The sequence below is a fragment of the Chanos chanos genome, chromosome 1, assembly GCF_902362185.1.
Source record: "Chanos chanos chromosome 1, fChaCha1.1, whole genome shotgun sequence".
NCBI classification, from domain to species: domain Eukaryota; kingdom Metazoa; phylum Chordata; class Actinopteri; order Gonorynchiformes; family Chanidae; genus Chanos; species Chanos chanos.
In genome coordinates, this window is record NC_044495.1 from 7,973,223 (window position 1) to 8,042,703 (window position 69,481).

The 69,481-nt window shown below is 42.6% G+C and overlaps 6 protein-coding genes across 6 annotated transcripts in view; 3 read left to right on the forward strand and 3 right to left on the reverse strand.

Moving 5' to 3' along the window:
- The first annotated feature begins 2,151 nt into the window (after positions 1–2,151).
- ahctf1 (AT hook containing transcription factor 1) lies at positions 2,152–19,854 on the forward strand. The gene is made up of 36 exons (XM_030774935.1): positions 2,152–2,282; positions 4,316–4,441; positions 4,610–4,863; positions 5,453–5,633; positions 5,975–6,182; positions 6,302–6,418; positions 7,838–7,922; positions 8,239–8,389; positions 8,474–8,606; positions 8,787–8,968; positions 9,143–9,204; positions 9,344–9,472; positions 9,607–9,697; positions 9,801–9,890; positions 10,089–10,229; positions 10,413–10,517; positions 10,620–10,716; positions 10,895–11,018; positions 11,113–11,169; positions 11,262–11,408; positions 11,641–11,831; positions 12,022–12,166; positions 12,319–12,450; positions 12,583–12,730; positions 12,834–12,984; positions 13,111–13,215; positions 13,354–13,510; positions 13,711–13,929; positions 14,043–15,165; positions 15,565–15,670; positions 15,764–15,873; positions 16,044–16,282; positions 16,492–18,529; positions 18,672–18,775; positions 19,025–19,095; positions 19,316–19,854. The coding sequence occupies exons 2-36, from the start codon at positions 4,321–4,323 to the stop codon at positions 19,512–19,514; spliced, it is 7,713 nt and encodes a 2,570-aa protein (XP_030630795.1). The 5' UTR covers positions 2,152–2,282; positions 4,316–4,320; the 3' UTR covers positions 19,515–19,854.
- Positions 19,855–21,117: 1,263 nt separating this feature from the next.
- kif28 (kinesin family member 28) lies at positions 21,118–31,310 on the forward strand. Its single transcript, XM_030779236.1, has 23 exons — positions 21,118–21,192; positions 21,605–21,796; positions 22,126–22,329; positions 22,495–22,530; positions 22,686–22,913; positions 23,232–23,386; positions 23,506–23,617; positions 23,942–24,009; positions 24,389–24,531; positions 25,099–25,220; positions 25,527–25,617; positions 25,716–25,776; positions 25,919–26,042; positions 26,169–26,302; positions 26,615–26,735; positions 26,936–27,043; positions 27,795–28,081; positions 28,446–28,580; positions 29,488–29,654; positions 29,813–29,907; positions 30,179–30,324; positions 30,629–30,755; positions 30,993–31,310. The coding sequence occupies exons 1-23, from the start codon at positions 21,118–21,120 to the stop codon at positions 31,158–31,160; spliced, it is 3,099 nt and encodes a 1,032-aa protein (XP_030635096.1). The 3' UTR covers positions 31,161–31,310.
- Positions 31,311–31,905: 595 nt separating this feature from the next.
- Positions 31,906–37,543, reverse strand: sccpdha.1 (saccharopine dehydrogenase a, tandem duplicate 1). The gene is made up of 12 exons (XM_030775911.1): positions 37,267–37,543; positions 35,789–35,901; positions 35,090–35,170; positions 34,843–34,972; positions 34,495–34,544; positions 34,266–34,396; positions 33,953–34,070; positions 33,375–33,494; positions 33,151–33,207; positions 32,935–33,046; positions 32,578–32,659; positions 31,906–32,308 (listed from the first exon to the last, which is right to left on the reverse strand). The coding sequence occupies exons 1-12, from the start codon at positions 37,463–37,465 to the stop codon at positions 32,218–32,220; spliced, it is 1,284 nt and encodes a 427-aa protein (XP_030631771.1). The 5' UTR covers positions 37,466–37,543; the 3' UTR covers positions 31,906–32,217.
- A 2,937-nt stretch (positions 37,544–40,480) lies between these two features.
- Positions 40,481–54,242, reverse strand: cnsta (consortin, connexin sorting protein a). The gene is made up of 10 exons (XM_030787992.1): positions 53,776–54,242; positions 51,850–51,992; positions 50,266–50,296; positions 49,195–49,281; positions 48,747–48,861; positions 47,660–47,681; positions 47,385–47,472; positions 44,487–45,163; positions 40,823–40,955; positions 40,481–40,699 (listed from the first exon to the last, which is right to left on the reverse strand). Exons 1-10 carry the CDS (start codon positions 54,158–54,160, stop codon positions 40,491–40,493), a joined length of 1,890 nt encoding a protein of 629 aa, XP_030643852.1. The 5' UTR covers positions 54,161–54,242; the 3' UTR covers positions 40,481–40,490.
- A 6,697-nt stretch (positions 54,243–60,939) lies between these two features.
- Positions 60,940–65,585, reverse strand: tfb2m (transcription factor B2, mitochondrial). The gene is made up of 9 exons (XM_030778189.1): positions 65,482–65,585; positions 64,275–64,744; positions 64,010–64,101; positions 63,750–63,903; positions 63,435–63,583; positions 62,801–62,890; positions 62,423–62,485; positions 62,141–62,289; positions 60,940–61,793 (listed from the first exon to the last, which is right to left on the reverse strand). The coding sequence occupies exons 2-9, from the start codon at positions 64,717–64,719 to the stop codon at positions 61,604–61,606; spliced, it is 1,332 nt and encodes a 443-aa protein (XP_030634049.1). The 5' UTR covers positions 64,720–64,744; positions 65,482–65,585; the 3' UTR covers positions 60,940–61,603.
- A 392-nt stretch (positions 65,586–65,977) lies between these two features.
- The window catches only part of smyd3 (SET and MYND domain containing 3), a 133,415-nt gene continuing 129,911 nt past the window's right edge, over positions 65,978–69,481 (forward strand). Inside the window, exon 1 of the mRNA XM_030787132.1 lies at positions 65,978–66,138. Within this exon, the coding sequence (XP_030642992.1) occupies positions 65,978–66,138 (161 nt within the window). The remainder of the gene's footprint in view (positions 66,139–69,481) is intronic.

Here is a 69,481-nt window from a genome sequence, read left to right on the forward strand (position 1 = left end):
AGCCTTCCCCAGTGTACCTCTTCACCCAAATTACTCTCACAATAATCCCCTCTCATTATTTGTGTCTGATACTAAAGCCCTACTCTTGGTTTTGTCACTAGCAGTCTGAAATGTAGTTGAAGGAGAGTGCAATTAGGCCCCTTGAATATGGGGCGACCCACATTGGCCTACTTTTACTGAATGTTTTGTGTACCTGATCAGCGTTTACATAATGCTTGCACACATTCAGTCATACAATGTGAGGCTGGTGATAGCAGTATTAGTGCAGCCCTCAAGGGATTAGATGTGCACATATTTATGCAATCTGACAGACCACCGTTTGCAGTGATGGGGAAAAGGGGGAGTAGGTGTGGGGGAGGGAAAAAAAAGCAACCAGTTACGTAACGTCACAGTACCATCTTAGCGTGAGGTGGGCACAAGCAGCAAAGGAGCAGGAACACAAAGGGAGTGTGTGTGTGTGTGTGTGTGTGTGTGTGTGTGTGTGTGTGTGTGTGTGTGTGTGTTCGTGTGTTCGTGTTCGTGTTCGTGTTCCTGTGCATGTGTGTATGAGGGAGAAGAGAAAGGGAGAGAGAGAGAGAGAGAGAGAGAGAGAGAGAGAGAGAGAGAGAGAGAGTCTGTACAGTACCCTCAAGCTATGAAGAGTCTCAATACTGATATCCACGGATATCTGCTTGACTTAATGTAATTCAATAATTTAGGTCACAGTGTAATCAGAAATTCAGCCAGGGGATGACTATTAATATAATCTGGCACAACAAGAACCAGTCAAAGTCTCAGATTACAAATTATTTGTTTGTTTTAATGAAATTAAGTTTATCACGAAGAAAATTTACTATGTCATTATGCCATAGGAAATTTAAAAAAAAAGAAAAAAAGACTTGGACTTTATCACTTGTAATAAATATGCATCATATATAGAGTAATTGTACCCTAAGGTTAAGGCCTGCTGTCTGTGATTACCTACCTGAATGAGGTGCTCCTGCTTAATTAACTCTGTGCTAAACTGAGAGTAGAGCGGCATCTAGTGGAGGAAATCTGTAAATATATCTATGTCTTTCACCCCTGCCCATGACCTTTTGGGGTGAGCAAACAAAAGTACAAATCATAATAGAAAGAGATCGCGCATCGCAACGGACGGTTTCACGTGCTGATTTAAAAACATGTGAGCTTGATCCCTGCTTCAGGCTTAGCCCAAAAACGGCACCTTTTTCATAATACTTTTCATGATATATCTGTACTGTACCTCATAATAGAGTGGACGCATTTAACAAATGCTTAAATTTAAAATTTACAACTGTTGTACTCAAATATGCAGTAGAAATAAACCATGTAACATGTAGCCTTGCGTTCAAACTGTTGACTGCTTATCTGCGCATTTATCAAGAGCACTCGCAAGAGTTAGATCTAATTTGTGTTTCACATTTTGTGATTGATTAAAATGGTGAAAAGAAGTGATACTTCTCACAGTGGCTCTCTGGAAGGCATTTAGAGATATGTACTAGATGCCTGTCCAGACTATCATCTTCTGCATGAAAGCAGACAACGGTTTAAATTGTTATTAGTTTGCAAATAAATCAGTCAATTCTGCAAAATCACAGTCTGAACAAAACAAACCAATGATCCTATGAAATCTGAAGCCTAATGGGTTGGTGAGTTACAAACTAATGAATTAGCAGTGTGTGCCATTTGTTAAATATTCTACTTTTTTTTAATTTACACCACCAATGAAAAATACAGAATATTAGCACAATATATCGGTGAAATGCACTGGATTGATATCAGCATGACTGCAAAACCACTGGATTTGTCAAATATCTTCAAATATTGTGCTGGAATGGTTAAAATATGCTGCTCATATTGTTACAAAGTAAAGCCAAGCCTTTCAAAATATTGCTTCAAGTTTATTTGTCACAGTCAGATCCATACACACGTTGGACAAATCACAAGAGTTACCTACTCGTGAATAAGAGTTCACAACAGGTCACGCGATATTTTGTTCTGGCGCTTTGACGTTTTGCGGGATTTTGTGAAATGCGCAGTAGTTTACAGCGGTGTGGAAATGGCGCCTGTGTTCAAGTCATAGTCAGCGGTTAGTTAAATTGCTAGCGAGCTAAGCACTAAAAGGAGTTGAGGAGGAGTCAAGGTCTTAGACAGATAGAAACCGTAACTTAGAAGTTATCTCGAAATCAGCATTAAGGTTGCGCATGCGAGGAGATTATGACAAAATTGCACAGGACTTATTTGATTTATCGCCAATATTCTTGAGACCGTCAACATTACAGGTAAGTCCAGACAGCTAAGTTGGATAAGCTAGCTATCCTGCAAGGAACTCAGTAGTTAACTTACCCAGACTACCCTAGTTTGCTTGTCATGAAAGTAATATTTAGTGTTAACCTATGAGTTTCACTGTGGATATTCGATGTAAATCCAGTGAGACCGACAAAACTGCATGTTTGTCACGGATTGACATGTTTCGAAAAATTAGATCCAACGTCAAACGTTGAAAGTAACTAAGCATAGCTAGCAGGCTAATGTTGAACTGCGTGCATTGGTCTCATGCAAGGTGGTTTCCTCTGTAGTTGAACAGAAGGTTTGTTAAACCAAGTGTGAGAAAGTACCACTTCTGGTTTACCTTACTGTTGAAGGTGTTATTATGAACATACTAAAATTCAACACAACTGTGTTTCCGTAACCTATAGTTGTTTTGACAGGGTTAATGCTAATTGAGACACTGAGCTAACCTAGGTAGCCACCGCGCTGTTGCAACAACTTGGTTGCAACGTTAGCAAAGAAACTATAAACAGATTATGCTGACAGATATACTGCAGCTGATTCTTAAAACCAACGGCTAAATCAGAAATTCTAATGAATTGATATCTGTGGTCGGTTTTGACGTCTCAAAATTAAATTGTCAGTAACGTCGCCTTGAATCTAACATGCTAACGCATTAGGTTAACGTTTTGGGGTACGTTAGCTATGCGTAATATGTGTTTCCTCGTTTACGAAGCCGTTTTCTCGTTTACAGAATTAAATGTTTTTGAAATCTTAGGTTAGTAATACTTTACATACACTAAAGCGAAATATATCATGCCACCACAAAGACAGTTGGGTATCTGGATTTAGGCCGCACATCAGGCCAAGCATGCAGTGTACCATGAGATCTTGAATCTTTCCATAGCTCATTATTTAGCAATTAACCACAATGTTTCTGGGATTCTTAACTACCAGACTGCCTGGTAACCACGTTTTATGTACGTTGACATTCAAATTACAGTTTGTTACCCGTAGCAGCTACCTTTCCATAGCTACATCATAAGCATGAAACGTTGAGCTATGGAATTCCGTTCTTGTAAGAGATGTAACTAAGTCAGTTATCTTCGTACCAGTTAAGTTAACAAACTAACATAAGTACAAATTTGTTTTTTTGCATCATGCCGTGCTGTTACATGTATCGCAGTGAATTGTATTGCTTGTTCGTTAATCTCAGTAGTCCCTGTTGTAAGCCTGTCTAGTCTTCGTTCCCATGAACCTAGCAAGTACATGTGGCAGACGGACTGCTATTAGGCGGGCACATGTTCGACTCTTCTGTATCTGGCGGCTATCCAAACATGGTGATGAAGGAGGGGTGAAGATTTCACACTTTTACTGTATATGATTGGGAAACTTTCGACTAAAAGATGTGATGTTGGATACCGTTGTTGTCTAAAGTGTTTTTACGTATTCAATACCGAAACCGTCCCTCTCGCATTTATCGCAGTAATGGGAAATAGGGCATGTGGCTAAGATAGTGTTATCTGACTGAAAACATACCTCCTGATGTTTGTAAACATCCCTGTAGTCTATGGAATATGATTGTGATAAACATTTGACACTCCAGACTGAAACAAGGTCTGAAATGAAGATATTTGGCTCTGAAATCCCTGTAGAAATGGTTTCAACTTTGTCTTCCTGGAAGAGATATTATTTTGAACTGGTCAATAAGGGACATCAGTAGCTCACTATTATATTACCGTTATGAAGTCGAGATTGACTCTGAGTGGAAGATGTACGTGCTGCAGCTGTTGTGTGTTGTGGGGCGCAGAACTGCTGACAGCTGGTGTACCTCATTCTGTAAAGGGTCTTTTGTCCTCAGTTTGTGCTTTCACCGGGTGGCAGTTCAGGCCAGGATTAATCTGAGCGAAAACAAAAACAGCTTGTTTTCTTCCTTTTTCTAAACACACTCTTAGGGGTTGAGACGGAACTGATTTTATTGCTGTATTCTTCTGTAGTTATGTATGGATGCACTGATTGATTTTAGCTTTGGTTTTCTGTCCAGTAAGCATGCGTGACCTGGTAGCCCAAGTCACCAGCAGCTTGCTGCGCTTCTCGGAAGTGACGGTCGATGCTCTAGGAGAGGATGAAGTTACTCTTGACTCCGTGCTGCATGGAAAGTTCACTATTGGTGAGTAGGTTTACTCTCACTCCAGACAGAAAGGACTAATAGTGACAGGGCTGTCCTGTGTCTCACGCTGCACATATAATTAAAATAACAGTTGAGAATTGTTTATCTCTTTAGTTCAGCGCGCCGTTTAAAATTTTTCTTTTTTTTTGTCATTTTTGATGTGTGCAGGGCGAAGTGGACTGGCTTGGCTGGCTTGTGGGCCCCAGCTGGAGGTTGTCCATGCAGTCACAGGTGAGAGATTCTCTGCCTACTGTTTCAGTGGAGTTACTGAACACCCACCCACGGTTCTGGCTGTACGGGATTTCTCCTGGCTGAAACGGACGGGCCTGCTAGTGGGCTTGGAAGAGGCGGAAGGCAGCATCCTATGTCTCTACGACCTTGGCATTTCTCGTGTTGTCAAAGCAGTGGTCGTACCAGGCAGGGTGAGTAAACAAATCCATCTCTATTTATGGGTTTTTTGGTTTTTTTTATGTTCGTCCACAGATTATCGGTTTATGTAGAGAAAGCTTTGCTCTTTTTTTTTTTTTTTTTTTTTTTTAAACAAATTCTTGCACATTTGTTTGACACAGAGTGAAAGTTAGCGTACGAGCGCATAAAGAATTACATAATCTAAACCCCCTGCATTTATAAAGCTTTCACTTTTGGTTTATGAGTGGTTGTTTTTTCAGCCTGTGTGGAAGCTATTTGCACACTGCATTTGCATTTGTTTCTGTTTAAACTTGAAACCGCTGCCTAGGCAGTAAGCATATTTATGCTGGTATTTTACTGTAGTGTACATTTTACTGTGGTATTTTCCCAGGTTATTACCTTAAACAGTTCTCAGGGTTGGCTTGTTCCACATGGTTGCTCTTTTTAACCTTCAAATACCATGAAGAAAGTCACACAGAAAATTCCAAGTAACTACTTTAATCTCTGGGTTTTTTCTGTTTGTCCAAAAAAAAAAAAAAAAAACCCCAGCCGGATCTATGATTTAAGACTGTCATCTTAACAAAGTTTTTTTTTCTGCCATAGATTACAGCCATTGAGCCCCTTGTGAGCTATGGAGGTGCCAGTACAAGTACACAGCACTTGCACCAGAGTCTACGCTGGTTCTTTGGCGTGGCTGCTGTGGTTACGGATGTTGGACACGTCCTATTGGTGGATCTCTGTCTGGATGACCTGTCATGTAGTCAGAGTGAACTGGAGGCTTCAGGTAACGTCCAGCCCCTAATCAGTAGCTTCTCAAGTGTGCAACAAGTGGTCTTGACAGACAAAATCCGCATAATCACAAAAACAAGAAATGGTTCTTCACTCTACAATCACTTATATAATCTGATACAGATCTGTGTAATTGTGTGAAGGGTTTAAGTTTATATTTGGTAGTTTTGCCATCCTTCTGTGTGAAATGGTACAGTGATGAAAGCTATCTAGTGTCTAGGTGATCCTCTGGGAGGATCATTGGTTTGTTTTGCCATTGCTGCCTGAAGCTGTTTTTCAGTGCTGTTGATACATGTTTGCTTTTTGTGTGTGTGTGTGTGTGTGTGTTTGTCTCAGATCTGGAGGTGGTAAATAAAGCACCATCAGAGATTCCTCGTCTGCGTGAGAGCGTGACCCGACAAGGTCGGCACCTGTGTCTCCAGCTTAGCAGCCCCACGGGCACCGGGGTCACTGCCCTGCAGTACATCCAGCGAACGAATCAGCTCGCTGTGGGCTTCTCTGACGGATACCTGCAGCTCTGGAACATGAAGACGCTGAAGAAGGAGTGAGTTCAGCTCTTGTTGTTTGTTATAGAGAACTCGACATCCTTTGCTCGTTGTAGGTGCTGACCTGACTTGACCTTGCTTTTTTTTTTGCCAATGCTATGTCCATGCTTCTCTTCAGGTATCATTCACAGCTAGAGGGCGGTAGGGTGCCTGTGTATGCTTTTACGTTCCAAGAGCCTGAGAATGACCCCCGGAACTGCTGTTACCTGTGGGCAGTGCAGTCTGCTCAGGACCTGTGAGTTGTTAACTATTTATTATGTTCGTACAGTAAAATAATGCCATGCAGTGTTTGTCTTGGAGCTTATTGAGATTGTTGGAGCCAGGAGCCACTCTGTAACATAGTTAATCATTGGTCTAGACCTTTAATGTAGACCAAGGCTTGACCTAAATACTGTTGAGCTTATCTGGGAAAAGTGAAGTGATCAACTGGACCATAAATTGTAGGTATTATTTGCTGCGATAAGTAATTGAAAGATCCGACAAGTAAAAAAAATCATGTATAAACAATTTTTATGTATAAGTCAATACAAGGGTGTAGCGCTGGTTGGTTCTCCAAATGTACCAGTAACAAAGTTATGGATCTTAACGACTGAATTTTGCACGTTGGTATTTTTGGTGGCACACTCATGTGCCCTTAAAGTGCAAAAGAAGCATTTAGGTAAAGCAGACTCTGCAGTGGTATTATACATACCACCGACACTTTGTGAAAAATTTTGAAGAATCAATCATTGAGGATCCAGTGTCCTAATCTAATGCGGGTCTGCATGAAAAACGTACAGGAACGTTAAGAGGGGGGAAAAAATGAAATAAGAGGAATTTACCATGGTAAAAATGAAAACGTGTCACGATATGAATTTTTGGTCATATCGACGTCCAAGGACCAAATGTTCTGTTGATCCTCTAGAGTTCGTTACTTCTCCTCTCGTCTGCACTTGCTCTCTGCTTTGATTTATCGTCATGTACTCTGTGTCTGTGAGCACAGAGACGGGGAGATGGGGTGGCCTTGTCAAATTACCCACATGTCAGTGCCGTTTCTTGAAGATGAAATTGGACAGCATTGTTTAGAGTTTTGAAGCTGTGTGCTAAAAGTAGGAGGGTGTTCTTATAAGCGCTGAGAGTTGGCCACTGTGCAGGAACAGGATGTAGACGAACAGCACGGAAGAGGCCGGTGGCCGCTACAGTGCTGTATGAAATTCAAGAAAGAGGCTGAGGAAATTCATTCCATCCTCACATGTCCTCACACACATCATTTTTAATGAACCCTTCAATTTCAAGATTTGAATATGAAATTAACATCCGTTTGCTCTCTGGCACGTTCTGAAGGTGGCTCTTGTGATAGATGTGTTGCTAATAGCTAGGCTACCATTCCTTGACAGTGATACACCAGTTCAAAGGATGATGTTAAAATAGCCAGTTATGAACATTTTGAGCTTTTTATCATCTATGGGACAACCACTTGCACAAAGGAGCTAAACTTAACTTCAAGCCATTAGTACCATAATGCATGCTATGTGTTTTGTAGGCTGAAGATTGCAGTGGATATGAAGCTAGAGGCACGTTTTAAATATCCTTGACTGCACATGGCACCCCATATAAACTGATTTGTCTTTCAGTCTGGTTGGACTTAAATGTTATCCTCTCTCTCTCTCTTCAGCGAAGGGGATGTTGTCAGCCTCCATTTGCTCCAGCTGGCCTTTGGAGAGAGAAAGTGTCAGGCGTCTGGAAAGATTCTCTATGAGGTAATAACTCTGAGGCTGTCTGACTCATTTATGTATTCTGGTAGCAATAAACTCCGAAAACTGGGTTAGAGGATCAAATACAGACTCATATAATGCACTGAAAATCCAATGCTTAGACACACTCATACACACACACACACACACACACACACAAACACTCACATGTACGTTGGTAACGTGAAGAAAAGAGGTCACGTTTGCTCTGTCCACTGCCTTTCTTATTTTGGATTCTAGGATCGAACATGTAGATTGACATTTTGTTTTAAATGGCCTCTCCAGCCTTTGACAGTGTGAGTTTACTGCCCTTTTGTTTCAGGGCTTAGAATACTGTGAGGAACGCTACAGTCAGGACCTGAATGGAGCAGCATTTCCTCTCAGAGCTCAAGCCACCAACACTCGTCTACTGAGCTGTCAGACCATCGAGAAGTTTCGCCACCATCCTGACCGTGACGACACCATGAACGAGGGTATGCCACTGTGTGTGTGTATGTGTGTGTTCTTTATAAAAATATTTGGAGCTGGTCCTAAGCTTCTTTTATCCTTTTCATTAGTGGCGTCCCCTGACACGAGCGTGTCAATATTCAGCTGGCAAGTTAAGTCTTACGGACAAGGCCAACCATCCACTTTCATCGGAGTCTTTGATATTAACAGATGGTACCATGCCCAAATGCCTGATTCGCTGAGGTAAAAATATCTAAAATCTCTATGCTGATTTAAGCCTGGCCTAGACAGAGCTATAATCTTTCCTTCTAGGCATGCTAATGGAGATATTTTCCCCTCACTGTGTTTCTCTCTGTCTCTTTGTCTCTGTCTGTCTCTCTCTCCCTCTCTCTCTCTCTCTCTCTCTCTCACTCTCTCTCTCAGAGCTGGAGAGTCTTTGCGTAACTGTCCGTACCTGGCCGTGTGGTCTCTGGACTCGATGGTGGAGATGACAGCACCGTGCACCCTGCTGGATGTTTTGGTACACGAACGCAGCCTGAGCAGGGGTCTACCATATACTTGTCCTCCACCCGAACAGTTTTTTAATCCCACCACCTATAACTTTGGCAAGTCACCGTTGTATTTTTTTTTTTTAAAACACTTAACGTTGTGATCCTAACTGCACCATAACTATAATATTCACAGTAGAGCAGTCGTGTGGTTTGTCCAGTTGCATTTCACCACGGAGGGATTGTTGCACTTTTTCGTTTTAAATATATTTTCCTCTTGTGCTGTTCTAGATGCAAGCTGTTTGCTGAACTCTGGGGTTGTGCACTTGACCTGTTCTGGTTATCAGAAAGAGGTTGGTTGGCATGACTCCTTTTATTCTTGTTTGTGCTTCGTTACTCATTATGTTTGTCCGTTGTACATTTGGCTTACACGTCATGACTGAAATGCACCTCGAAGAATTTTCTAATTGGAATTTTATTCGTTCCTTCCAGACTCTCAGCTATCTGAAAAAGGCTGCACCTTCTTTGGGTGACTCCATCTCAAATAGCTACTCCCGCTGTCTAATGTCTGGCCTGCTGTCCTCAAGACTAGCGGATGTACAGCCCTCCAGTCTCAGTCAGGTAGACGTCACACTTTGACGCAAACCGAGATACCTAGCCGAAGAATTGTGTTCGGATATCGAGCGTACGTTCTGTGTGCTGGACTTTTGATCTGTCTTCTTAACCGACGTAATTTTGTTTCTCTCCCGATGCAGGAAGAACAGCTCGATGCCATCTTGTCCACAGCAGTGGAGACCAGCTCACTTGGACTCATCACTGGCTGTATTAAACAGTGGACTGCTGAAGGTGAGTGACGGAAAGGGCTGTCTCTTAGAGTCTTCTCACAGTGTATTGGGATGTGGATGTTTTAATGCAGTATGTGTGTTGTTTCATTCATCTCTCAACACAGAGCAACCAGGTTCGGCAGGGAACCTGCGCTACATCCTGGAGTGGGCCTGGGACAAAGTGGTTCACACTAAGGAGGAGCTGGATGGCATATGTGAGTTTTAGATACGGCACACCCACTGACGCTACCCGCTTTCGAATGTATCATTTCTCTACAATGCAATGCAGTACGCCCAGATATAGTTGGTCATGCTAGCGTATACCATGTAAAGGACTCACCTGTGACCCTAACCACGCCTGCTCCCTGTGTGTGTGTGTGTGTTTTGTTTCTTTGTTTGTTTGTTTTTTTCAGGTGCCCCTCTCTTTGACAGCTCCACAAACTTCACAGACCCTCAGACCATGCAGCTGCTGCAGCACAGTCAGCGTCTGCTAAGCAACCTCAGCACCATCTTCAGATGTCTTCTCAACGAAGCCCATGAGCTCACGCAGAAAGGTACTGCTACAGGTGTCTCTAACACTCAAAACACACATGCTCAGTCAGTCCCAGCTCGAAGCCTGAAGCCTGAATCCCCTCAGGTTAATTTTCCAAATACTGTATGTGTTTCTTCCTTGCCAGTATATTTAATTTTCAATGTTAGGTGTCTGAATTTGTTGGTTCTTTTTCTCCTGTTTGCAGGGTTGGTAGGACTAATTAATAAAAACATGGTGTCTAGTTTGATCTCGCAGTACGCTCAGGTCGTTCTGTGGTTTTGCCGGACTGGACTTCTCCCAGAGGGCTCTGGTGAGCTAATTGCTTCTTAGCTGTTTCTAGTCATGTTAGTTGTACCAGTGTATATCGCATGTACATCGATAAACTTACCTCATTTATTCTGCTTATCATCAGATGACGACGTCCTGCAAATATCCAGGCCCTTTTACAGTTACTCTGTAATAAAAAACTATTATGCCGGACAGCGAGAGGAGCTCCAGAGACTTGCAAAGTAAGATTATAGATGCTTTGAATGTCCAAACAATATGGTAACAGCAAGCTTTATTGTAAAGCACCTGTTAATATCACTTTCAGCACATAGCACAGGGGGCAGTCTATGACTGAATGTCAAGAAGCTTTAAGAACTGTGATGAGGTTAAGTTGTCTATGTGACATTTCTTTTTCCTTAGGGGCAAGTGGAGTTCCGACTGCCTCATGATTGACGGGATGGTGGCCCAGTGTGGGGAACGCCTCTCAGACCTGTGGAAAAGGGACGAGGGTGGGACAGGGCAATACCCGCCCCCATCGTTACATGTAAGTTCAGAGCTTTAGGCCATTGAAGGAAAAGCTTTGTCTCCGAAGGTTTTGCTAATATTTTCCTTTTGCTTTCTTCTTCTTCTTTGTACAGGCCTTGCTGGACATTTACCTCCTGGAAAACATTGATGAACCTGCCAAACACGCTATTGTATCCTTATCAATCGTGTTTACAATACTGTCGTACGTTTTCTATTTGCCCACAGACAGATGATCCCAAGTTGACCTTAACTCTTCACTCAGGTTATTTATTTGTTGCTGGATGTCATGTACTCATTTCCTAATAAAAGTGGAGCGTCGGTGGAGTCCTTCCCCACTGCCTTTGCCATTCCCATCGGCTTAGTTAAGCTGGTGCAAGGACTGTGGTTATTGGATCACCATGACCATGAGGTACCCCATGAGTCTTATTAAATTCCTTGTTCATACACAGCTTACCTATTAGTAAATTTCTCAAGCTTTTTTTGAGCTACACGGTGTGGTTTCTGTGAGAACGCTTTAAGTGTTAACATCTGCTCTGAAACCCCTTTTCTGTTGAACTGAAGCACCTGCACCTGAACTCTTGACTTGTAACTTAGCTCCTCGCACCCTTTTGGCTTAAACTTCCAACTTTCCCCCTTCACAGAACTCCATAGAACTGCTGCTACACCCTGCCACCAGTCATTCTATGTGGTCTTGGCTGCATGGACGGATCTTGCAGGCTCTGATGTGTCAGGGCCAGCACAGCATCGCCCTGCGTTACCTGCACGTCATGAAGCCTCCTATGAGCACCGCCAATCAGGCCAAGCTCTGCCTCTCAGTTCTCCTACACAACAGGTACACTGCAGGCAATTGGCAATCAACAGTTTTGACATTAGTCACAAGAGTTGACCTTACAGTGAGGTTGATTGTAATAGAAATAATTGGTCCTTGAGTAAATTTCTTAATTTCCAGGTCATGCTCTACGTAATCGTGTTGTGAGCAACTTACAGGGTGCCTCTCTTGACTCACATGTTTGTGTCCATAGGTGTATCGTGGAGGCTTGGGCTTTGCTGAGACAGCATTCCAACAAGCTAAACATGGAGGAGCTGTTGAGGTTCCTGTATGAGACTTGTCAGGAGCTGGGCCTCATGAAGGAACTACTCAAACTGCCCCTCAGACTGGCCGAGCAGGTGAGATTCTCTTTTCCACCACGTCATGTTGCGTGGGTATGATTGCCAGAGAATCTCCTAGATGAAAGTACATCTGGTTGTGTGCTGTTTTTGGATTTGTTCTCAGAGTTCAGTTCTCCTAACACATCTGTATTTTGTTTCTTTTTGTTCAGGAATGTTTGGAGCGCTACCTGCAGGGCACCGGTGGTCTACAGAATAGAGAACTGCTCATGGTGCACTACCTCCAGCAGGCTAATTATGTCCCTGCTCTCCAACTCAACCAGGCTCTGAAACTGGACTTGGCGGTGGGTACAGTTTTTTGCAGATTTGTCAAAAAAAAAACCCAAAAAAACTGTTTGGAATAATTATTTTGTGTGTCTTATGTCTTTACTGAGTGTGATTGTTTGTTTTTATTTATTTATTTTTTTCCCTCCCAGATCGATCGAGATCCCAAAATGAAAGAGAGGTCAAACACCAGAAACTCCATTTTAAACCAGTATGGGAAAGTCCTCCCTCGAGCTCAGCGAAAACTAGCCATAGAGAGAGCAAAGCCATATCACCATCCCTCCACCATTTTCCGAGAAGGTGCGTGTATGTTTACACCTAGATTTCTGTTTGTCAACATCCTGTCTTATCTTTGCAAGCTTAGTTCAAATTGGAAGCTGTGGTGTTACTTTTCTAATTGCAGTTACAAGACCTCAGCCTCTGTCAACGGTAGCCAAGCGGTCAGCCACTGAGAATGTGTTGACCAGAGCAGGCTTCATCAACAATGTCCTCTCAAAGATAGAGGAGGTGTGGATTGGCAAGGACATCACACCTGAGTCCTCTCCACTAAGAAGGTGCGGTTATCTCTTTATGTAAAGCAAAGCCCCTACCATTCGATTAATGTCTGCTTAATTGAAATGCTGTTCCGTTAGTATCATCTGTGATGAAATACTTAGCAAAATGCACATTACTCATTTCAGTCCAAGAGAACCAGACATTCAAGTGCCTAGCCCACCTCAGCCTTCATTGTTACCTGAGGCCTTTGTGGGAACTCCCATCACAAAGACCAGTAAGAGGATGTCAAGGTAATGCATAAAGACTCAGAAATATCACAAATACATTTCTGTCAGATTGACCTCAATGTTTTTACTGTTTTGTTTTGGATGAGACATCTTGTAATCAGTCTTTGACTTTATCCCACACTTGTTGACTTGTTGGGGCAGAATTTTCGACCTGGTGGTGCAGCCGGCTTCCCAGAATTCCCCCGAGAGTTCTCGTTTTCTAGGGACTCCACCTAAGCCCATAAGTTCTTGGGCTGCACCGAAGAGCATTAGCAAGGCCCCTGAGCTCAGTCTGCTACAGACCCCACAAGTGGTCAAGGTAAAGTATCCAAGCCCACTGATTTTTTTTTTTTCACAGAGTTTTAGTTTTCATCAATTTTTAATTAACTTTTAACTTTTTTCCCCTCGATGGTTAATTTGCTCATTTGTCAGTATTTTGTATATTTTAATGTCCAATTTAGTATCTATGCCGTCATCCATAATTAATCAGCATTGTTTTTTCTGGTTGTTGTTTTCCAGAGAGCTCGAGCCTTAGCTGCATCTGGCCCTGTGTTCTCCGGCTTTACCCCCCAGTCTATCCTGAGGAGTAGCCTCCGGCCCACTCCCGTTGCCACGCCCTCTCACTCACCTGGCCGTTCTGTTACTCCTCCACTCCGCCCCAAGGAGAGCCGCATCACCTTCGTTGAGGAGGGAGATTCTCCTGACCCTCCTAAGGGCTCAATCCATTGGAGTAATGGGGTAAGACTGTCAAAAGTGTTCATCTGCTGTGTGCTGAGAAACTCATGTCAGTGTGACATGTTACTTTTTTGAAAGGGATCACAAATTTACTGTTTTGTTTTTTCCTTTTACAGATTGCTGCTGACAATGAGATCAGCCGCATTTCAAGATCCTCCACGCCACCTAAAATCAGAGTTGGAGCTTGGAGTGCCCATTCTGAGGACGAGGAAGAGGATGAGGAAGAACCACATGTGAGTTTTGGCCAGAAGTCTTCACTAGGAGAGAAGGCTGAATCTGAGAGTGGTTCATCTGTCAGAGAAGTACCATCGAATGATACTGCGGAAGTCCTCCCATTGGGTGTGGGACCTAACCTTGGCCATGAGGCAGATTTGACTTCCTTACAGACTTCAGACACTACCTTAGAGTCCCACGATGCCATGTCCTCTGAAGATCGAATGGAAGAGGATCAGCTGGTGCTGCGACAGGAGGAGATAGTGGATGAGGAGATCGTGATCGTGAGGCGGGTAAAGACTCCTGCTGAAGCTCTATCTCAATCAGAAGCCGACGTGACAGAGGAGGAATTGCCTGAAGTTTCTGAGCCTGTGGAAAAGGTGGAGCAGGATGTAGATCAGGAAATGAAGACAGAGAAGGAACAGAATGAACAAACAACTTGTGAGGAAACTCCAGAACGTGAGATGGAGGTTGAAGCTCACCATGTTGATGAGGCGAGAGAAGAGAAGAACAACAAAGTTTTAGATGAACCAAATAAAGGTGAGGACGTACTTGTAGTTGAGGAACCAGAACCTGTACCACAAGTGATGAAGGAACCAGTCAGTGAAGCAGTTAACTATGACTCTGAAACTGTTAAAGAGGCCGATAATGAGGAACAAGTAGTTGTAACCAAGGAAACAGAAGACAGTCAATCAGAAGAAGTTACCAAGGCATCAGAGAACAATCAGTCAGAAGAGGTAACTGAGGAACCAGAGAACAATCAGTCAGAAGAAGTAAGAAAAGAACTAGAGAACAGTCCATCAGAAGAGGTAACCCAGGAACTAGAGAACAGTCCATCAGAAGAGGTAACCCAGGAACCAGAGAACAGTTCATCAGAAGTAACCAAGGAACCAGAGAGCAAGCAGTCAGAGGAAATGGTGCCAAACCATGAGCCTGAGGCTGTGGAAGAATCTCAGCATTACAAAGTTGATGAAGCTGAAGTACCTGTGGAAGAGAGGGATGAAGAGGAATGTATGGAGCACACAGGTGAGGATGGAACTGTAGACCACTTGACACCGTAGTGTTAAATTAAATCTAATCCATTCATGAGAATGGGTTGTTTACATTTTGTGTAGATGAAATATTAATCCTCTGGACAAACGAGAAAATGAATGAATGTGACAGTCTCGTACAATGGTGTTGATTTTTATAAAATGAAAATTGACTTTTCGTGCATGTCCAAACATGCGTAAAAAATACTACTTGTACTGCAATAACCAATATCTAGATCTTAAATGTCTTTTGTTTTGTCATTGAACATCACCTTACAAATTCACTCTATCCTCTGGTGTTTTAGAGTGTTATAGGTGGTTAAAAAGAATACGTGATAAACTGATTCTGTGGCAATAAGTCCTTCCTGAGAATTACTTCAAACATATTTTTCAGATTTGGATGGCTTTGTAGAGCGTCATCTGTTTGGCAATGATCTTTCCCCACCTTTGACTCACTCTGCACTTAAGGAGACACCTGAGGAGTGGACCTCCTTCAACAGGTACGTGTTTAGAAAGACAGTTTGTTTTTTAAGTTTGATTGCATTTCTCTTTCCTTATGCGAACCCTGTCTCTGCCCTTAATTTACTTTGCAGCGAGGGAGAGTGTAATGTGGAGGAGGAACCTCTGAGAGATGTTCCAGTGCTGACCACACAGAAATCGGTCGCTTCAGCATCCTCTGAACCTGAAACTTCTGAATCCCATTGTAAGCACGGAATCACCCCAATCGTGTCGTTATGGCGATTCATTTTGACTGGTCCCCATTGCGCAACTCTTTGTCTATTAGGAATTAGAGTTGTTTGCTTTAAATAAAACATACACTTTGAAAGGATTGCCTTGAAATTTCACTCACACAGTCACTGCTTTGTCCCGTAGCTGTGGTGAGCCTAAACGACAGCGACGAGTTCTCCAGTGCTGCATCTGAGGAAGAGTCGGATGCAGAAAAGGAGGACTCGGGCAGCGAGGTTGAGATAATCCAGGAGGTGAAGGGTAATGGCAGACAACAGCCACATACCCGACTTTACATGGAGGAGATCCCGCCACACGAACAGTACCTTCAAGAACAAGCCACAGCTGTCCTGTCATTGGTCACGCCAGAGACTCAGCTGACCCAGGTGCCCAAATGCCCCCATCTTCTCATGAAGTTTTTGTTTTAATTCGTAGTTATTCACTTAGACATGTAGAGAAATCCTTTAATTTGCTGGCGTAATGGAACAGTAATTTGGCATTACAGATTAAATCTCTTAATCCTGTAATGTGCACAGTCAGTGATGGGTACATGAATCATATTCTGTGTCTTGCTCATCCACACATAACTCAACAGGTCATGGATGCGGTAATTGAAGAGGAGGCAGAGGTGGTCATGCTTGGGGTGGATCCTGGGAACATGGAAGGGGATGATGCTGTCCGTTACACTGAGCTGAAACCATCAACCACTGTCCTGGTTCCTGTGGAGCTGGCTGATAACCAACAGCATGATCTGGTCGATAGTGGAGTTTTGCATAACTTTGACAGGCAATCAGATGATGAACCCATTCCTGGAAGTTCTGGTGGTTTTACTCTCATGCTAGAGGCTGAGGATGATAATGACATACCAATTGGATCAGAACTGGACCCTCATAATCACTTGCTGCTCATGAAACCTACTCAGGACATTCAGCAGCCAGAGGACGTGGAGAATGTACCAGTAACAAATTCAGAGGTCCTTTATTTGGACCATGCTACCGAGGAACATCAAGAGAAATTAGACCAAATGGAGTGTGTACCACCCGAGATTGTGTCCATGGACACGGACGTGCTGCCAAGCTCATGTCTGACTCATGCAGTAGAGCATCCTGAACCACCTGCAGCGACTGAGAAGATAGATGCACAGCCGACTAAAAACCAAATGGCAGAGGTTGATGATGAGGACACCGGTCTGGATTCGAATGAAGGTCAGGCCAATGGTGAATTAAACGTTGTGGGACAGAATGTGATGGAAGCTAATGTCCAAAATGATAATATCAAAATCAAAAAAGTAGATGCTCAAAAAGAGGAGTTTGCTGTAAAACCTTTGCCAAGGGAAATTGAGGAACTGGTGCATATTGATGCAGATAATTCAGATGACCGGGTACTTGATAGGAAGACCAATCAAGTTGAGGAGCGTGAAACCTCTCAGAATGCTGACAGTGATGAGCCTTCGGTAGCCATTGAAGAGGCTGAGACTGAGGAAGCAAAGGAAGTTGAAACCGTTGAGAACTTGAAGGAAGTACCACCTATCTCAACAAGAAAGGCTGCCAGTGGAAGGAAAACGGTGACTTTTCCTTCTCCTGTCAACGAAGTGGAGAAAGAGGTCTCAGATGAGGAACAGATTGATTCTCAAGTGCCCTCCACACCAAGACGTTCCACTAGGAGTGGCAAACAGCTTCACGACTCCAAAGTCCCAACGACACCTAGAAGAAGTGTAAGGAAAGCAGATCCTACCTTACCAAAGGACGAGGAGGACTCCTCATCGAACGTCTCAAAGCCTTCGGTCCCTGCACGGAGAACGCCCCAGAAGTCTACACCTAGGAAGGGATCTCGGAGAACCAGGAACACTAACGTGGACAGTGATGAAGGTCAAACTGTGGATGAGACACTGCCCAATGAAGAGCCCACGCTTCCTGTCAGGCGAAGTACAAGGAAAGCACAGACAGTCAGCAATGAAGTTCCTGACGACAAACCAACAGAGCTGCCAGCTAAAGCACCTGCTAGTCCAAGTAGGGTAACAAGGAAATCCACCAGAGGGCTCAGCCTAGCGCTGGAAAGTCCTCAGCAGAATGCGGAAGAAGAATCCATGGCTGTCAGCCAGCCAGCTGCTACCCCACCAAGGAGCACAAGAAAGACTAGAAGTAGCACTGCAGAAAAACGCAAAAATGCGACTTTGTTGGTTGATGACCCGCAGCTCCAGCGCGTCTCTCGTCGGGTGACCAGGAGTCGGCTCTGGAGTCACTCCGAAGACTCTGAAAAGGAGAGGGAGGATCGCCCGCTTTTGGAGACTCCCTTGGAAGTGGGACCTGGAACACAGTTTGCTGACGCTTTGATGGAGAGACTCAAAGATGAGGAGGCCCAAGAGGAGAGCGCAGACACTGTGGTAACTCAAATAGTTCGCGCCAAAAGAAGGACCACCAGGTCTACAGAGCAAGAGGTTCCGTCACAGTCCACCTCCGTGGTTCACGATCAGAGTATAGACTTGGAGTCTTCAAGGATGATTGTGGAGGACGAACCCAAGAGGTCATCCAGATCGCCTAGCCGGAGGACACGGGCTAGTAAAGCACCTGCTCTCGACTCCTCTCCTGTGATGGACTCGTTCACTTTTACAGCGCCCCTGAAGGCGACACGAGGTGAGCGTTCCTTTCTCTTTTCCTTTTTAATCTTTTGTAATCTATATGAATCTGATTACAGTCATTTTGAGATTCCTGCGGGTGAGGTATTTAGATGTTTTAAATTGCCGTCACAAACATGGGTCTTCATTTTTCTGCACAGGAAGGAAAAAAGTTTCTGCAGAAGAGAGCGACGTTGCTGTGCCTGAGGTTTTGTCTCCTCCTGTCACTCGAACACGGCAAACGTCAAGCGCTCAGTCCAGCGAGGTGCGCTGAATTTTCCCTGCTTAGCATTTGTCCCTCTCACTGGACAGTGTTACACCTATTAATATTACTGTTAATTTACATACAACATATTACTGATGCAGTTACGTGACGTGGTGACTGCTGTTCTAGATTGAAAGCAGCTTCCATTGATTCCGAGCCTAAGATGGTTTCATGTTTGTTTGTCTGATTTTTTTTCAGTATGGCAAACATCATTAATATGCATTTCTTTCTTCTTTTTTTTTTGTATAGGAAAAGAATACAGGGGATGAAGACACCAAAGAGTCTGAAACAGCTAAACCGAGAAGGAACAAAACAACAAAGTAAAGCTCCCTCTTGACTGAATTTTTACAGTTGTCTGTTACAATTAAATCATTTTATATCTCTTTGAGTCTACTGTAGTGTTTTCTACTATAAAGATTTTTACTATAGTGTTCTTCCAAGTAATCTTAGCTTTGTAGAATTCTATAGAATTCCAGAGTCACAGATCCTATATCTTATCCCTGTTTTTTTTTGTTTGTTTTTTGTTGTCGTTGACAACAGAACAAAAGCAGCCCCTGAGCCTCCTCCCCCAGTGGAGGTCGATTTGCTCTCCCCGCTGGCTAGTCCGGCCGAGCCAGCTCCCAGGACCCGAAAGAAGGTTGAGGAGAAGGAGACTCCCTCGCTGAGGATGAACCTTCGCCGAAAACGTGTGATGGACTCCATTTTCCCCAAACCCGTCACTCGGAGGAAGAAGCTCTGACGTGGCTGCACAAGCCCCATTTCTCTTTCAGGACTCAACCAATTATGACTGATCTCCTCACGCACCAAGGAGCTTGTTTTCGTTTTTATTTTTGGTTTTGTTTTCTTTTCTCTTTTTCTAAGAACTTTGCTGCCTGCTGTTTTCTAGTTGAAATAACCAGTGGGGTTTTTTGGAATAAATAAACCAGTCTAATTTGGGAGATGGAAATAATTTTATATAAATTATTGTAATGTTTACAGTAAGGAGCACTGAGGGACTTGAGCACCAAAAAACGAGATGGCTTAGTTTTTAAATGTGCATTTCTACAACTTGACGCAAATGTAAATAGTCTTTTAGGTATGTTAAATAAAATTTGATACTTGTGAATAATTTTGATACTCACCTCTTGTGTGGATGCTTTTGTTTATAAGTTTGTTTGACGTGCTTATGTTGAAAATCAGAGTATAATTACGGGAAACTTAGCAGACTGTCTTACTGGTTTACTACAAAGATCTGATCATTTCTTAGGTGATCCACATTCAGTCTTCTACCTAACACTCCAATTTTCCCATTTTAGACATTTTAATTTAGTCTTGTTAATGAATAACAAGTAGACTGTGCAGTGTGAATACTGGAGAGGTGCTACCTTCTACCACCTTATTTTCACCTTTTTTTTCCTCTGGTATTCAGAATCAGGACAAGTAGTTTGTTGCTAAATGTGTATAGTTAGACAGCACAATGAAGATAGAGGTGCATTCCACTGCATTTCAATACTCTGATATGTCTTAAGACCTCCATGTGATTCCAAGTGTTTGGAGATCACTGGGCAAACTTCTGGTAAAATGAAATTAGTTTTGTTAACTTAAGACTGCTCACTGTATGCGAAGACTGAAATTTAGGACTTGTTTCATTTGGTTCTGTGGTATACGTTTCTTTAATGCAAGTTTGCCTTGTAACGTTCATGCACAGTATTGTGGATAAAATTCTACTTTGTCGGGATTCCAGCCTTTCCATTTATAATTGGTTTTCAAAAATGTGCACTCTTAAAGCTTTCTTTACCATCTCAAATTGATACAAAAAGACAAAGTCAGCTCTGGGAAATTTCACATAAACCATTTGAGTGAAATTATGACAAAATATAAATAGGTACTGTGTTGGCCACTGACAAAAAGAAGAAACTGATTTAACAGACAAATGCAAAATTTCACACATGGTCAAGTCCTGCAAATGTGATCAAAATTACTTAAAAATCTTGTCATGAGGTCAGTGTAAAAAAAAAATTGCTTAAGAACTAGTATCTGCCACCTTGGTTTTTCATGTCCTCTGCGTTCATATGCAATTAACAGGTCTCTCGATATATACACTAACACAGTATAAATAAACAACATATTTAGTTGTTTTTCAGAACACAAACAACAGCAGTAATGTTGTCTATGCAGGATCGTTGAGAGCAGAAAGTGGGTTTGAGAGCGTTGTCCTAGAGAGCGTTAAGTGTGTTTTTGGTGCTTGTGTATTATTCAGACGCCACAGTGAAAGTGATCGGTCCCCGCAGGCTCTGGTTACACACTGTTCTCTAGACGCTATGTTCCCGAACACATTACTCTGGCCAGCTCTTTACAGGAGGATGAAGGCGAAAGGCGCAGAAATGGCTGGCAAAGACTGTGTGAAAGTAGCGGTTCGAGTTCGGCCCTTCAACAAGGTCAGTAGGGCTGTGTGACAAACGGACTCCATTTCCTTGTATTGAAAGACATTGTATGTAAATTCTTAGACCTGAAAGAGTAAGTTTTTTTTTGTTTTGTGATGGACTGAAAGCAAATATAGTTGTTTTTCTTTTTTAATCAGAGAATGAGTGTTGATGTAGGACCTGTTTTTGCTTTTGATAAATTAAAAAGATTGAATGCTGTCCTTAGGGGAGTGAATCTGAGATAAGCTTAAGATATATCTTCCTAGATTTGTGTCGCTATGTGCAGTTAAGAAAATTTGTGTTTTTTGGGAGAAATGTGGGATTTCACAGTGTAAACCCATGAAATAAACACATAAAAGCAGACGTGTATTGACATAAACGGAGATGGCTGTACTACACGGAACATAAGGTTAACTCTGTCGTCTAGAGGGAGAAGGATGCGGGAAGCCGCTGCATCGTGTCTGTGAGTTCCAACACGGTCACGATTCAGGACCCGCGCAATGAGCAAACGCGTCGCACCTTCACCTTTGACTATGCCTACTGGTCCCACAGTGGGTTCACGAGGAACAGAGACGGCCTGTTTGTGCCTGAGGAGGCAGGGGGACGCTATGCAGACCAGGTAACAGGAGGTCATTATCAGTAAATGAGTGTTGATCTAGAGCCGGTTTTTGCCTTTGGTCAATCTAAATGATGGAATTGTATGGACTGAGAGGAATGAATTAAATTAGCCTGATGCACATGTTCCTAGATTATAGTGAGGACACGACTACTGATCAAGGCCCTGATGCCTGTGTTATCATGACTCTTGGGTTAAGGCATTGTTGTTTATGAAGGGTTTGTGGAGTTTGGAAATCTATTTAAAATATTGACAGCGGAGAGCTGTGTAACACTCTTACCGATAGAAACCGATGAGTACACACCAGGTCGTGCCATCACTGTTACGTCTAGGGGAGTGTGTTTCAAGATCTGGGTCAGGGGATCCTGGAGAATGCCCTGCAGGGCTACAATGCTACGCTGCTGGCCTACGGGCAGACCGGCTCTGGGAAGAGTTACTCCATGGTCGGCTACGGTCCCAATAAAGGTCTGGTGCCCACCCTTTGTGAGAGGCTCTTTCAGGCTGTGAAAGTCAATCAGGATAATCGGCAATGTCAGGTGTGTTTCCAAAGAGAACTGATAATCATAACATAGCTGCACTCCACATACATATGTCTTCTTTGACCTGGAGTATATGTGATATGAAATATTTTTTTCATATTTATAATATGGAAGGATGCCAGTGAAATGCTAAAAGTCCTTTTTTTTTCCCTTGGTCTTAAGGTGTTTTTCAGCATGTTGGAAATCTACAACGAGCAGGTAAGTTTTGTGAACGAGATTACACTTACTTGATAGCTTTAGCGCTTTTATGCAAATATCTCGCATTTATACACTTACATGAATATACAGTATTAGTGCATACCTAAAATACACAGCACCAGCTCTGATGAATATCCTCTGTTTTTCGTGGTCAGGTCATTGACCTGTTGTCGAAGGGCGGTCGCGCACCTGGCAACCTGCGGGTTCGTGAAGACCAGCAGAGAGGATTTTACGTGGAAGGCCTGCGGAAGGTTCCGTCTGACAGCGCCACCCAGGTGGAGCAGCTGATGGACCAGGGAACTCGAACGCGCACCACCGCTGCCACACACATGAATGCCAACAGCAGCCGCTCACACATGCTCATCATGATTCAGCTCAAACAGGTGTGTCGCCCAGATGTGACTGGACCTGTGCAACTTTAGCACAGTTTGATGTGTCTGTGGAAGATTTTTTTTTCTTCAGTTTCTTTGTCTTATAAAAAAATTTGGAATTCTAGAATTCACAGACAATAAACAGGGATTGATACAGTGGATTAAAGTTTTCTACACAAATGTGCGTTAGTATGTTGTCAAAGCCAGAATTTGCATTCGTCAGTAGATACTCAGAGGTAACAAAAAGTTTTGGCTTCCCAGTCTGTATATAAAGGTTACATCTGATATGTCTGCTCCCCCCCCCCCCCCCCCCCCCCGATGTCTTTATAGATCTTCTCGAAGGAGAACCTCACTAAACAGTCCAACATTTATTTGGTGGACTTGGCGGGTAGCGAGAGACAGAGGTCGTCGGGGTCAGAGGCCGACCGGCTGAAAGAGGGAACTGCCATCAACCTTAGCTTGACCACTTTGGGCAATGTCATAAGGTCAGCCGGAAAACTTACCGCTATCTTGCCTTCATTTTGATCAGCTGATCCACATTGAGACATAGAGAAAAAAAAATTGTCTGCTGGCCTGTTCCTGACTCCTCCCTCCTGTTCTCTAGCTCTCTGGCAGATGCAGCTTTGGGGAAGAAAGTAGTCCACATTCCATACAGACAGTCTGTTCTCACTAAACTGCTTCAGTCTGCCCTTGGAGGCAACAGTCGTACTGTTATGGTAACACGAGACTACGCTTACGCCACCTATTCATTTAATATGCATTAGTTTAAGACAAAAGGGGAAGCTATACCATACCGGTAATATGCATATTTGGATAAAAGAAAAGATTTATTATGAAATCAAACTTAGTGAAATGACAAAAAGTATTGGCTGACTATCCTTATCACAGGTTGATTAAAGACAGAGACTGACTTTATTATGACATTGATTAATTACGCTCTTATCTCCGTCTCAGAGCACTGAACCTGGTAGTATGGAATATCAAGACCTCGTGGGTCTGTAGGGATGTATTTCTTTCTCCTGTCTCTCATTAATACTCAGATTGCAACACTGAGCCCGGCAGATATTTGCTACGAGGAATCCCTGTCCACCCTGCGCTATGCAGAGCGGTGAGTTTTCCTCCTGACACTCTGTCTCAGCGTATGTATAGTATCTTTAATGAGATTACAGGATATCCTCTGGTCACAGCATGAGGTGAAAAAGGGTTAAGGTCACAGGTGCTTTATGATCTCTCGAGTTTAGATTTTTATGATTTGTGTATGTATTTCAGTGAGAAAATGTCAAAAAATATGTGTCATGTGTCTGCGTATCTAACCGTCACTGTCTCTCTCTCTCTCTCTTTTTGTCTCTCTCTGTCTCCCTCTTTCTGCCTCACTGTCTCTCTCTCTCTCTTTGCCTCTCTCTCTCTCTTTCTGTCTCTCTCTGTCTCCCTCTTTCTGCCTCACTGCCTCTCTCTTTTTGTCTGTCTCTCCCTCTCTCCCTCTGCAGGGCGAAGAGGATCCAGAATAAGGCAGTGGTGAACGAGAGCCCCACAGAGCGGCTCGTGAAGGAGCTGAAGGCGGAGAATGCTAAGCTACTGCTACGGCTCAGCCGGCTGGGTCAGGAAGGTCGCAGGGCGGATGAGGAGACAAGTATGACATCGTATGACGCTGTGACCTCCGCAGCACAGTCGACCTATCAGAGCTGTTATATAATCCTATTGTGTTTTGCTGGGGTGCAGACTGACTATATGTATATATATTGTATATACACATGTACACATATACATATACATATACACACACGTATCGTTGTTCTTTTGTTATGTACATATTTGTCCTTTTGTTATGAAACTGGGTTAATAATTTGTATGCTTTGTATTGGTCATGTGCTTTGTATTGGTAATGTGTCTTATTTCATGATATCTATTTTATGATAAATATGGATGTCAACATTTGGGTGAAATGTACCACAAAAGAAACAACCAACCAAGTGGAAAAAAAAACCCTAAGGTTTTGACATGAATGAATGAAAAGAATACTTTTAGAAGTATTCAAGTTATCAGACCACAAAGTAAAGCCTGTAGCTAGAAAAGGCACAGTATTGAAAGAACACACACAAAAAAAACCCAGCAGTTCCGTGTTGTGCAGGGCTGTTAACTCAGGCTCAGATGCACTCAGTGAACTCACTCAGACTAAAGTAGAGACTGTTTCTTACAGAGGAGCTGCGCCGCTTGCTGACCCATAACGAGCTGCAGATTAGGGCCATTCAGACGCTGTGGGAGCAACACCTCCAGGAGGCCCTGAAGGACTGGGAGCTGCAATACGCTACCATCACACAGGTACATTAGAGATCACAGAGACCGACTGGTCTCACTCCAGAACTGCTGTGTTCTCAATCCTGTAAACTCTACCAGCATATCTGAATACGTATTGGTCATTTAGTTAAAACACCACAACCTTAGTTACGCGTTACACACTCACCTGGTGCTTTCATTTATGAGGAACTTACACGTCAGAAAAATGTCACGCTTCATTAACAGGAACACTTGTTTCAGTATTAAAAATGGGTGTTGATTTCATATGTAAATTCTATAATCCTGTTATTTTAATCCTTTTTTATGTCCTGTCTCCCTTCTTTCTCTCAGGAACGGAGGATGATGCAGATGCACCCGTACATACTCAACATAAATGAAGATGCCCAGTTGTCTGGAGTGGTGAAGCTCTTCATTCAAGAGGGTGAGAGTGTGTGTCCCACTGTGGCGAATTTAAATTCAGGACCACATGCTTTCATCCAAGTCTAACACAATCCGGACTTGTGCTCTGCTTACTTTAAGGTGAATGGGACGTTGGACTGGCAGAAGGTTCTCCGAAGGCAATTTCAATCAGAGGTTTAGGGTAAGACAAACATAACTGTACACATAGACAAATGCACACATTACAGTTCTGGTCTGAGTAGAACAAATTCAGCATGGGTATTTTTTGGTAGGCATGTCGGTCATTCATTTTGATAAAATGTTTACATTTTTTAATTTTGAAGTATTCAGGAGAGACATGCTGTGTTCACCAATCAGCAGCGGACGGTGTCAGTGACTCCTGTGGCAGGGGCAAAGGTCACAGTGAACGGAGTGCTCATATCCCAAAAAACGGAGTTGCAACATCTGGTATGTCAACTTGAACACATTTAATTTCTGTTTCCAAATCAGTGACTGACTTGTATTTGAGAAGACAGGAATCAGACATCAGAAGCTCATGGTTTAAGAAGCTCTGAATGTATATTTTTCTTGTAGGATCGACTCATCCTGGGCTCCAACAGCACGTATCTCTTCATCGGCTTTCCCTCCGAGCGATCGGGTGAAGATTGGAGTCGCTATGACTACGACTATTTCCAGTCTGAGCTGGCGGCGGCCGAGGGCATACACATTCACACGCTGTGTGAGGAGAAGAACGAGAGTATGAGTGCGACCGCGTCCCTCTCCGCTTCCGTTCCTCTGTCCGTCTGTGTTTCTCTGTCTCTTTGCGTGCAGTGCTGGTTAAAATATCATTAACAGCAACAACAATTAATCATCAGCATCAGCATCATCATCATCGTCACTGTCATCCTCACCATCACCATGACCACCACGTCCATGCATCTTTAATATATTAATAAATTATTTATTCTCATATTATTTTATGGCTTTGTGAATACGCGTGAAACTTGGTTGTAGACTAACGTGGTGTTTGTTATTTGCTGTGGAGACGGTCGTGCAGGTGCGAGCCAGCCTGACCCCAGTTTACTGCCTGTTTTCTATGACTACATCAAACTCATGCCCATGGTCAGCGAGGCAAACCAGATGAGTCAGGAGCTGCAGAAGGTAAACCCACCTACAAGTGTCATGGAACAATAGGTTCTCATACCACAACATACTTCATGAAGATATTTCTGTGAAAGAACTCGTTACAGTTTCGTAAATGTTCTGCTGGAGTAATATGTAATGACTGTGTTCTCACAGCAAGGGTGGCATATTTGTCATTCTTGGTGAAAGGAATGTGTCTATGTTTTTTTTTCCTGTAGGGAGTGGAATTTAAGTTGGAGATAAAGAATCTTGCTATGTCAGATTCTAAAGGTCATGACCTGGAGAAGGAAGTGGCAGTGAGAGTCACCTCAGTGGAAAACAAGCAGGTAGAATACAGTAGTTCTGTGTCTCTTATCTCATATCTCAGTATTACCAGTAAAACCAGCAGATCGATAGATAGATAGAAAGATAGAGGAAATGAAATCAGAAGATGGATCCAGTCAGTATTTCCAACAGTAGTACTGTGTATGTAAATGCAACGAATTGAGAATCCACAACCTTTGTCAAATCATTTGCTTTTTAATTTGAATGTTGCTGATGCACAGTAATTTAACATTTTGAGTGGATGTTTTGTTTAAAGACTAAAAGAACGTGTTCTGTCATTAAATGTCCCTGCGATTATGATTGGATATTTCAGCATGTTGGTTTAATAAGGGGGCTCAGTCGAGGTGCGTGATGGTTTTTCTTTTTTTTGTCCTGACTGTTTCATGGCCAAGTGGGCGGGTGCAGGTAAAAACAGATAACTGTTCTGTGTCACCATTGGCCAGTCGTGAAACAGGTCAGTCAGACCATGAGGGAGGATAAAAAATGTACGTTCTGTTTATCCACTGAGCCATAACGTCAGTAGGATCAGGTGATAGTTGATTGATTTTCTGAGATGAAATTAGATGTTTTTGAAAAACATCCCAGGATGTAATTGAGTCAGAGGAGTAAGTGAATAACAGAGTCAGATGAAACACAGCAGAATCAGGCCATTCACAAACCACACAGTCTCACTGAAACCTCTGCGCAGCCTACAGTATCTAAATAACCACTGCCTATGTGTGTTTAATGCCTGCGTATATTTATCTCCATCAGGTATGGATGTGGTCCAAAGCTAAGTTCGTCAACCGTAAATTTTTAATGGAGGAACTGTACCAGCAACAGGTGGTGAGTGGGGAGGGGTCAGACAGGACTCCCCTACCCAGAGACAAAGACCCATTCTGGGACCCTCTGGAACCACTTCACCTGGGCAGTGCCCATCTCTGGCTCCAGTCCCTGGCTTTCCGTATCCCGCTGGAGGAGCAGGTGGAGGTGGTGGGCCCGGAGGGAACGGAGGAGGCCATATTACAGGCCCAGCTTGTACCCTGTACTCCTACAGGACTGTGAGTGTCATTACTCTCTACTCCACTGGATGGAACTCTTATTTCGTGTGCTTGGATGGGTGAAATATAGTTTGAACTTTTTCCGCTTTTAGAATATATGACAGTGAGTGTTAAATTTCATGTTAGAGTCTCCACAAACAGACCTTTTCGATCTGAAAGAGTAAGGATACATTAAATTTATATGTGGGTTTAATTCATTTAGGACTGTGTGACAATAACATGTAATTGAGTGGTTAAGGTCACACTTGAGTTGCTGAAGGTTTGTCTGAGAGATATTCCAAACATGAACGGTCAATGCCTTCATTAAATGACCATCATGTTTCACTATAACTGGCCTCTGCTGCTATGCTGCTGTCTGTTCCAGGCCTCTGGGAGAGGAGGATATTCTAATAGACCCCACTGAGCTGCTGGGGAAGAGACTGGACTTCCAGCTGGTCCTGGAACAGTGCTGTGGCCTGCGCTGGGTCAAAGAGGCCAAGAACAGAGGTGTACAGATTGGGTCAGTGGGTATGGGAGATAGAAGGAGATTTGGTCTGTGTGTGTTCATGTGTGTGTGTGTGTGTGTGTGTGTGTGTGTGTGTGTGTCTTTGGAGGGTTCTGCAAAGTCACAGCATAGACTGTATTCATTCTGAAGAAACACGAAGCATCTAAAAATATTTACTACACAGCTTTGTTGAATGCTCGATTCTGATTGGTCAATTACAGCATTCTACAGTCTGTTATTTCTGAATAGCAGACTGCTGCTGTGAATAACAGGCCGTTGCTATGAAACCCTCTCTTTTAGCGGAAGCAATAAAAAATATGTATGCAATTGTTATTTTTGATGATTATGAAATATTTTTTTACAAAGATTTGGAGTGATAGCAGAGGGTATTTGTGCACACTAGGGTGTGGCATGAATTGTAGCTGCATAGCTTGGCTGGAGTGGCGCTGGAGCTGGGCCTGTGTGTGTTCCAGAGCCTTTGAAATGAAATCTTATTCTGAATAAAGAAAGCACACTGTGTTTTCCCGCGGGAGCTCAGCAGTTTATGTACTTTCAAGGCTGTTCATATGAAACGACTGCAGATTTTCTTCTCAGTCAAGACCTCAAGTCAAAGTTTAGAAACTGGCCAGGCACTTGGTATTTTTTAATGAGGCTCTCCCGTCTTGATTTCTTCAAAAATGACTTTGAGAGATGACTACGCAGTGTGATCTCTGAGCCTTTACCTTGCTTGTTGTGGTTCTTAAACAAACAAAAAAACATTTTTGCCAAATACACACACTTGAATTCAGGTGACTGATAGTTGGTAAATCTGCCAACCCAAATAAGGAAGTTTTCTACCTAAGTGTTTAAAGCACAAGGCGCTGGTTTCAGTAGGAAGTGAGTTGACAAGCGAGTATGTGACTTTGTGTTTGTCTGGTGACAGGTTTCGGGTGTTTGATAGTTCACAGCCCCTCTACACACCGGCGGTCTGGCACAACGTGAATCCGCTGTTAGATCACAGAGTGCAGTTCACCGCTCTGAGGACGTCTCAGGAGCTGCTCAGCTATCTGCAGACCAGTGCACTAGTACTGGAACTGTGGGGCCTGCAAGGTGAGCAGTGCGCCCAGAAGCACACACACACACACACACATGCACACACACTTACATTGTTTCACATGCTGCCCGTGAGAGACTACAGTGAAGTCAAAGACTGTTTGGTCATGGTGAAGTTTGCAGAAGATCTCACAGTGTCACTGTTATGTTTGTAGAGGGATGTTCTGATATGGTGTCTAACATGGAGGGAGTGAAGATGACACAGGAAGACAGCATTATCATCGATAAGGCCAGTCAGTCGGAAACCTCAGTGAGTTCCTCTTCTTTGTCATCATGTCACAGCGGTACTTCATGTGAAGAAGACTTTCACAAGATGTGAATGTTACTGCTCACCATCTTTTGTGTTTAGCAAATGTACAAAGATCAGTTTGTATTCAGTTTGAATCTGAACTGTTGTGTAAGTAGGTTTGGTTGAATCATATTAGTCTGGTTTAGCATGACTACCTGTGAAGTGTGTGGAAGTGAATTCTGATGTGTGTGTGTGTGTGTGTGTGTGTGTGTGTGTGTGTGTGTGTGTTCAGGCTGTTGAGAGTACAGGTTCAGATCTGAGCTCCTCTTTACGGGCTCTGCATCAGGATGTGGAACAGTTGCGCAGTGCTAATGCTGTTCTGAGGAAAGAGAACAGTGCTTTGAGGGAGCAGCTTAGCATGATGTCCAAAAACGGTCAGTACTATCGCCTGCCGCTTCACGCCATGCAATCAGAGTCTGGCTAAAACTCAGCGTCATGGGTTTATCAATAATTAGTCCAGACTTCCTGACGGCTGTTTCAGTTAGAGGTAGAATAAGTACTGTCCAATAGAAACTGGATCATTTTGACTTTTGGCTCATTATCATGCTAACTGAAACCATCACTCAGTAAACATCAGTGGTTGGTTGGTTAATGTATGTGTTAAATGGATTATGTGCAGTTAATGAACAGTTAAGACTCTCAGACATGCTCCTGTCATAGGTATGGAATGTAACCGAGGCAGGCAGGAGCGTAGGGGGAGTCTGAGGCCAAGCTGCGATGCCGATTTCGCCAGGGCCCTGAAAGTCTTCTATCACAGTATGACGGCCGTCAAAGGTCAGCTGCAGCGGCTGCGTCGACACACACCCAGCGTAGGTGGACTCATGGTCAGACCGCGAGAGCAGCCAATTTACCAAATAGCCGCCGAGTATTTTAGCAGTGTCACATTGCCTTTCAATGGTTGAGGAGTTTCTTGAGCATTGTATTTGTTGAGTGAAGGTTTCTAAATGTGTTTGAGGAACTCTGTCCATTAAAGCTCTACGGCTGTCGTTTTCAATAGTGATGGAGATGAGTGTGAGTGTGAGTGTGTGTGTTTGCATTTGCTGCAGGAGGAGGCAGATCTGCTCAGTCTTCGACTCTACGTGGATGAACATGGTCGCCTTTTGCGTGACTTCGGAGAGCAGTTGGAGCAGAGTGTCACTGCTCTCAAACAGGACGTGGCAGCCATAGTCCGCCGAAAGAGAGAGAAGTCAGGAATCTGGTCTGGAACTGGATAACCGCCCTCTAAGTGCCCCACTCCACTCTTCTTAAAACCCTCGAAAATCATCTGCTGCAACCGTGTGTAACTTTCCCTTATGGTACAAAGATAGAGAAAACTAATATATTTTAAAAATGCCTAAATTTGTTTTTCATTTGTGTCAATATGTCTTTTGTCTGTTGCCTCCCTCTAAGGTGTAAATAAACACACATAATCCACCTACCTGAGTTTTACAGTATGTTCTTTATTTAGTTGAGAAACAAACCACGACAGCAGCAGGCAGACAGAGGGAAAGCTCATTCAGTGGACCAGACTGTATACTGGTGTTTATCACTGCTCTGGACAGGCAACCGTTCCTCCCATTACAATAACTGGTCCCTACCACCCCCCCCCCACCCACCCCGCCCCAAAAAGAAACTGGTTCTTTACTTTTTTTTTCCACAATTCCATCAGACCTGTACAATTTTCTGTAAAATCCAACCAAACACATTACAGTAGCTGCATTTATGAGCTCTAGAACCTAGCTGTTACACGAGTATCAAAAATTCTTTGCTAGACGCTTTTTTTTTGTTGTTGTTGTTCAATTTTTTTTTTTTTTTTTACTGAGGCTAGATGCTGTGCTTCACGCATGCTAATATCTCTGCGCTAAATATACTATTAATCACTTAACCCACATAAAAGAGAAATTACGACATTTCATAGACTGATATATTTCAAAATTCCCAACCGAGAAGAGTACCATAAAGCACAGGAGGACGCCAGAATGATCTTGTGCTGCACAGGAGAAGGTGCTACTGTACTCACGGCATCAGCATCTAAACCGTACTAGCAAAGATTATGCTACTCAAAATCAGGAAGAAAAGAAAAAAAAAAACAACAACAAAAAAATACAGTCTACCAATTACAAGCCATAATAAAAAAAAGGTGGAAGACGGCCAAAAACCAAAGGTTAGCGTGACACAGCTCTGCGTAGTTACTATGTTTTCGCCTTGTCTGAGCAAGCAAACGGTTAAGTGCTTCTAAATGCAGAGGGCTCATGACCCTGGGCCGGTCCAGCTTCGTCAGCTGTCTGGAACTTAGACGACCGAGAACTGGATGCCATGCTTGTTGAGGCGGTCGATGAGCGTGGTCTTGGCAAAGGCCGCCCCGGGAGTGTACACGCCACCCCTGCGGAGGGAAGAGTAATGATGAACAGAAGAGAGGGGATCAAGAGAAGTTAGACTTGCAGGGCATTCTGTGATCAGCACGTGTCTGATGTGGGGAAAAAAAAAAAAAAAAAAAAAGCAATGGTTCATTGCTTTTCACTTTTTATCATCCGTTAAGAAAAAGATGACGAACCAGGTTCTTCCAATAACTGTTTTTGCATACTCGAATGGCACACGGTGGCGAAGGAGTTGGTAAAAGTAAAGTAAACTATTATAGTACTGAAGACTCACTTCTTGGGCAGGAGTCGCGGCTCATTAAGAATAGTGATGGCCGCCTGGACCATGGCGATAGGTGTGGCCACATAACCAGCCTCTGAAACAAACCAGACAATGGAATATTATTTTGTAGTTGTTTCTCTGGTAATGACTAACAGCTCTCATCTCCTCACAATTCATGAATTTGAAGCAGCTTCAGCAGCAATAAATGCCACTTCAAGTATCACATGTTTCCACTGAAGGTTCATATATGCTGCATTACCACAGTTGTGCAACTGTCAATAAACATACAGTAGTAAATACAAAGGAAAAATTGTTCCACATAAGTGCAACCACTTTGCAGACGTTTGGAAGACACATAAAATACTGTACCTGGTCCTTGTACTAGGGTGCGTATCTTGGCGTTGGGCTTTCCCTGGGAGGGGTCCGTACCCTCTGTGTAACCCTCTCCGAAAAAGGCAAAACGGAAAGAGGAGCCCTCCATCTACAAAACAGTTGCCCAGTGTGTTAAAAATGGACTGATGCGAAATGACAGTACGTTCTCACTAGAAGAGTATTGTTGTTGATTATTACAAAATGTTAGCACACCTGCTTCCTGGTTGGACCAGCTTTGGAGAAAAAGCCAAAAGAGAAAAATTCGGGAAACTGTAAGGAAAAAGATAAGAGAAGAATTACATTTCGTGTGTTTCTTGTATCTACGTACGTTTTTCACGTAAATATTTATTACTTATAAACTTGATATAGAAGTACATGACACTACATAATTATGGTAAAAAAAAACCCCCCAAAAACACATTAACATTGTGGCTTACCTTAATCAAGAGATTTCTGCCAAAGCTGAATTTCACCAGGATCATGAACATAAAACCTGCAAAAAGCAGCTTGATGATGTTTGAGATTCCACCCACACTAGCATATGCACCATACTGAACCTATGAGAGAGAGAGAGAGAGAGAGAGAGAGAGAGAGAGAGAAGGCTATAGATAACCTGAAACAGCACAGAAAGACTTGGAACAGAACTGATGGTTTCTTTGGTTTGCTTGAAAATGAAGTGTGACAGGGTGAGACGGTTGAATCTCAGGTAAAGAACAGATTCATGTTTTGAATTTAGACTCTAATAGTCTGCAATTGTGAGTCTATCTATTCTTAAGCCTGATCTTTGTGCATTTTTGGCTGGAGTTGTCCTGCACTGGAGCATGGGGTAATATCATATGATGTAAGTGTAGAAGGTGGGGGGGCGGGTGTTACACTGAAAGAGATGAGACAGACAGCAGGCAGCAGTGATACTCACTGGACTCTCCTCATACTCCTCCATAATACTCACTGGACTCTCCTCATACTCCTCCATAATACTCACTGGACTCTCCTCATACTCCTCCATAATACTCACTGGACTCTCCTCATACTCCTCCGTAAGGAAACGCTGGCTCCTCTTCACCACGGACGGGTCAGCGCCCATGAACGGAATGGCATACTGCTGCACCTCCTCACTGAAGAACAGAGCACCCCTGCGGACACACACACACACACACACAAATGTGAAATGAGACCTGTCTGGAAAAGACCACTAACATTCTGAAATGTTACGTCAAAAAAACCAAGGTGAAATTGTCTTCAAAACCACCATGCTGATGGTTTTCACCAGTAAGAAAATACGAAAAAATTGCATTATCATTGTCTGATTACATCCAAGGTAAGCATACCTTCTTTTAATTTTGGCTCCAACTACAGGAAGAGGCTTATGGCCAAACTTCTTCCTCAGGCTTCTGAGTTTGTGACTGTCTGCTAAGCCATAAATGGCAGACTGCCAGGTACCATCGTGGATACAACCGCCCTACAGGGAAAACTACTGGTTAATTTTAATGTAAATATGCTATCTGCTTTGATATGTTGATCCATTTGTTTTGTGAATATGAAAATAAGAGTGCTGACCTCAGGCCCACTGCTGGCTGTCAGAAAGCTCTCCACTGCAGTAAGTGTACCTGGGAATCATAATTTAGTGATATTTCCGACAGTATGAAACACAAATCTTTCATTTTATAAAGCAAACCAGTTTGTGGCTGATCAAGCGATTCTGCTCGCTCTGAGTTTTTTTTTTTTTTACACCCTCCACCATTAAAGACCTCAATACTGAAAATACAATACCATTAATGTGCCTTGTATGTTTCGTAATGCATATTCCTCTGCAAGACAAATTTCTCCCCTGTGTGGACAATTCAGCTGACTTCACAAGAGATAACAAAAGGCGATGTGTATATTCGTCTAATCAATATGAAATACCTTTGAACTGGTCCCTGGTGTACAACACACCCATATCTGCTGGTATGGAGTCAAAACCACAGCTTCCCACAACGTACACTCCCTTCTCCGCCGCCTCGCTGTCGTAGTTCAGCTGCATCCCCTCCAGAAACTAGTGCAACAAGGCACACACCAACACAACTCACTTCACCTCACAATTTGACGTACTGTCGCAGTTAAAGTAATCTTACAAGCACTATGACTTTCTTTTTTTCTTTTTTTTTCGTACCTGAGGTTCTCCGCATATGTCAATACAGTGTGCTCCATTCTCCACACATGCCTTGACCACAGGCTCACCATAGAATCTGTACTGAAAGAACAAGGCATGTATTTTCAGTATCACAATAACTTTCCATTAATGCTTATTTGACATTTAGATACATTTTACTTGAATCTTTGAGGTAGGCCATCATTTCAGGTCAGCAAATAAACCACATCGCTAGAATACTGATATAAAACATTATTGCAATATTCTACCATATTATGGTCTATTAATCCGGCATACAAATGGAGTAATTTTCTATATTTTTGCTTGTAGGTCATTCAGTCTAATGTGACTTTCATTCATTCACTCTAAAGAGAACGTACTGGTTTCACAAGCTTGACAAATCCACATCTGTGTGCGTGTGGCACAAGTTTACCAAGAGTTCAATGTACAAATGTGATTACTATCATTTTGGATGATACCATTGCGTAATGTTATTACGAGGTCTAGGCTATCTCTGACATAACGCAGCAAACCATGTGCAGCCCCATGTCCCATTTATTGGGAGCATACCATTTGCATTTGGTTTCAACAACCAAAATATAATATGCAGATCCGAACGATCGACTATTAGTACCACCCATATTTGACAACCTCTTCCATACAGTTTAACACTATTGCCAGTCATTTTCTGCCTTACAAGTAAAGCCATTGTGCACTTACTGGTCCCACACAATTGAGAACAATCACTCCCTGTTTGCACATGGTAGCCAGGGACTCCGGTTCACCAACATCAGCCACAATTATATCCACTTCAGATTTTAACTCCGGTTTACCTACCAAAGAAAACATTATAGAGTCATTAGAGGGACGATGCAATGAAACACAATAAATGTGAAATACAAACCAATAGGCTTTAGTAATAAAGATTATATGCAAAACCCTGCACTCTCTCGAACAAGGAGTACACAGCCACATACAATACAGACAGAGCTCTTTCTTGCAACACAGAAATGTCTGTAGCTGGTACATTTTTCAAAGTAAGAGAGCCGTCTGATCACGGAGATGAAGCCTAAATTTAGTCAATGAGTGTATTCTGTCAGCATCTGCCTCTCTAAAACTCCCCAGCCAAGTTACAGGCTAAACGCTGCCAAGCGGAGACATAGGTTAGAGAAACAGTGATAATATGTCACTGGAATATTATTTTCCAGCAGCTGTTGGGGATAATGGTAAGCACCCCAGGGGAAAAACAATGTCCAAAGACCGAAAGGGAAAACTGCAAAGCAGGAATTCTCGGTTGGCTAGATACCATTACGCCAAAAGTAAATACTGGGTAGCAGGAGACTGTTACCATCAACAGACAGTTTTATGAATATATCTGAGCAGTATAATCTTTTAATTGAAATGAAACGTCCAGGATATGGACAGTAGACTAAATGTTAAGCAATGTAAGGATTAAAATATTGAGCGTGACGTTTCAATGGATCGCTCATCAGTTGGAGTATAATCAACAACTAGCCTATCCTATGCATAACATACACCGTGTAATTACACTTCGTCACACAAAACAATGTTTTCATTCGATTCATAGTCTAATTCATGTTCATAAGTGGATGAAAAGCACTAAATCTAAGTGATGGCTACAGACGTACACCGACATGCTCTTGGCAGTCGCGAAGTCATTGTGTGGTTGCCACTAAGGGCAAAGTAACTTCCAACATCAAACACTAAGGTCACATATACCATTCACCTGGAATTACATTATTCGAGAAGCTAAGTTACAGTTTTATTTATCACTCAACCAACAATTAGCTGGCTACACTGACAGTCTGCTCACGTATGTTATAGGGTGCATGCATGTAAACGCATTTATATAAACTGTGTTGCTATTTGAACAGTCATACTGTCGCAAACGCAAACAGCAACCGAATATACTTTATACGGACCATTGGATTAAACGCAAAACTATTGCGAAACTGCTCGGTCTACTAACCCTTCCATTTAGCTCGCAAATATTAGCAAATGTTTAAGACTGATGGTCCTCTGGCTAGCTTTGTAGAGAGCTAATCCTTGCTGGCTACATTGCTAGCTCATAGAAAACAGCTGCGTGCATCCGATTTCCACACTTTTCTGCACTTATTTTTAAACTCTAGTATCATGAAAATCCGACAGACTGTCTGTGCACCCAGTTTTCTACGTACCGAGAACTTCAGAGGCCTGATTCAGAACTTTTTCTAGCTTCTGTCTGCTTCTTCCAGCCACTGCCCATTTCAGGGTTCCCTTTGGACCCTCCGATGATGTTCGGGCAACCTCTTCCACAACGAATTGACCTGTAAAACCGGATGCTCCAAAAATAATTATATGATATGGTCTATCGGGCGACGTATTGACCACTGCCATTGTGCTAGATATCTTAGTGTCCAAGCCAGATAACGGGGAAAGAGAGAATGTGACGATAAGCGTGCAAACCACTTGACAGATGGGGCGTCTGCATCAACTTCCGTATCCAGCAGGATAATATCAACCCTCTGGGTACGTTCTAGTGAATCAACCTTCCGCAATGCGACCTTGCGCAGTAACTTTCAGCAACATCTGGACCAAGACTCCTAAAGCACTTAAATAAACCATCCTTCTTGCGGTTAACTCAGAGAGGAGATCTTACATAACATTAATAAGTTCTTAGTTTATGGCCTCGTAATAAACTCTTCGAAATATGCGCCAGTTTTACCTTTGTTGAAACCCATGAAGATACCCACCTTTGATGAGACGCTTGGTTGGTTGTTGCAATATCTGGGCGGGACATGAGGAGGTCCAAAGAGAGCAGGGGAAGAGGTCCAAAGGGAGTAACCTTGTGCGTGGTCTGAGCTGTTCACGATTACATCGCATGTCACTACTACCAAGTATTTGTCTAACCCCAACCAGGAAGCGTTTTGTTCACACTTCTGTTCTTCAGAAGATGACAATGATGGAATAAGAACAAGCTCAAAAGATCATGATTTTTAATGTTGTAAGTAACGATGGTTAATTCACACACAATTACAACTCCAGCTATAAATTTAAGAAGAACGCACGAGTCATTTGACCTCAGACGCTGTACATACTCCATCGGACATGAATGTACATCCACCTAATCATCCTTTCTTGCCTGACTTTGTGCTGGTGATCGGCCACTTGGGCCTCCACTAAATGCCGCATTCACATTACCCGTGAATTACCGTGAACATAAACAGAATGAATGGTGGCTCAGTGATTAGCGCTTGGTTGGTTGTTGCAACATCCGGGCGGGATGTTGCCTAACAGCTAGAAGGCCCAGCAGTTAGGCACCTAGGTTAGAATCCCGGCCATCCCAGGTCCTTTCTGTATGGAGTTTGCATATTCTCCCCGTGTTTGAGTGGGTTTGCTCCAGTGTCCTCCCACCACAAAGACATGCATGCTGGGATTAGTACACTCCTGTCAGGGACCTTGACCAAGGTGCTGGCAAAAAGACCTGGAGTTTGCTCCCCACCACCCCTAACTCATATCGTGTGTGTGCTCACTGCTCTAGTGTCAGTGTGTGTGACAAATAAAGTACTTCTTGTAATTAGCCCTCAAAAGGCTAATTATAGCAGTCAAGAACAACAGCCACACTTCAGTCCCAACAATACAATTTATTCACAAGGGAAAAACTGGTATGATCAATGACAGTCTCATTAGATTTTGAATTTCCCTTAAAATTCGTTTTCCCCAGGACAATAAGGAAAACTGATAATGATTTTAAAATAATAAGGTACAGCATAATATATACAGAGCTTAAAAAAAAACAAAACAAAACGAAACAAAAACAGGTAAACCATAAAAAGAGGTGAGTTCCTGAAGTGGTTAACCTTTACCAATTTGCCAATGTCTCATTTTTCCTTTTTAAAAATGTGAAGTAGCTCAGCAAAATACAATGGGTGGAGGGGGTGCAAAAACAATCTAATACTCACAAGTCGAAACAGCAAAAAAAAAAAAAAAAAAAAAAAGAGAGAGAGAGAGAGAGAGGTCATGCGCTGTAAAGTTTTGATGTCAAAAGATATCATAGATTTTTGACGTCTTTTTTTTCTAACATTAAATAAATACTTTGAGTCCACATAATGAGTAAGACTGTCATCTGAGCCAGCCAGAAGACACGTGCAAATTAAAATGAGGAAAAAAAATAAAACAACCATGAACAAAATCAAAGACCTACTGTTTAATCTCCCAATGCATATTTGAACTTGAGCAAAATACAGCAGCTCAGTAGTTTGTATTATGACTATTTCATCTGCACAAGGCTCAGTTTGACTACCCACTTAAAAAGGTTTACACGATTTCACGTCACACTGACTGTGCTTATTAAGAAGACCAAAACAAAAACAAAAAACAGTTTAACAATAATAATAACAATAAAAAAAAAACATCCTGGTTGTGCGTTTTCACCAATACAGACATAACAGAACATGATAACAGGATAAAAAATAAAATCTAAAACCAAGCAAGTTGCGATGGAATGAACTCAATAACGTTCATTCGTTACAGATGACAATGCACTGGTGTATGAAGTTTGTGTTTGTCATGGAGATCATGATCAGAACGATATTAAACAGTGACAGAGACATGCCTGAGCAGACCGAACTCATACTGTAGTACCAAGCTGATTCTAACGGACATTGCTTTAAAAACATTCCTAAATACACATATATTGCTTTCCCTGTCCCTCTTGCATAATGTTTATGTTTTTTCTGTACATCCTTAATCATCAGAGAAGAATGCTACTACCAGGCTACAGATCCTTTTATACAAAAACCATTCAAAGCCTGTTGAGTGATTAAATTAATCCTTTTCAAGAAACAAATGGGGAGAAAATGAATCAAACAGTAAGATTTAAAAGCTAAGACTGTAAAATACCCAGTTTACACACATATATATATATATGTATATGAGGTTCTGTCGATGGCAGTAAACACTGGGTCACTTTCGTTTTAAACTGGCCGGGTACGCAGCATCCTGACTGCTCCCAGGTCCAGTGGGCTTGTTTTTTTTTTTTCTTTCTTTCTTTCTTTCTTTCTTTCTTTCTTCAGACAGTTAAAACCCATTCGGCTTTGCCTGAGAGTTATCCACAGCTCTAATGAGTTCCTGCAGCAACATCCTCGATGTCTTTTCATTGTACTGATTTCAGGGTAGCAAGCGCCTTCATCGCGAGCGCGAGAGAGATACCTTGAGTGCGATGAGTTTCGTCGTCATTCTGTCGTCAGCAAGTTTTTGTTTTTTGTTTTTTTTGCTTTGAACACACTTACTCACACGCCTCTTAGGTTACTTCAGCGATCCAGGAACCGTGGAGGCAGCCCACAGAGATGACAGAGGAGGAGGAGGAGAAGGCTCTGTCTAAGACGACAACTCCTTTCCACAGTTCAGCTCTGCTCTCGTGCTACGAGCTAGGGGAGAACCAGTGTTTGAGCTCATCCACGCCCCGCTGTACCTGTCCCACGTAAAAGTCCACATTGTGCGAGAAGTCCGTGCACACGCTTGATTGGGCGTCGCCGATGGTGCAGTAAAGGGCAGTCCCACCCACACTGATCACCACAGTGGCTAGACACAACAGTAGGAGGAGCAACCAGGAATCTCCGCCCACCTCATCTATACATTGGGCAGATCAAACAAAGAGAAACGGTTTAGAAAGGTGATCTCTCGCATTGTAGCAATGACATCTGTTCTAGGGATTCATAATGAAATTCAGAGCATTGACAATGAATGTTTCACCTTGGTCCAGTGTGTCTTCAGGTTCTCTGAAGCGGACTCTGCGCTTGGAGACCGGTTTAGGGGTTGAGCTGTTGGCTCCCTCCAGAGAAGCTCTCCTCTTCAGGATGGAGACCAGGCCTGCAGCAGGAGTAATCTAACGCAACGGAAAACAAGCTCTGAGTGAGTCATTTTCACAGAAAAAACAAAAACAAAACAGTGCATCAAGTCAGTAATTTTACTGTGAAAATGAAAGAGTAAGAGACAGACTGCACTTATGGTATATCTCCACTAGGTGTCAGCATGACATGAGCTGAGCGAGTGCTATGATGGTAAATGTGAGAACATGAGAACAGTCCACAATCGGTCAGATTGAAAATCACATGATATATTTTCACTAAAGACACAAACCTGCTCATAAAAAAAAAAACAAACAAAAAAAAAACACCCAAAAACTGCAGTTTAAACTACATTATAATCTCTGCTGAAAACATATTTGTATACATCTTTTTTAATGTAGTGTATTTTTTTTTTCAAATGAGAGAACATAAGGCAATCATTACTGAACTACAGCTGGCCCGAATTTATATCCCAAAGGTACAAATGCACCCCCCCCCCCCCCTTAATAATTCAGATGAGACAGGAGGGACAATGGTGGACGTCATCAGCGGAGCAGCGGAAAAAGTCACAGAAAGGTCACTGTGAACTCCAGTGGACACACTGTGACTCTGACTAACCACTGCGTGGTAGCTTTAAAATCAGATCAATACGGAACGATTTAAATCCACTCAAAGAAAAGAGACGTTACAGTAACCGTGGGTGGACGTACCAGCCTGTAAAAACTTGGCAACGTCTTTTTGTGGGAACACCCTCTGTTTACGGGACTACACCTCTGTGAGGTCGGAGAGATTTGGGTCGCTGTGGTGACCCATGTTGTGCTTACTGGGTATGAGTGTGGGTCACACCTTTCCTTTAGTGGTTTTGGGAGAGGCTAACTCTGGATTGTTCTTTCCTTTAAAAAAATATCTGTCAGCAGCGAGTTGAGACCTCTCACAGGCACCATGGCAACGGTCCACAAATTTGCACTCTCTGAAATCTCCATATTTGGCAGGACCTCGCTGATTGAAAGCAAACATAACCTGCGCTGCAATTACAGCGGGTTTTTACTTTGTTGTGGCCGTATTTTATCTGTCTGCTCCACACGCTCGAGTGATTCAACACAAACGAGTCTTCTCTTGAAGACTGTAAATAAAATAACTGTCACCAGAGCTCAGTGGGATATCCTCGTAACAACACTATAATTACAAACAGAGCATTCTAGAAATGCCATTTCTTAAAAAAAAAAAAACATGCTTTATAGCTTGATTAATATCCTTATATTAACCCCCTTTCTCTTAGACAAACGTTTGAGACAGGGTTTGTTCAGACAAAGCAACTTTGAGGTGTACGAATGCTTTTCCAGACGTCAAATCCGCTTATGCAAAAATGTCATATGCTACGTTTCAATAACGTCTTTGTTGAGCTAAAAATATTGCGCTTGCATCATTCTGATTAATACCAACTGAATATCACGAACAAAACTGACTATTTCACTTCAGTGTGTCAAAGAGACCCTTCCTCTTTGAACACTGAAAATAGCATCTATTTTTCAATTATGAAAGCATCCTGGGAAAAAAAAAAACATGATGAATTTAATTATCAAACAGAGGGTCCTAAACAATATTAATTAAACAGGAAAAAAAGATCTGAACCACTCACTAACAAAGCAGCGGCAACAAACACACCTTAAAATGATAAGAATTGAGCGCGAAAAAAACGCCACTCAGTGGCTTTACCTGTGGTAACCTGCAGTGGACTTCAAATCCCAGCAGTCAAAGACATCGCAACTGGCTGCCACTCCAGCCAACCACCTGGCCTTTCTCTAGCCTCAGTACTTCCTATGGCCCAGTGCACGCTTTGCTTTTGAAGTGATAATGTAGCACGCGCAGCCTAGCGACGCGGTGTCTGGATTTGTTTGGCTGTAATAACTACATTACGGACCAGAGTGAGCTTAAATGACTCCAAACCTGTCCCATTAATATCCATTTTGGGAAAAGGGCACGGAGAAGAAAAACAATGTTGCTTTTATAGTGTCTTTTATCAGTTTACCGCATATGACAGCCAAAGCAATACCCAAACCAGTACTATCAGAGTGAGTCACAAAACAGACATTGGCAAAGCTGAGGCGGTTCTTCTGAGACTGTCACAGAAACACCCAGGCAACAGTTCAGCATCCTCTGTGCGGATACTGACTGCCAAAAAGCATGACTTCCCTTAACTTTACCAACTTACACACAATGTAAAACAGCAATTTCACACAGATGGCTCTTTGTATAATTCAAGTGAGCTGTGAGACAACATCAAAAGGTAAACTATTTTTGGTGCCGAGTTTGTTTCTAAACTTTGTAATGAACCAAACATATGGTAATGTGGACTCCATTAAGTCTGAACTATGTTGTGTAATTATCCTCACGCCTGCAGCGTGAGGGGTGTCATGCATGTAACCCTGACACACACACACACACACACACACACACACAAGCTCTGTATGCCCGTTCTTTCTTATGGACCCTGTTCAAAGTAATATAACAGTATTTTCCTCAAACAGAGCAATTTTTAACGTTCAAAGTCGAAGCGAAAACCAGTACAAACTTGCAGACTGATAGAATACAGAGAAGGTAAAAGTCCATTTGAAGATTAAACAGGGTCTTATGAGACTGCTCCCACGCAGGAGATACAAATACTGTTTAAATAAATAAATAAATAAATAAATAAGGACAGATATAAACTCAGAACAGAGCCAAGGTAAGTGTCCATGTGCCACTGTCAAGTCAAAACTGTCCCTCTCAGACAGGCGGAAATATTATAAACTACAACTGTGACTTAGAAAGATGAACAAAACCTATGACAACACTGTAACGACACGGAACGTCTTAACTTTGATTGTTACGCGCCCTCACAAGAAACACGCGTTTTCACTGTCGGTCAAGAAGTCGCTGAAAGACATAGCCAGGGCTCGGGGTGCAGCTGAGATTTCTACTCAAGAATGCCGGATCACATGCAAGGTATTTCAGCCACGGTGCCTAACAGTATCCATCCCTTTGCACATTAGTGAAGTGAAAGGCCTGATTGTTGAGGCAGTGGAGGTCAGCTGATCAGACAGAGAGTGGGCTGAAATTCCATTGTCGCTTGTTTCATTCAGGAGACTGGTCATTATGACATCATACGCTGCTCTCCCTCTGAATTACAGTTTTGGCACGGGAGAAATGGCATGCTTTGTTCAACCACAGTCTCTGATTTAATGAAAGGGATGCCACAACTTTTGAATGAATGCACTTACTATGAAAGTGTGAAAAGTCATCTCATTAACTTTCATACATCTGGTGGATGAATTTATTTCATGCCCAACAAAGCGAATAATTACAGTTTTTAAGATTCTGTGGAACTACACTCTGTGCTTTGTAGTTCTTATGTTTTGCTTGTGTCCATTCCTTCAAGCAGAGAGGGGCGATTGTTCTCGCTGAACGATCTTAACAGAGCATGTTAACCAAGACAAACCTTCCATGTAATCTGGGCCCCGACAGGCTGCGACGCTTTCTGAAGCAGCCTGAGCTGACCGGAAGACCGAGAATTTTAAAACGCGGCTTACCTCTTCCACCTGTATGCGTTTGGCCAAGTCGTCCAGCGTGTCCGTCTTAGCCAGTTCTACGGGCTCCGCCCCCTGTCCGTCCTCTCCCGGTTCACACTCCAGACTCTCCTCCGAAGTTACCTCCACATCCCCATCCTCCAGGGCCTCTTCCGCCTCCTCCACCTCTTCGTCCTCTTTTTCCTGAGGTCCCGTCGCGACGACAGCTTCCTCTGGCCTGATCTCCAGCACGCGGCTTTTCCCTGTGCCTCCGTCCTGCCCCGTGTCCACTGCCTCCTTCCCTTTCTCCATCTGCACGCTGCGCTCCGGAGTCTCGCTCTGTCCCTGCCTTTCTTGGCCCTCCCCGCTCTGAGAGGCTACCTCGGTGGGCAGGTCTGCTGGGGACGCTGCCGTCGCTGCCGCGGCCGCCGAGTCTGTGTGAGTGGCCGCTGCACACGTTCTCTCCTCTGCCCCGCTCACGTCTTCACTGGACCTAGAGGGAGAGCTGTCAGTCAGCCCCGAGGTGGGTGGGACTAGGAGAGAGGAGAGGCAGGGGTCCTGGAGGTCTGTTGGTTCCCTCTGCTGGCTGGTTGTGGTGGTGCTTCTCTGCTCTGGTTGGGTGGAGGTCTCCCGCGGTGGGGAAACCTCCTGTGAGCTCGTCAGCTCCTCCATTGGCCGCAGAGTTTCAGCCGTACCAATTCCTGAGAGGGAGGGGAAACAGAGAGAGCGAGAGAGAGAGAGAGAGAGAGAGAGAGAGAGGGAGAGAGAAGAATCCATTACTACAGAGACCAGTCAAGCTTTACTCCTGCAGTTCTCCACCCAATTCTCCATGTGCTCTTTTTCAGTCTTCTCCTCCTCCTCACACCGTGCCCACTAACCTCTTAATCCTCCGGTCTGTATACATCACAGTACATCCCAATTGTATGATTAATCACCATTGATCCTTTAGCATCCTTCCTTTCTAAACCTCTGCAGATCAATAATGCAGACTCTCTGTTCCATCCACTCTACGCCCTGCTTCCCTCTGAAGTCATAAAGACGTGAGCACGCGCTGATGTCTTTGTGTGTGTGTGTGTGTGTGTGTGTGTGTGTGAGAGCAGCAATGTGATCTGCGTGATGACTGGTCAGGAACAGATAGATCCAGTAAACAGCTAAGAGGAGAAGAAGAGAGGCTGCAGCCCAGTCTCTCAGCGCCAATACTTTACTGGATCTGAGTCAACCCAGCTCTCTCTCTCTCTCTCTCTCTCTCTCGCTCCTGTCCCTCTCTGTGATTTTAATTTACGGGACGTCAATCTTCAGGTTGGCTGTGCCAGATTCCCTTTTATAGTCGCTTTTTATGTGAAACAGCTGGGTTTAACGTCATCCCAACAGAGCTTTCATTTCCTACATGTTTCTTGATGTTTGTATTCGGTCGGAGGCGTTTTTAAGACCAGCGTGGATTCAAGCATGTGAAAACCGAAGGGCAGAGCCGACCCTTATCTGATCTGAGACGCTTCAGTGCAGAGACGGATAGGAACAAACGTTTCAGGCCTCGTTATGAAGGGATCCTTTGTCAACTTGTACGTCGCAAAGTATCGTGTTGCAAAAGTAAAATGCTGCCAGCGTTACCAATGCATCGATGGTCACTACACAAAAAACATCCAAATTCTTTTAAAATGAAAATTTCCCTTTAGGCATGCCTTCAGTTTATCACAAGAGCTTTTTGTTATCGTAGGACTTCTGTACGACACCCAAAAGATGAATACAAATCTGAATGGTAAGCATCCAGTTTTTCTCCGTTTATCTCACTCTGATTAACCGTTCAAAGCATTCTTAGACTAAAGTTAAGTGCTCAGAGCTCAACTTTGGCAGAGGAATTACCTTGAGTATAGAACACTGACCAGGGAGAGGGGGGGGGAGAGAGAGAGAGAGACAGACAGAGAGAGTGGTCATCTCCTGGAGACAGGTGGCTGGACAAATGGGCTGGTGGGAAAAGGGGAGTGTGTGTGTGTGTGTTTGGAGCATTGTCATGCCTGGTTTGTGAAAGTGAAACCGGGGCTATGCAACACAATGCTCAGTGTGTTACAGTGTGGACAGGTAACGCACACCCCTGCTCCACGTCAGCTGCTGAGCCTGCGGAGTTGGAACGGGGCGGGAGGCTCATCAATAAGCAATGCCCCGTGGAGGCGACTGTGAGGCACATGGCACACTCTGGGACAGGACCAGGGGAACGGTTTTGGGGCAGTCCCTAAATGTGACTGACTGGGAGACCACAAGCTTTCGCAGGTGCATAGCCATTTACCAATGAGTTACAGTCCAATTACTGCAGTGTGTCAACTGTCAGGAAAACAGCATTTCAAACTGACCGATTCAACCTCTATCTGTGAGAAAATATTTGTTTTGAACTTGGCGATAGTAATTATTAAGTTATAATCATATAGAATAAAATTAAAGACATAATTCATTTAAAATCTTAGGGCGCAGCAGCGGTTATGAAGACTGCAGTTTTACAAATAGCCCTAAGGTGTAAGAACCGACCAACACACAGAGAACGCAACATGTAAACTTCACTTTCAAAGATACAGACTACAACTCGTGACAGGGTCAAAATGCTCTCCCAAAAAAAGCTCCCCAAAGACATCGGCGGTACACATCATTCAAAAACAGGAACACATCCAACAATCATTTACTTCCATGTCATACTGGAGCTAATAAAGATAATGAGTCCTATTTGATAACATAACCAACAGGAGACATTCCAGTAGAACGACCACAAATACGGATTACACACATAGCTCATGCACAGTATTGAATTACAATTACCCTGCCGTTTGAACAGACAGCTCAGCATCACATGCTCTGGGTCCCTATGGATATTCTCATATAGTTCATTAGTGTCTAATTTAGATTTTAGGTTATTCGTCTCTGGAGGGACAAACTCACCTGTGCTGCCTGAAAGCTCCTGAGTGCTTAGACTCGCCATGTTCTCTTTCATCAAGTCGTTCTTCTGCACTTTGTCCACCAGCTCACACTGCATTCCCGCACACACACACAAACACACACACACAGACACACACACACACACGCACACACACGCAAAGGAGGGTGTGACTTTAAAATGAAACAGCCTCTGTTTACCAACCAAACACATGCAAAAACACAAGGAAAACCTCATCTTGATTAAGAAGAAAGCAGGTTGCGGTGACAGGGGAACTCACCTTATCCAAACGCACGGCCGGCCTGTAAGATATGTAAGAGAAAGTGTAAGGTCAGTGAGGAACATGGTTATGGAGTTCCTGAGTTCTTCAGGTGTTTTTTTTTTTTTTTCCCCCCCCCGTCCTTGGCGGGAACGACATGTATTAAAAGGGGGGGATGCATGTCTAAGGTCGCTCCGCTCACTAGCGGTCTAATATTAGCGCGGCACATCTCCCGTACTGAAACTCTAGCACTTGGCTCAAGTTGCTGAAAGCACAGCAACACGCCATATGTTTAACTCATCTCCAAAGTCTTACTCTCACCAGATTAACAGCTCCAGACAGAGTGAGGGGAAAGAGTCGGGAAAGGAGGGCGGCTCGAGTGCATCTCCGACGGAGAGAGAGTCCGTCCGGCGAGAGCGGGACAGAGACGACGGGCCGCTCAATGCTAGTCCCAGCGTCAATTTTAAGGTGCTTAGCAGAAATTCTAACGTTAAACATTGACTCTTTTCTAAAAATGATTTACGGAGCTGAACTTATGAGAAGTGCAGCCCTCAGCCTCTGTAAATATACTGACAAGAAGTTTAAACAGTGGGGTGGGGGGTGGGGGGTGGGTGAAAATGTTCTGTTGCTGAATTGCTGATCCAAAATACTGCACAACATAACACATTCAGAAATTCAGAACAATTTTCTTACCACTAAACTAAACACTGAACAACTGACAATATTTTGCATTTCAACAGAATATCTTCACTGTTAAAATAAAATAAAAAGTACCCCTCGTTTTAGGAATTATTCATAATATAAATGATTATGGAGATGCGGAGAAATGAACATTTTCTAAGAGAGATGTTTATTTATTGCTTGATTTATTCCTCAGATGTGTGTAACATTAAAATGCGCCTCTGTCTGTCTTTGGTGCCTGATCTGCATTATTAACAGTTCAGCTCCTCTTGACTATCTACAAAATGAATAGAAAATGCAGTATGTGATCGAGGGCAGTTTCATCTCAGAAACGAACCGAGCGATCCGCATAACGTCAGTAGGGTTGAGAGTCTCTCCTGTTATTGAAAGACTGCTGTGGTACCCAGAATGCAGTGCGAGTACTCACTGTTTGTGTGTGCTGCAGATGTGACTCAGCTTGTCCAGGTGATGTGGATTCAGGTCAGAGTGAGGACTTTCTGTCCAGCTGTCCTGAAACCGGCCTGCCAACCGCCATCTGTCCTCTGAGAGAGAGAGAGAGAGAGAGAGAGAGAAAGAGAGGGAGAGAGAGAGAAGGAGAGAGAGAGGTTTGGAATATTAAAGAATTGGGGTGAAAGCAGTTCTGTTCATTGCTATATTGAATCCTAAGGAGAGAGATTAGCGCAGTGGTAAACTCAGGCAACTGATCGAGAAACACAGCAAAATAAACCAAAATGTCTATATTAAAACCGTGAGACTTTTTGTTTTAAAAAACAGGTCTTTTAATCTTCGTTCTATTTTATAAAAATGTTTGTAAGGTTTGCAATTCCAATCTGGTTTCAAGGAGCCTTGAGACAGACGCTGGACTTTGTAATTACCCCATTGTTCCTGCAGGGCGGCGAGATTGGACAGCAGACGTTCATGATACAGTCTCTCCAGCTGAATGAACTTGACTGCTCTCTCATCTGGACAAGGGCTGAGTTAAGGAAAGCATGCATCTCAGGTGGAAGAAGACTCATACCAAACGACCACAGAAACCGTTCATCACGCTGACTGACAATCAGTTTTACAGAGTATTGCTTTGATTCTAAAACAGAGCATCATACCCACTCTAAACAGCTATTTTCAGTTTTGACAAATTTTCAATACGATACACAGCAACAGATTTTTTTCCATAATTCTGCCCAGTTTGAAAGACAAATATATCAGTGATATCAATCATTCTGTGTAAAACTGCTGATTTTAATACTTATAAAAGTGATATTCTGTTTATATGGTGTCTCTGGTTTTCCTCGTCTTACACTGCAGAATTTATCCACAGTTTCCTAGAAACCAGCAAGATTGTTGAACAGAGGGAGACTTTTTAAATATAAGAAGCTGCATGTGTCAAGTTATATATTCCTCTCTCCATGCTGTGGATTGGTTTGTGCAGTAAAGTGTGTGGACATAGATGGCTGTCTGCCTGTCCTTTCTACAGAGAGAACTGGAGGGGCACAAGCCCAAAGCTCTCTGCAGAGAGAATGAGAAAAGCACAAGTCCAAAGCTTTATGGTTACAATCTTCTCCCCAACATAAAACATTCTCTAGTTTCCTACTGCTACGCTGCCTTATACATATTCAACTTCCTGTACACACAGTCTCCAGTAACGTAACACAATGTACCTTTTTAAAATATCACCCACCTACAGTGGCACAATAAACTACAACTTATCACATTTATATACATATAAGTTAGAGAACTCATTAAACACAGCTTTCAGCTTTAAGCATAAAGAGATTAAACCTTAAACAGAAACTGCTGGTGTTAAACAGTAAAACAGCTATGACCTGTTACTTAACATAACAAACAGCAGAAGAGGGCGGGACATTTAAATGGCTCAGACCCCTGACCGTGCCGTAAAGATTCCTCTAGACTCATTAAGTCTTGTTTGGTCGATCTGATAAGGATACAGTCTTCCTCGAGGACAAAGGCCTCTGCTATCTGTGAGAAGAACAGAAAGATATATGATGATTATGACATGAACGACACAGAGAGAGAAAGAGAGAGAGAGAGAGAGAGAAAACACTTCCAATGCACTGGCCTGTTTTTCAACCCTGAATCTTTGTATCAGAGCACTAAAATGTCATTTCACTCACGATGCATGCCATCCTAGAGACAAACAGGAATGTATGCATGCATGCAAAGAAACTGAACCATAATAACTGCTGACTTCTGCTCTCTTGCACTTTGCTATTGTGTAGATAGCCTGATAGCCTTGAAATGAATGAAAATGCAGACCTCCGGTGAATCGGCATGGCGTGAATTCTATCTCGACACTGCACAAAAGAAAAAAAACAAAAAACAAAACAAAAAACAAAAAAAACCAGAGGACCGCAGACCAGTGGAGCTGCTGTAATTTCTGACCGAGTGGGAGGCCATAAAACCTACTGGTCTATCTTTGTTTCTTTTCTTCTTTCGCCCTCTTTCTGCAGTAAAAGCAACTTTATATTTGCATAAACATGAGGTACTCATTTCAGTCGGGTGCGGTTGGCTGTGTCAGTACGCTATCGGGGGAAAAAGAACGGTAAGAATACAACAGAAAATGGCATTACGTATAATGGCGTCCATGAAGTTTCTGTGAGTTGACCTAAGACAAACTAAAACTCCAAACTCCAAATTATGCACAGTGGTTTTGGTCCAAACTCCCATTTTTGCAAAGAGTTTCACTGGTAGAGAGACAATGAATCACCGGTGGTTTTGGAAAAGAGGAACTCCATATAAAGAGAGACAGAAAAGCGGGAATGTAAAATAAAACATTCAGATATTCCCATTTAAGGTGCTTTGTCTGTCTTTGTAGTTAAAATGAGCTAAGAAAAAAAAAAGTCTGGATGAGCTAATAACCACAGCTAGAGCCCAGAGCAATAACAGTATAAAAAAGAGAAGTGAAAAGATGCTAAAAGCTAACGCAGTGGGGTAAAATATATATTTATATTACATGAGAATCAGAGTGAAGAATTGTGGTCATTTGGCTTGTTACAGGTCATATCTTGTGTGTGTCGGGGGCGGGAGGGAGGGGGGGCACCCCCTGCTGGTAGAGGCACATCCTATGAGTGGGTTAATTACAACCCTGTATTACTTACAAACCCATTATAACTTCTTGTGGGGGAGAGACAATCATTAAATGCAAATTATCTGGCCATTCGACGAAATTAATTCTACAAATAGTTACCCTGTCACTACAATACCAATCTGAGTTAATAGCTAATGGTTCTCTAAAGAGAGAGAGAGAGAGAGAGAGAGAGCAGCAGCAGCTGTCCAAAACAGCACTGCACTGGATCAGAGTGTGCAGGAGAAAAAACAGAGTGAGGGAGAGAGAGAGAGAGAGAGAGAGAGAGAGTGAGAGAGATAGAGTGTATGTGTATGTGTATGTGTATGTGTGTGTGTGTGTGTGTGTGTGTGTGTGTGTGTGTGCGCGCGTGTGTGTGTGTGTGCGCGTGTGCATGTGTGTGGGGAGGAGGGGTGGTTAAAAGAGCTGAGGATCTTTTTGTACAGACCTGGTGTAAGTATTGAGGAAAAAGGGCGTGGTCACAGCGTTCCCCCAGTTGCTGTAAAGCTGCAGTTAGGGCTGGGCTGAGGCCCCTGGGCTGAGGGGAGGCTCCGTCTGGTCTTCCCTCGGGGGACATGGGCCCCTCAGTCACTGCGCACGCACAAAAGACAGAAAAAAAGAGCCTAAATCAAACGCGGCGTCTGCACTGGCGTTTTTGGCTGTAGGCAAAAGTGAGTCAACAGCAGGGCTATGAACCTCTGCCATGGGATTCCATTCTAAATGCCTTCATATGTGAACCTATGCACTGGGCTTTGTGTCCCATTAGCCTCAGGGCCTAAGGACTACACTCAAGTTATGACTGACGGTAGTTTCTCCTAGAAAGCCAAAATCATAAACAAACCATAGAGCCTAGAGAAGTGCAAAGTCAGCAATGCAGTCAAACACTCCAAATCCAATTTAAAAGTACAAACCACATAATTATTAATTACACGTGTCAGTTCCCACACATAGAAAACACTGGGAGGAATGTATACACATGCTACAGATACTACGCAATACCATGTGACTTCAAGAAAAAAAAAAGGTTTGTGTGAATTTGCCTAACTGTTGTGTGACACATAATGACAATGCGTGTAAGGAAGGGGGCGGGGGGGGGGGGGGGGGGGGGGGGGCAGGGATCATCTGCTGTCCTGGAACACCTCTGATGCAACAAATAGCTGCGAGATGTCTTGTGCGATAGCCAAATGGCTGAAATCTCTCAGCGTCGCCAAACCATTCAAACGTCTTCATGGGTCTGTGGAAGCAATCAACAGCCACAGTCTACGGAACAAACCGGAAAGACAAACACACAACAGCAACGGAAGGCTCCAGTACCCCACACCCTGCGCGGCCGTTGATAGACTAGACAGGAAAAAAGGCACCTTCTACATGGTGATGAGATCCAGTCAACAGTTGCATAGCCTGCTCAGCACTGTCTGTAGGAACAGTTAGCATGTGCTTCTGCCTGTCTGCAACTGACTGTGAGATTAAACCTGACTGAGTGCTTTCACCCAGGCATCAGACACACAAACACACACACGCACACTCCTTTTTCATAAACCATTAAAGACGTACACACACACACCCTCCCTTCTCATAAACCATCACACACACACACACACACACACACACACACACACACACACTTTTCCTTTCTCATAAACCATTACACACACACACACACACACTCTTCTCCTTTCTCATAAACCATTACACATAAACACACATACTTTGTGTCTCATTCATCACTATGCACATTCACACACACAAACACACACACTCACACACACTGTCTCATACACTATTACACACACACACATGTGGTGCAAAGCTTTTAATTTATAGGACTGGCTTAACCATGGAGGAGGCTGACACAAAACACAAATGGATACAGATTGCCTCTGCAGAGTGCTTAATGAAGACATCCACCCCCCCGCCCCCCCCTTTAGTTTGCCCTGCCTCAGGCAAGCTGAGGGTTTGTTCCACAAAAGAGCAAACAGTGTCAAAACAAGCTTTTCTTCTTGAAATGCAAATTAAATGACGGAACAAGCAAAAAACAATCCCCATTTCCAAACAAGAGACAATGGTTTCAACACAGCAAGAGGTTGTGTACAAAGCAACAATTTCTCAAAACCCCACAACATATAATCTAATGTCCATCTCTTTCAACATAAACATGTGATTTGCACTGGGGAATATTATCAAGCATGGATTTAAAACATGACCTTAGGATTAACCAAAGTACGGATGCATATTTCCAAAGCCATAAAAAGACACACGTTGACTGACTGTATAATCCCAAACCAGCTCTATGTGGGCATCGCATTGAATTATAAGCATCAGTATCGTGGTAATCTTTTGTGTGTGTGTGTGTGTGTGTGTGAGTGTGTTTTACCTGTGGGACTGGGGCTGGAACTTGGGGACTCTCTAATGGGAATGTCCAGGTCTGGAGAGAAAGCCCCACTGTTACTGTCTGGCTCCTCCTCTTCCTCCTCCTCATCCTCTTCATCATCCTCCTCCACCTTGGAGCCCTCGTCTTCGTCGGCGTCGTCATCGTCGCCGTTGTTGTTGACGGTGTCCTGCTGGAGTAACTGTTGTCCCCCCAGCGGACCTGCGTCCACCTCCTCCCCTTCCTCCACCAGTCGGTTCTGGTTTTGGTCTGAACCGGAGCTAACCGGGCCGCGGCCCGGCTCTAGGTTGTTGTGGAGGTCTGACTCTCCTCCTCCGCTCCCCTGCCTCCGTCTGACCGGCTCCTCGCTCTGCCACTGGCCTTCGTCCATCAGCACCTCCAGATGCCTGACATGAAGATCCAGCACACCCAGAACTTCCTCTTAGCCTAACCAGGCCACGCTGTACCCGACTCCTGCCTGGAAGCTGGAAGAGAACAAAGGACTCTTATTTGTGGCCGGTAGACTGATATAAATATGCAGTCAGCCCTCCGTACCCGCGGGCGGGGGATTGGTTCCAGGACCTCCCGTGGATACCAAAACCTGCGGATGCTCAAGTCCCTTACATAAAATGGCATATATTATTTTGCATATAACCTATGCACCTCCTCCCATACACTTTAAATCATTTCTACGTATAATACCTAATACAGTGTAAATGCTGTGTAAATAGTTGTTATACTATATTGTCTGGGAGTAAAGACAAGAAAAAAAAGTCTGTATATATTCAGTAGGCCTACAGATGCAACCATTATAGGCCTAACCACATATTAAATGTCACCAACAACGTAACATTTTCTTTCTTTTAAAACTTACAGACTGCTTTCGTTTTCGACCTGAGAGAGAAATACATAGAATAAAACACAGAATATTAAAAACAGAAGTACATGTAGAAAATACAATTATAAATAGAGAAAATCTAGATTCATGCAGCGAAGGAACGAGATGCGAGGTGAGCAATACTCAAACAGCGAGTGCTGGAGAGAGACTGAGGATCTGTGAGATGACTGGAGAGAGACTGAGGATCTGTGGAATGACTGGAGGCTACAGCAGGGTAAGCCCACACATCACTTCATTCACGTGGATTCAGCGTAGTGCTCGGCATAGTGCTCAAACTTAAGTATTGCTTTTTGGAACTTTCTGGAATTTTTCTTGCTTTTTTTTTCTTTTTTCGATTCACGGTCGGTTGAATCCGCGGATACAGAACGATACAGATGGCCGACTGTATGTGACTACCACACTCAATGAGCAGTAGCATTCTTCTGTTACGGATAACTGGGTTATGTCATCATGGGGTGTATACTTCTTAACAGTCCTTTAGTTAGAAGTCAATATATGACAAAATGACTCTGAACAGAACTATGAACTGTGAACACTGAGCAGAGGAATATCCTCTCATGTCTAGGTTTTGATTTAAGTATGTTGTGCCAAAGATCAAGGAAACCAAACTGTATCTCGTGTTCTCAGCCAATTGAGAGATTCCAGGAGATCAACAAAACCACTTTCATCTAAAGTGCAATAGAGTAACACACCGCTTTGGGCTCAGTCGGCTAGCAGTTCTGTCCTGTCCCTGACGCGAACAGCAGGTGAGCCAATCACGTCACAGCATGTCCCCTTCATAATCTTCGCCCTGCTGCACGAACGTCTTCGCTCTCTGAACCGGTCTGACTGCTTTCGAGTCCAACGTATTAATATCAGATGCGTCCTTCAAAGAAGAAGGAAATCCCAAGGTTTTATTGCTTACTCAAACTCTTATTAAAAACCTTTCGGATGGCTGAAGAAAAATATTTGTTTCTAGGGCATTCACCTTACACTACTCACCTCTGAACTATGTCAAGACAAAGGCTTTGAAACAAACTGCTTATTAAAAAGTAATAAAGTTCACCCTGACATGTCATAAGCTGGTAGAGCAGTGAGAGTCACTGAGATGAAGCTCACTGGAAACATAAAGGTCACGCAGCTGAGAAACCAGGACATTAGTCCTGGCGAAAATAAGAGAGACGGGTTCTTCTATTCGCTGATGTGTTGTAATTGTGCTCGGCCGATGGGCAGCTCAGTTTCTCTCTCTCTCTCTCTCGCTCTCTCTTCCTCGTTCTCTCTGGATGCACGCTAGCTATTTCCCTTTAAAGTACCAGTCACTTCCTCTCGGTCTAGCGTTTCTCACTGGCATTAACCCATTCTGCCACTTCTGACTGGACAGGAGATTCTGAGATTTACTCTCTGATACTGTCTGTATTATTCTCTGCACTCTCCTACGAACTGTGCGTATTTGTGTGTGTTTTGTCAGTGTTTGGCTTTCTATGGTTAGTCTTCCCCGAAGGACGTCTTCCAGGATAGACCCCTAAGGGTTTGGTCGACAACACTCCCAAATTGTTTCTCGTAGTGCGGCTTACGCAATCTCTCTCAGTTAATTACAGGTGATAACCCAGCGCGGAGCTGTTGTTTTTCTCTCAGATGTATGGAAAATCTGTCCTACTACCTGTTCCCGCAGGACGGTTGGACCAGTAATGAAGCATTTGATGTCTGATTCTCTTTGTAGGACAGCAGAGACTAAAATAAGAATGTTTAAATGCTTATAAATTAATCTTAGAGAATGAGCTTTGACTTGTGAAGAATGAAGTGGGCTACTGTACCCTGACGCTGTGTTACTGTGATTTATAGACTGACAGCATGGATATGAAACATCCATATACTTCAGAGAATTCTCTTCATATACTGGAGCAATGATGTTGGTTAAGGGGAAAAAAAAAAAAAAGTATTTAAGTTTTAATTGCCTGTGATGCAACTCAAAGTGATAAAACTCCTACATCCAATCCCAACACTACCAAGAACAATAACAATCACCCAGTAACCTTTATTTTTTTAACCATACTTTTTTGCCCTCACATAAGATTTACTTGAGTCCAACTCAGTGCAAGTACAGTGTAAATCAGGCAGCTGACTGTAAAGTGTTTCTGAGGAAAGATTTACAAACAAACACAGCCTCATTCTTTTTCGTGTTGTGACTGTTTGGAAAGTATGTTTGAAATGTTACTCGTGAAATATGAACTGGTGGAGGCGTCAGACTGAAATATGGGCGAAATCCAAGGTGCTAATCCTCGCTCGTGGCGAGAGTCTTATTCCATTATTTCAGGACCAGTGATTGTCTGGCAGAGGTTTGCTTGTTTCTCTCTGCATCCAGGGATGTCTCACTGGGGTCAACACCCTCCATAGCAAGGTTTACAACAGAGGCTAACAAAACTCCGACTAAGTCCAAACAAACGGTGATTACTTAGCAACGAGGTTTAGCAATACCGTTTTCCAGTGTGGAAAAGACAAAAGCAAAGCAAAAACGGCGATAAGGTGACATGATGAATGGAGGGAATGGGAGGAATGTAGGATGAATAGAAAAAGGAGGACAAGAAAAAAAAAAAAAACCCACAGAAAAACATAGGTGTTTTTATAGCCAAGCATTGAGTCAATGCTGCACCCTCTCCAATATAAAACTGAAGAAAACCATTATTGTAACTGATCTGTGATAAATTAAAAAAAACAAAAAAAAAAAAAAACAAAAAAAAAAAAACACAAAAACTCACTATGATCCTTCTGAAGTGTTGAGTCAGAAAGAGAACGTTGAAGTCACAAACACATCAAAAGTCTTTGTAACTCTCTAATGAATCACGAAAGGGAGAGTGAATGGATTTGTAGTGTGAACCACCAGGGGATGATGATAATACACAGAACAGGCCTGACAGTCTGGACCCTGAGACCGGGTCCCTCCTGCTCCCTTCATAAATATTAAAAGATATCAACAAAGACAGAGCTACTACATTAAAGTAGGTCATTCCTCTGTTCTTGCCAGGCAGTGCACTAAGGGAGGAGAAGGGTTAAGCAGAGAGGAGTGGAGAGACCACAGCAGCTTCACAGATAATGACAGTACGGAAAGGAAAGAGGCTACGCTAAGATTTACCGAGCTACTTTCCTGAATTAACTCCCTATGTTTCAACACACACACACACACACACAAACTCACTCACACACGTGGAGCCCCACACCCACAAAGCGTGATCCTGAAAAACAAGCACAACTGGAAGAGATTCAGAACAGACAGTCTGAATTTACCCTGAACAACCGTAAGCTTCATTTAGTGTAAAAGCCCGAGTTAACAGCACAACAGTTCACACATATTCATCTCATCAAGATTAAATAAAACTCTGCTTTATTAAGAGCGTCGGTTTTATTTATTTATTTATATATATATATATATATAAACACAGGTCCTTTTGTTTATAGAGTAGAGCAAGTCAGGGGTGCTGTTCTACTTGTATCAGTGACTGACCATGTCTTCATAATGCACAGCTGAGGCTTTCCTTCACTTGCATATGTGGCCAGACAGTGCAGCAGACTGAATGTAATGATATTCATTGAATCTGCAGTGGCTACAGACAGCATGGTTTTGGAAGAGTTGACTGTGCCCAGATTTACGTGACTCTATGCTCTCGCGAGAGGAGACTAAGCTCTCTTTTTCAGTTGTTTTTTGGCTATTTATTTTTCGACTTATCGTATCTGAACACTTCTATGCGTTCCATGGTGTTTCTGTTTCCATATTTTATTAAAAAAAAAAAAAAAGAGAGAGATCCTCACAAAGAAATAAGAGAAACAATAAAGATGTCACAGCTCATCTGTATGATGTTGTCCAATAAGACGTTTAAAATATGAATGATAATTCAGAAATAGCCCTGACAGCACTTCCACAAGGAAATGAAACATTCAGCTTTTCTGTACATAGCTAATCTCCAGTTGTGGCAGCTCTTGCACAAAAACAGAGTATCAAAAGGTGTCGTAGACTTGAAGGAAATATTTTTGATACTTTAAAGACGTTTATAAAGTACATGTATGAACTTTCTATGAGGAAGAACATGTTTGTATTTTAAGAGGCGCCACATTGGTGGACCATTTGATGGTAATAACTGCCTTTGGTGACTCATTTTGTTTTAAATTGACTCCTATCTGAAACCTTGCCATCTGGTAATGGGTTATCTGTCAAGCTCAAATGGGAAAGATTTTGTTTGAACTGCACTGAATTAAAATTCACATTGTGCCATTTAGTTTCAAACATAAAATCCACTCAGTAGGACAAGACCAATTTGTATCAAATTCAAACTAAAAGAAAAAATTTGGAGCAGATAGAGTACAACCCTGCTCTCATGAGAACGAAAACAAATGCACAAAAGCATGAACGGTCTGAAAGATCAAGGTGAAAAATCTGTTGTCTACACATCACACACAGACGTCATCTCTCGTTACCTCTGCTGTTTTACTACCTGGGAATAGCCAATCTTCATTAACTATTACTCAACACTGGAGATTCAGCAGCTGGTCACATTAACTGTGACACATGATTAAACAAACACCAGCTAGCCCATATGCGCTACATTTATTTTGAGCAATTAATTATTTACCTCTATCTCTGTACTGCCACTGTCCGATAGGACAAGAAACGTTACTTTCTATCACATTTATAACATCACTGATCTAGCCTAGATAAGCAGTAGAGCGTCTTTTTACAGTTTATGCTTAGCAACACGAACACTCACCTGCATAACAAAAAGCGCACTTAAAACAAAATCAGAAGTACATGAATCAGCAATTGGTAACTGATGTTCTCAAATACCTGTCCACAACTGGATGGTTTTTATACTTTATACTTATACTGAGGTACTGTTTTGACAACTCAAAATGTCAGACCACATATTTAAACCGGTTAACCTTTACATTTGTTACGCAATGAGATCACACACATTTCTGTGGGGAACAAGGTGAACAATATCGCACAGTGTATGACTAAGACAAACTTTGAATGCAGAATAAGGAACATCTGGCTTCCGATAAGTTTGGAACAACAGTTATTGCTGAAACGATGAATTACCACGACACATTATACGACGACTTAGGCCTGTAATAAACTGATTACAGTCTGATTTTTTAAGCCCAACGCTCTGCGAACTATGTGCTGAGACCTTACTCAGTATCCACTGAAGATATTATCAAATGGTGATGCCGACGTGTATTACATAATGTCAGTGTGTTGGATTTTGCAGGCTGTTTTTCAGTAGGCTTAGCTCCCAGCATCACGGAGAATTAACGTTAGTCGTTGTTTATACTGATGCTCACTGCGTCCAGCCTTACAGCAAACATCACTGAGACAACAATTCCAGCTCTACCGTCACTGTGCCCTGCACTAATGTTAGCTAGCAAGCTAACTAACGTTCCTGTGCCTTCGTGTCTATTTCTCTTATTTTACGTCCACACAACCTATCAGGATAATTGAAAACATGAGCACTACCGATCAAGCACTGAACCTGAATGACTGGCGACAAATGTTGATAACACGTTGCTGACACCAATATTATTAGAAATCAAGGTGCCGTGTAAATTACGGCACTGACTGACCTGTCATCTTCACAGTAAATGACGGTGGCTAACGAACAAGCTACGTTTAACATCACGGACACTAGCTTACGTTTGGTCTCGAAACAGGTATTTCTGTTAAATGTTCCTAGAATTCTCTTCTGCTTCAGTCAAGGTGTATAATAAATTGGTACTTACGATTCAATCAATTTAGTAGGCTATATACCAGTGGAGAGCGTTAGGGAAGCGGCAGACATGCGTTCGCTCACTTGCTGAATTTTTTGTATGTCCCTGCAGGTCTGTGCATCTCTTCCCCTATCCGGGCATTTCACTGTGTTCCAAAGGATACGGGCTTTTGATGCCATCTTGCGGGTGAGCAAGCTTTGTGCATATTGTTGAGCTGGTCAACACTAGTTTATTCAAATAAATAAATAAATATTCAGTACATTTCTTATTGTTACTTTTGCTTAAAAACAAAACGAACAGAAAACATCGCCCTAAATTGAAAACCATAGTTACACCATATACACACGTCATTATTAAAAGCGATGCATAGAAGCAACACACTCGGAAGATTTTGACGTTATTTTATTGGAATTTTAATGTCATTCACTGTCAGAAATGTATAAATAAATGAAAACAAATACGGTTTTACAAAATACTTGAAAAGAAAGAATATAATTCTCTTAAAGAGTTAAGAATTTTAAATTATTATACATTATGATACTGTGTGTTTTCCCACATTAACTTTTAATGGAGGATGATGCACTTCACCTTATTATTTTTGGTTGTTTTAAGAACTTTATGAATATTTCATCAGCTATTATGAAATAAACAAGCGTTATCATGCAGTGAGCATAGGGACGATAAATCGGTCTGTCATATTTTCTTGTAAAAATAAAGGATGAGCCAACATATTTAGTTTTTTCAGCCTCTGTACGCTTTACACTGTTGTGTCTTAGGGTTGGTGTTCACATAAAGCTCATATGTACCACATAATCACTTATGAAAAGTTATAACAGACAAAGATTACACGAGGCAATTCACAGCAAGACATGAATGAACCCAAAAGCCTATCAGTTTACGGTGTTATATGTTATGCTACTTCAACAGTGTACAACTTGTAGATTTTTTGTATTTATGACTCCAATCTGACATTGCGTCGGTGCTTTAAGGGCCCCACATCTGTCCAAACAGTGTAACTAGACAAAGGCTGTTTGACAAAGCTACACATTTGCCCCTTTGCTGCTATACGTGGCCGGCCCTCCCGATGTCAGAGATCCATAAAACATTCAGATGCTGCTCACAGCCTTACTGTCTGTCTCCTCAACATGTCATAGTGACCAGTGTGCTCAGTCTGAAGCTTATGATAGCGAGGTAGCATTATTATACACAGCCTGTGTTCTTGGTGTTCTCCAGAATCTCCTCGTATAGCCAGCTCTGAGTGAACTGCTCAGACTGCTCCATCAGCTCGAAAAGACGCTTGTATTCGTCCGGGTGCACGTCGCCCGTCACAACATCTTCATAAAGACCCATCTTAGACATCAGGTCTCTGCCACTTCCAGGACACCACGAACTGTCAATCACAAAGGACAACAGTCAAGACCAAAAGGTTAATACCAAAACAGTATTTAACAGTATTCTTCTTGTAGAAATGTTTCCTCAGTACATTTTTGCACGCCTTGTCAGTACCTTAAGCTGTGTTATGTGTTTTCATTTTCTTTTATCACAGAATCAGGTCAATAAAGTACATAATGATGACAAATTAAACAGAGTGTTGGTGTATGATGCAGTAAACATTATGCAGGTTCACAAAGCTTGTTAATTCCTTAGACCAATGCAGTTAGAAGATGATGACAGTGTACTGACAAATTACAGGACAGGAGCCTGTTGTGTGATTACTGTTGGTCAGCATCTGCTTACTTGAGCCTGTCAACCAGCCTGGCTTTTCTCTTGGCAAGGCACTGCTTAATCATCATCACCAGTGTGCCACCGTTGCTAGGAGTCAGGGCAGAGGAGAAAAAATCCTCACGAGGGGTTATTCGGACCAAGCAAAGGTGGTCGTTTGGTATCTGAGGAGGTGGGGGAAAAAAAAAAAAAAAAAAGAGAAGGTATTGATTATTGGACGAAGTGTTCAGTGGCTGAACACATGGTATGGGTCAGGATAAAATGAATGCAAAAGAAAAAAAAAAAAAATTCACTCACGCTGCTCCTTGGGACTGCCATTCCACCATTTTTTGATGTGGTAACAAAGGATGACCATGGCTCCTAACGATTCAAGAAAAAAAAGTTGTTTTTTTTTTTTTTACTTAACAGATTCTATGTTAAATTCAAAAGGCTTAAAAACCGTCAGCGCTATCCAGCCAATAAAAACATTCAGATCTTCCTCAGGTCGACCTTTAGAATCAGTGAATGCTGACGTGAATGCTGCTGAAAGACTCGTTGTCATTTTGGTGGTGATGCATGAAGCTTAAGAATCAGTACTGCTAGCGTGAACTCCCCCAAGCATATCACACTTGAGCAGATACAGAAAAATGGCAAGATGATCACCCCCCCTCCCCCCCGGGTCTTACTCCATCTCACCTTATGAAGCAGCTCGATGTCACAGGCCATCTGCCAGAGAGCTCCCAGGGCCTGGTAGTTTCTATAATCCCCTGGTTTGGCCATGATTTTCTGTCAGAGAACAATGAAAGCGATCATGCCAAAGAGTATTTCAGTGAGACAAAAAGAACATACAACTTATAATGCATCAACATTTACATAAATCAGCTTGTCTGTTTATTTAGTTTTATTCATTACAGTTCTGGATTACATGTGGCTCGCGACTATCTACGTTAGGTCTACAAAAATATCTGTTTTTTTACATAATAAACAGGTATGCATATATGCATATTTTAAAGACAGAATTACAGTTGTACCAACAACATGATCAGAATGTAACAGTTGAGGAATTTTTAGGATTTATTTTGAAATAAACAAAAGCAAGAGAGGTGGGCATGAATAATTAAGATGATTACTTCAAACAGTGCTGAACCTGAGTTTCAATTTTTTTTCTTTTTTGATAATGTACAATAATTTTGTCTGTGGTTCGATTTACAGTCCCAAAACTTACCACTTCAATCATTGTACTGTACTAATGATTTGTACAGAGATAGAAAAAAACAAAACAAAACCAAACCAAAAAAAACAACAAAAAAAAAAAAACAGTCTGACTTACTGTGTATTCTTTCTCACTGATGAACATGATGAGTTCCACGCGGCCATAGCGGAAGACGGACTGACGCTCATACAGGGCATAGGTCAGTTTCCACAGCATACTCCTCTCATTTCTCTGAGAGAAGATCCCAACCACCTTCACAGGAACATCTGCTCATACACAGAAACACAGACACACACAACTGCTTTACACCCTACAGTTACAATGTCCCCACACAGAGTTTACTAACAAATAACGTGCCTATACGATTTACATGACTAAACTGCTGCATTTAAAAATGTCCCGCTCTCGTTCGTTAGTGCTTTTGGTACTCACCAGCGCTCCAGGGAACCTCTGAGATACCAAGGTCAGAAAAGAGTTTCTCTGAATACATGGCTGGTGGTTTCATGCTGCCCTGGCCAATGGGGTCCAACTTGAAGAAGTCACAATGCACTACCTCAAACTGCCCATCCAGCTTGCTTTCCAGTGCCTTTAAAATATGAAGGAAGTGACATAAATACCATAAGACATAAATCTTAAATTGTTCCCAGCATGTAGGCTTTATTTAAAGTGTGATTGCAGAAGGCTGGATATACCTGTAGGTCGGCTAGGAAGGATTTGTCGCTTTCTAATGCCACCAGTCTCTGTGCACCACAGTTCAGCAGAGTACGTGTTAACACCCCTGGGCCTATATGAACAAATTTGACCAATGCATCAAAAACAGATTCTGCAGATTATATCTGGAAAACACATGCATATGAGCTTATTTTCACTAGATGGTTAAAGAGTACAACATTATCAAGACAGATTATCAAGACTGATTAGAATTCAACACAGCACTTTCAAGCTGGGGTTGGTTACCTGGGTTACACTCAAAAATAACAGCTTTTCCATCTTCAAGGTCTGGTGCTAGGTGGTCGGCTACTACTCTGGCCAGAGCGGGCTCGACGATAAAACGCCTAAGACTCCTGCATGTTAGCGCTTTGCGTGTATTCTCCACTACCTCACCCAGATCAAGGAGGTCGTAACGGCAAAGCGGTCGGCACTGGCCCTGCAAAGACACAGCAACCGCAGAGAGGTTTCTCTGAGGGAGACCCAGGGAGGGTGACGTCCGTTCGGTTTTGCCAGTTTGCGCTGGTGCCTTTCTGGAACCGGATGAGAGTGAGTCCAAGGAATACGATCGCGTTGAGGTAAATATAGTCCTGGAGCTACATACAGCTTGTGTTAATAACGGTCTGGCCTGTCTCTGGCCACACACTGTCCTTAATGCTAGCACAAAGAAACTGCATCCACCACACGTTGCCATGGCTGGTAGCTGGAAACGAGCGTTCCTAATAACATAAATAAGAGAAATAAAATTAAAAATCAAATTCATAGGCATTTCACGATGACAACCTAACCTCACGATGACAACCTAACCTTAACCTAACCTCAACTATCGTGCATAAAAAAAAAGCAATTACGTGAATAAATGTGCTCCTCGTTTCCTCTGTCGTTGAACGTATCCGACTTTTGAGGTACAAACGTGACATGAGTACATTCACCGTGACGGAAAACGTACACAGGTGGCTGCAGTACAACTAGAACACAGCATGCCACAGCTACTTTATTTACCGTACACGTGACGCTATTTAAACGTGACACCTTGTGCGTCTGCATGTTTTAAATGTTTTGATGGCGACGCGGAAGTCATATGTAATCAAAAAACAAACTTCATTAAAACCCAAAGACGGATAAAGTTTGCCTGGTAAAATGTCAGATTCGTCCTACGATAACTAGTGTACACAACGTAACGTTAACGACGTACAACCATGAAGTTGTCGCTCGCTTGCAAAATGAATTCTCGACATGAACAAATCCAGTTGTCAAATAAAATAAGCACGTATTTACGTCCGTATACATATTTGCCAGGTTTGCAATATCGTAAAGGTACTGTAGCAAATATCTGAATCAGTTCCTGGCCCAAATCGCACATCTACACATGCTAACAAACTATCTCGACACAAAAAATAGAACATGATGGAACGATAAGAAAGCGCGAATTTTGAGTCGTGTAATCTCAACATACCTTTAAATTATTTTGAGTTACTTAAGTCAGCCGCTCATTAACAGTTAGCTGTCTGTTTGAAGCTCGTGCATCTTCCTCAGCGTGTGACATTGAACACGCGTGTTATTGACCCTATCGTTAATTTTGCAATTCGGCTCCCTAGCAGCACGCAATGTACGTCATTATGGAGCGACTCATGGTTTCATGGAGAAGACCAGTTTGGAATCAGGAGTGCTTCATATTTGCGCATTCAAGACCCTCCTACGAAACACACTAATCTCTTTTAAATGTTCCTCAGTGTCTTCGTTTTCTTGTAGATTATACATTTTTTCTTACATTATAACCGTGTTAGCAATACCGTCTGACATACATCTTTCAATTTTATTTCCACTGACCCAAAGTGTTTTATGCACAGTGTAGCGCAACTTTGAGTAGCTTGAATAGTTTTTTAGCTAGCTGCCATGGTAAAGTTGTTAGCCTCTCCCTCAGCACATGAGTGCCCATCATAGGTGACAGGATGGGTTCCAAATTCGAGCGGTTCACTAGCGAGGGTAAAGGGAATGGTTTGAGGGCTGTTGTCAAAATCAAGTGTGGCGAGCTTATTTACACTGGCGAGCCTTATGCTTTCTGTATATCCAAGGACTTCTTGAAATCAACTTGTCAAAATTGTTTAACGAGGTAAGCTGAATCTTCTTAACAGTCGCGTACTAATATTTACAAGAGACCCGTCGGTGTGAAAGTTCAAAAATGCTACTCAACTGCCCGAAAACACAGTTATCTCAAGATTCATTTTCACACTTACGTGGAGCAGTCGTTGCCTGCTCTCCATCATCCTCCTGATATTTCCTTTTTTACGGCTCATTCAGTACTGGAATAACGTACTGTATTTTTGTGCTGCAGCACGGCCCGAATTGGTCAATAACATTTAATGAATGTATCCTCTGTTAACTTAGTAAGTCCAGAGACTGTTGTACTGTGTGTTGTGGCGCATATACAACACATAATTTCTGTAAGAGGAGTAAGGCAAATCTGATTTATGGACACTAGGGGGTGCTCATGGTCTGCTTTTCTTTGGAGAGTAGCAGGGTTTCCTTGCTCTGTGTTTCAAACTTAGCATTAATAAAAAGCAAGTTTATGACCAGGTAGTCATGACTGAGTGAGCGTTCATTGTTTTATATTGTATGCCCAACACATTTTCAGATACCACAAAGCCAATGAGCATAGAGTGTTGTCAAGCAAAATGTGTTCATTTTTGTTGCGTGATAAAATACTGAAAGCAACGACACAGCATACAGTACCTACTCATTGTAAATTAGATCTTATTATGACTTGAATTACAATTTTATGGCAGTTCTGTGCTGATGTCTTCAGCAGTCCTTTTTCGTACAATTTGAGATGGATTCGGATATCGTGTGGGCTGTCAGTGGTGCTTCTTTTAACTGTCATCTTTATGTCTGTTACATATCAACCCCATTGTGATCTGACTCCATCTTAACACAATTCATGAGCATACATTCAAAACCTGCTTGCTTTTTCTCCATGGCATAAAAGGACAAGAAGATCAACTGATTGTCGTAAACACACGAGGGAAGGGAAGTGGTCTAGAATAACACTGTAAAGTGGACCAGTGTTTGGGAAAGAAATGTGCTGACTTCAGGCATATGATGGCAGTAGCAGCTTACATCTCAGATCCCAAGATCACAATAGTGTGTGTGTGTGTGTGTGTATGTGTTTGTGTGTTCATCCATGTTTGCATCCGTGTGTGTGTGTGTATGTATTTGTGTGTGCATCCATGTGTGCATCCGGGTGTGTGTATGTGTGTCTGTCTATGCACAAAACTGTTTTTACCTAACCATTATTATTATTACTTTTTTCATTTCTAAGTGCTTACGGCATCTCAGGTGCTGTGTGACCTCTGTTAAACAAGAAAGACTTCAGAAGGCTCTGTGTTGCCTTTGCCAGCCAGCATTCCTGCTTAATTTTCCCCTCACATGTGGCCAAGCCGACAGGTCCCTGCTGGGAACAGCCAGGGCACTGTAAGAATTAACATTCTCCACAGATAACAAATAGCACAGTCAGACTATGGGAGAAAAAAGGCTTCTGATGACTTACTCAAATGGAAATGGAAAATATCTGTATTGTCTGTTTATCTCCAGAGGCGACACATGTTGTGATTTGCATTATTTTTTGTATTTAGGTAAAACTACAAAAAATTCATTGCACTGTAGATGTCTGTGTTAAAAAAACTGTTCTGTATAAACCTCTTGTCTGTCTGTCTGTCTATCTAGCTAGCTATCTAGCTAGCTGTCTGTCTGTCTGGCTGGCTGGCTGGCTGGCTGTCTGTCTACCAAACAAAACTGAAACGGTGTGGTCCCCATGTGAGCTGTGTGAGTGCATGATCCAGTGGACCTGATTTGCATTTTGGACAAGCCTGAAACATTTTTGACTTGGACCTTTGCCTCATTACATTCTTCACATGCAAAGGCTGTCGAGTAGGCAAGGGTAATGACTAAAACGAAGCATTAATTGTTCTAAAAGGCCAAAAGTCACAATAGGAAAAATCTCCCAGGAGTGAAACATTAGAATGTAAATCACCCTCTAACACTCACCGGCCATCTCAGGGAACCGGTGGCAGATCCGTGGGTGACATGCAGGGTCTACAGCGAGGTGGAACAAAATGTAAAATTGCTTGTCCTCGCCCTCATTATCTGCATATTATTATTCCTAATAAGAACTGTGAAGCTCTCGAATTTTTTTGCAGTTCATTTTAGGGAGGAAGATTGGGTGACACCGACACTAAAACGTGTTAATAAGGAGGTCATAAGAACTTAATATATCAGACAAAGCCTCATTTCTCTTCATTAGCAACTGAAAGCCCATATAACCTGAGACGTGGCATCTGTGTGTGTGATAAAGCAGGCCGGTTCTGACAGACTGTAGTGTGATTTGTCAGGCAGATTTGACATTATGAGGGAACTGTTTGGGAGCTGATTCGTGGTCTGTGGGACAGTGCATTCTGAGGTATCTGTTACATGTTATGACAGGTAGGATGGTATGTCATGACACAGACACCGTGTCATAGTGAACGTGAGCAGTCAAGAAATGCTGAGAATTACTTAGGCTTTCTGCTTAAGCATGTTTATGCTCTGGCTTTTGCCTGTGTGATATCCCCTTTCTGATGCGGTATCTCTAAGATTGTGTTTCTTGGTAGTACACATCAGGGTTGTCAGTTCATGAATGAATGGATTCACCATTTCCATCGATTCAGTTCCGCAGTTGGAACTGCATGAATTTAACTTTGCAGGGAGTGAACACACTTTTGTTCTGCGCATGAATGCATGATTCATTTGGGGTTTTTTTTTTTGTTGTTTTTTGTGTTTCAATATGAAAAACAGAAAATGGCTTGCTTCTTTAACTGTGGAGAGTGTTCCATTAGAAAAGAAGAACTGTTTTTGTACTTTTGATCAGTTCTTACAACCAGAGGACAGTGTAATGGAAACCAAATAACGGGACTTTTCATGTACCAGTTTTCAAACTGCAAAGCTAACCCAGAACTTCATTACCTCTGACTTGTATGTATTTGGATAAAAGTTCATATCCTCTACATCTGCCACCTGTCTTTTTTTAACTCGGACCTGATTTGAATTTTTTTTTTTAAATATATCATTAGCAGGTGTTTGAGAAAGACTCTCAAATATGCACTGTCTATATCTGAACAGTTTTTTCTGACTTTTCTGATGTCATGATTTCATAATTTTCTTGGTTTCGCTTCTAATATCTACTATCTCCAATTACCTGGGGTTATTTTCCACAGACCATTCATAATACTGTGCTGCATTTCGGAATTGTGCCGTATTTTGTATAGCCTAATTCTGTTGGAAACTCATAGGTCTAATTGAGCTTTGTGCAAACCTTACTCCTCTTGAGGAAAATTGAGTTCAAGAATTTTTAAATTAAATTTTGGTTTCCTGTTACTCCAGTTCTGCATTCTCGAGACTGCTGTCAGTTCCCAGTTGAAACA

What these genes read in the sequence shown, in the direction of transcription:
- tfb2m (XM_030778189.1), bottom strand. Translation starts at nt 64,719, where the DNA reads ATGGCAACGTGTGGTGGATGCAGTTTCTTTGTGCTAGCATTAAGGACA. An exon ending in TATTTTTGAGTGTAACCCAG is followed by an intron (nt 64,102 to 64,274) that starts GTAACCAACCCC and finishes TTGTTCATATAG; the next exon opens with GCCCAGGGGTGTTAACACGT. An exon ending in TCAGTGAGAAAGAATACACA is followed by an intron (nt 62,891 to 63,434) that starts GTAAGTCAGACT and finishes GTTCTCTGACAG; the next exon opens with AAAATCATGGCCAAACCAGG.
- sccpdha.1 (XM_030775911.1), bottom strand. Translation starts at nt 37,465, where the DNA reads ATGGCAGTGGTCAATACGTCGCCCGATAGACCATATCATATAATTATT. An exon ending in TCAGGCCTCTGAAGTTCTCG is followed by an intron (nt 35,902 to 37,266) that starts GTACGTAGAAAA and finishes TTTCTTTGGTAG; the next exon opens with GTAAACCGGAGTTAAAATCT. An exon ending in CAGCCAGCAGTGGGCCTGAG is followed by an intron (nt 34,397 to 34,494) that starts GTCAGCACTCTT and finishes TTTTCCCTGTAG; the next exon opens with GGCGGTTGTATCCACGATGG.
- ahctf1 (XM_030774935.1), top strand. Translation starts at nt 4,321, where the DNA reads ATGCGTGACCTGGTAGCCCAAGTCACCAGCAGCTTGCTGCGCTTCTCG. An exon ending in GAGTGAACTGGAGGCTTCAG is followed by an intron (nt 5,634 to 5,974) that starts GTAACGTCCAGC and finishes TGTTTGTCTCAG; the next exon opens with ATCTGGAGGTGGTAAATAAA. An exon ending in TAAACAGTGGACTGCTGAAG is followed by an intron (nt 9,698 to 9,800) that starts GTGAGTGACGGA and finishes CTCTCAACACAG; the next exon opens with AGCAACCAGGTTCGGCAGGG.
- kif28 (XM_030779236.1), top strand. Translation starts at nt 21,118, where the DNA reads ATGAAGGCGAAAGGCGCAGAAATGGCTGGCAAAGACTGTGTGAAAGTA. An exon ending in GAAGCTCTTCATTCAAGAGG is followed by an intron (nt 25,618 to 25,715) that starts GTGAGAGTGTGT and finishes GCTTACTTTAAG; the next exon opens with GTGAATGGGACGTTGGACTG. An exon ending in TGAGTCAGGAGCTGCAGAAG is followed by an intron (nt 26,736 to 26,935) that starts GTAAACCCACCT and finishes TTTTTCCTGTAG; the next exon opens with GGAGTGGAATTTAAGTTGGA.
- cnsta (XM_030787992.1), bottom strand. Translation starts at nt 54,160, where the DNA reads ATGGACGAAGGCCAGTGGCAGAGCGAGGAGCCGGTCAGACGGAGGCAG. An exon ending in TTCCAGCCCCAGTCCCACAG is followed by an intron (nt 51,993 to 53,775) that starts GTAAAACACACT and finishes GTGCGTGCGCAG; the next exon opens with TGACTGAGGGGCCCATGTCC. An exon ending in CGGCCGTGCGTTTGGATAAG is followed by an intron (nt 47,473 to 47,659) that starts GTGAGTTCCCCT and finishes GCGGGAATGCAG; the next exon opens with TGTGAGCTGGTGGACAAAGT.